We start from the raw sequence: 67,637 nt of genomic DNA, 5'->3' as shown, positions 1-67,637 counted from the left end.
ACAATACCTGTCATCTATCATTTTATTTGACTAAATGCCCTATTTTCTCGGATAAATTTGCAATAATAACATTTATTCTATTCTATTAAACATTTATTCTATTCTATATGCACTTGCACTCTATACATTTAGTAATAAAACTTTTTCTTTTTTTAATGGAAAGCTGTTCTAAAAACAAGTGCAATATAAATACATTTGACTTGAATTGAAGAAGCAGAGTCCTGATGCTGTGATTAGATTACATTAGATTCAACTTTATTGTCATTATGCAGGGTACAAGTAGGGACAATAAAATGCAATTACCATCTAACCAGAAGTGCAAATAACAATATTATATAAATATATGGTATATGTATGTACTATATAACAGAGTGCAAGAGTTATGAGAAAGAGAAGCAGAGATCAGCTCGATGAAAATAACTATGGTTAAGGTGCAGTTTAAAGAGTATGGTACAGAAGGTGTATTAAATTTTGTTTGATTAACAAGGTTAATCGAGAGGAGCATGATCACATTATTAACTTATTCGACACATTCATTTAGCCAAACTATGCTTACTTTTACAATCAGATTAGATGTAGGGGGGAACTTGTGAAAAAGGGTTATATACACTATACAATAAACGTCAAGTGGCCATAAAGTTATTGATGTTCAAGGGAGTGTGCAAAGATGTACAGAAGACATGGCATATGGGTTAGGAACAGTAGCGAACACTGAAGCCTGTAGAGGAGCAGCATTATGTGTGTAAATTATTTGTGGTGTAGTTTTATTTTTAAATAAGTGTAGTGTGTCACAGTGGGGTGAAATATTGTCCAGAGCTTGAGTTTGGGGTTTAGTAATCTGACAGATGAGGGAAAGAAACTTTTACTCATCCTGAGATTCGTAAGTCACAAGTATGGATTTACGTATAACAAAAAAATTATACTAAAGAGACTAGTAAACATTGAACTTGGATAACAGCAGCTTGAGCTTTACTATATTTTACAGAAAGATGTAAGAAGTACAATAAGCAATGACTGTAAATGAGTTAATGCAATTGGTTTTCTCAATGAATCTAATTAAACTGAACTAGCTGGGTTTTAAACCTGGCGAGTTCTGTTTACCTAAGAAAAAAAAGCAATAGACTTTTCAGTTGTTTTTTGAAGGTTTTGCTGCACTCCACAATGCAAACATGTGGCATGCAGCAATGTCCCATATTAAAATAAGAACGTAACATGACTAAAACTCATGTCACGATTTAAAGTCATGATTTTTCATCAGTTTACATTAGAAAGACTTTTACAAGTATTCTGATTCTGTACAAAAGAAGTTCAATTCAACACCTACAGTAAAGAGTAAATTGAACATATTTAGAGGAAATTGTTGTTCGGAGTTGGAGTTAATTGACAGTAATTAATCATTCCAACATCTTAGAGATAATTAGACTCCGCCCACACATTTCAGTCTTCTGTTTCCATGTGTCCTGCAGATTGAATGGTAAGTTAAAAAACATTTAATGCTCCTGTAATGCAATCTGTAATTTTATCCTCTTGATCACCATCTCTGTTTGAAACCTAAAATTGCATTTTCTATCTTATTTGTAAAGTTTGTTGCCTGTTTTATTTAAAGTCACAATCATTGTGATTAATGTTTGCATTTCATCAGCCCATTTACATTATAAAGCAAAAACCTAAAAATGACAAATTTTTTGTAGGGCACCTATTACAGAAAAATGACCAGTGTTAAATGTACACTGCTGGTGTATATATGGGTATATGACCAGGTCTGGTGGTACTCATATAAACATCATCAATGTACTTAGTGAATTTGCTTTCCATAGTGTCAATTTTTAACACGTTATAATACATTTTCTATGGGGTATTTTGAGCTAAAACTTCACATATGTACTCTGTGGACACCAAAGACTTATTTTACACCTTAATAAAATCTCATAATATGACCCCTTTAACACTTTTGTAAGTCAAAGAAACTCTGGCTTGGTGTTTAAAATGCAGCTATCTTGAAAGTGTTGTCTGATAAGTACGGAGCTATATAAACTGTGAAAAAGTGTTGAAATCAACTCTGTGAGAGTTAGCATTGATCATTAATCTCGGTCAGAACTGTTTGAACGACACACAGAAACTACTCATCTAAAACGCAGGAGGAAACATTATTGCTGGGAACTTTTATGTAAAAAAAAACATTTCCTCTAATTGATTTGTTGTTTCTCTACACCATGAATCCAGTCCATCACGCCTCCGTCACCGTTATGTAGGGAAAGCAGAGGAACACGGCCCAGATCAATCCATACATACCGGAAAATGTTGTGTGGATGAGGGGAGGAAGTAGTATTTCAAGAACTGTAGTATGTGAGAGACACAAACTCCATCAGAGTTCACAGATCACAGACAATATTCATCCATATATTCGTTAGCCTGTTTCAGTGGAACCGCATATCATGTGTGTCAGTACTGCGTTGAAATGAATGAAAAATGATGCAATAGCGATTTACCTGCACAAAGGGTGGATACAAAAGCTCTAACTGATAAACACATGTAAGATCACAGTCCTTAAAGGGGACATTTCACAAGACTTTTTAAAGATGTAAAATAAATTGGTGTTTCCAGACTATGTTTGTGAAGTTCTGTATCATATAGATCATTTATTATAGCATGGTAAAAAATTTTACTTTGTAGGCGTGAGTAAAAATGTGCATGTGTTTTTGGGTGTGTCCTTTAAAATGCAAATGAGCTGATATTTGCATGAAATAGCAGTGCTGTGGTTAAACAGTGCAGATTAAGGGGCCGTATTATTATAATTAGATCCCCTTCTGACATCACAAGGGGAGCCAAATTTCAATGAGCATTTTTTTACATGCCTGCAGAGAATGGTTTACCAAAACTAAATTACTGGGTTGATCGTTTTTACATTTTCTAGGTTGAAAGAAGCACTGGGCACCCAATAGCACTTAAACATGAAAAAAGTCAGATTTTCATGATACGTCCCCTTCAGGGGTGGCTGGTGCTAAAAAATGTTTGGGGGGCATACAAACTTGAAATAAAATTTTTACTGCAGTGTGTATTGCTCTCTCATTGCAGTCACCTGTGTTAGCCGCTGATGTCATCTCATTACTCTCTGCTTTGCAAATGACTTCCTGACTTTATTGAGACCCGATCCGGATTTACATTTCAACACATTGTGTTGCTTCATTAAAGGAACTAGTTTTACTGGCATCTTTGCATCCGAGCATTTATTGCCGTCACTGAACGCTACGACCACAACATGGATGCAGCAAGTTCAGATAGTTTTGAACATCTAAGAAATGACTGCGCTACACGTTTTAATCAGCAACAACATAATATAACAGAGATGGGAAGAGCTCTTCCAGCGTTGGCTTCACAAGTATCTGAGATCACCCAAAATATCCATGAGATCAGTCTACAGAACACATCTGCTACTTTGTCAGCCACACAAGGGGCTACTTCTGACTCGTTTCTCACTACACTTCTCTACAAAACTCAAATCATTCGAGAGAGACGAGACGAAGGTAGCCTTGGTGTTAGGATAAGGGTTAGCCTTGGCGTTAACTTTCCTTTCTGGTCGGCCTGCACTTTTGGGAACATCCGTATGTGACCTATGCAACTAGGAAGGATGCGATTGTCTAGAGAGGAGAGAGAAAGAAAAAAAGTCACGTGGGTTATGTTTTTATTGCGGCAGCGTCACTTCATCAACACTGTCCGGTAAAAGAGACCACCCCGTAGTTACTAGGAGGTGACTATCGTGCAGAATAACATCGGAGAAGTCCTCTTCAACCTTCCTACCCATCACTCTCAGATGGAAGGATCCCAACACCACCTGTCGAGTGCTAATAGACTTTGGGGCTGAAGGTAATTTTATTGATGTTTGCGTATAGACTCAAGATTCCTGTGATTTCTCTCACTGAACCTTTTACTGTTGAAGGAACAGTATGTAATAAATGTATGTCAATAAATCATAAAATGGCCCTGATATGCCACTAGACATTAAGAAATCATTTTCATTTCAAATACTTATATCACTCACAACAGTGGTCTGGCCAGAATATTGCAGCCCTCAACTGATGTTTATGTTGTCATGTTGTGAATTGGCCACCAGTTGTGTGATTGCAGTACCAGTTTTGGCCACAATCCTACATACTGTTCCTTTAAAGCTCTCAATGGACAGAAATTACCCGAGATTTCTTAGACTACCCAGACGATTTCTCTTGTTACATCAGGTAACCACACAGAGAACATAAAACTAACATTCATAGACTTACCATTGTATCCAGTGGTTGTGGGCCACTCCTGGCACATAATCCCGGAGTGAAATGGACTTCCAATTCTATATCTTCTTGGAGTGAACATTGTTATAGATCCTGCTTGTGTCTGCTTCTCATTCCGTGTCTGTTTCTTTGTTTCAGGAGAAGATACAGCGGATCTGTCAAACGTGCCCGTTGAGTATCATGACCTGAAGCAAGTGTTTAGTAAGTCCCGTGCTGCCTCTCTTCCTCCTCATCATCCCTATGACTGTGCTATTGCGTAAGTGTCACGTAAGTCTCTGACTAAAGGCAAACTTTACTTTCTTTCTGTTCCCGAGAGTGAGGCCATGGAGAAATACATTTCTGATTCTGTAGCAGCAGGGTTCATCAATTAATCCTCTTCTCCTAGGGGGGCGGGGTCCTTTTTTGTAGGGAAGAAGGATAGATCTTTGCGAACTTGCATTGAATACCGAGAGTCAAATAACATCACGATAAAGAATAGCTATCTTTGCCGTTGGTGTCTTCAGCTTTCGAGAGGTTGCAGGGAGCATCCATTTTCACTAAACTGGACTTACGTACCGCTTATCATTTGGTTCGTATTAGGAAGGGGGATGAGTGCTAGAGAGTGGGCTTTTTGTCAAGGCAGAGAAATGTGATTTTCATGCACAGTCTTTTTTCTTTTCTAGGATACATTGTTTTGTCTGAGGGATTACACATAGACCCTGACAAGGTTAAGGCTGTGGTAGATTGGCCAAGTCTAGATTCTTGTAAGGCCCCCTGCAGAGATTTCTGGGGTTCCCCAACCGCCGTTTTATTCGCAATTTCAGTCAACTAGTTGCACCTCTGACCGCCTTGACTTCCCCCCAAATGACGTTCAGGTGGTCAGATACAACTGAGGCTGTATTTGCCAAACTGGAAAAGCCGCTTTGTTTCTGCTCCTATTCTCATAACCCCTGATCGTTCACGTAAGTTTGTGGTGGAGGTTGAGGCGTCAGAGGTGGGAGTAGCTGCAGTGTTGTCTCAATGTTCTCCTTCAGACGACAGAGTGCATCCTTGCACGTTCTTCTCCCATGGTCTATCATCTGCCGAACATAACAATGATATTGGTAACAGAGAGTTGCTGGCAGTCAAGTTAGCATTGAAGGAGTGGCGTCACTGGAAGGGGTAACACCTCCGCCCGGGTGTCCACCAAACCATTTATTTGTACTGGAGGAGTTACGGTCTGAGGTTATTCAGTGGGGACATTGTTCTGACATGGCAGGTCATCCAGGAGTCAATCAAACCAGATTTTTTGTCAAACAACAATTCTGGTGGCCATTTATGGCTTGCGACATTTACAATTTTGTATTGGCTTGCTTTGTGTGTGCCACTGGTAAAACTTTCAATTGACCCCCAGATGGGTTTTTCCAACCGCTGTCAGTCCCTTTGAGACCCTGGTCCCACATCGCACTAGATTTCGTTACCACCCTCACACCCTCCCAGGGTAAACCAGTCGTTTTGACTGTGGTGGACCGATTCCCGAAGGCGGCTCATTTCATCCCCTTGCCCAAATTACCCTCAGCCAAGAAGACAGCGGTTACGGTTGTAGATCACGTCTTTTGGCTTCATGGCTTTCCGATAGACGTGGTTTCCGACGGGGCTCCTCAATTTGTGTCCAAATTCTGGCAAAAGTTTTCTAGATTCCTGCCGGATTCCTGCTTGTGGAGTTTCTGAGGAGCATTTATTCTCACGTCTGCTTTACAAGGGACTTCCTGACTTTATTGAGACCCGATCCAGGCTTTACATTTCACATTGTGTTGCTTCATTAAAGGAACTAGTTTTACTTGCATCTCTGCATCCGAGCATTTATTGCCGTCACAGCAGGTCTGTAAATAGCCGTTCATCAGGTGTTAAATAGCCGTTAACCAGCATTTTACCAAGTTGCACGTTCAGAGAGTATTTCTACCCATCTTGACTGTTGTAATGGCCTCTTTATAATGACATTGAGCATAAATCAAACTTTTCTTTTATGTCTACAGATGGTACAGAATGCTGCTGCTCACTGGTACTCGTAAGCAAAAAGATCTCACACCAATACTTGCATCTGTAAACTAGCTTCCAATACGGTTTAGAATTGATTTTAGGATTTTAGTGTTTGTTTATAATGGGGACATAGCATGAATGATTTTTCATTTCTGGTTTTTATACCGATTTTCTCATAACAAGCAAATTGGCCGATTCCCATCCGATTTTTTTCTTATTAAGCAACAAGCAAGAAAGAATGAAAGTATACATAAACAATATGTTTATTTGGTATTTAACAGGCTAAACTTGGTTTGGCTATTGAAAACAATAACTGTAACCATCTAAAATTAACAGCAGTAACTGTGCAGTAGGCTACGTTCAATACGAACATAAGTGGTTAAATGAGACCATGACATGGATGGTTGAGTGAGGGTTGATGGTCTTTCCTGTTATGCATTATCAACAGACTTTTGATACTTATTGTGTTCTATCAGGTGAAATGTCTGACCAAGTTTGTTGTGGTGAATGCAGGGCTCTCAGGTTTTATTTAAAACTTTGGAGTGAGATAACATCTGTTAGGGGAGAGACCCCTCTGCCCCACCAAATTCTCAGGTTTTTGCTAGCAGTTCAATGTTACCTATTATTCATAATTGACCAGTACAAATATGAATTATAACAACTGGTAAGTCTGATAAAAGACAAACAAATTTATCCAAGTAAATTAAATTGCTCTACATATTAAAAAATACAAATGTATCAAATTAAAATGAAATCTGTAGGATTGCAACACTTGCCATCAGCGTGTATTTTAAGCTGTGTTTAAGAGAGAGATAAGGTTACATGTTCAGTACTACCTGGCAATAATAATGAAATACATCTCTGGTCCATTCATTAATTTCAAGCCTCTACGTAAGTTTCAGGTAAGCTAAAGCTTCTGATTGCAAAGCAGTTGGCGAGTTTTTTAATAACTCAAGCATAATTTCACACGTATTTGGCTATATTCAAGAAACCTGCGTTATTTACAGCATTTATCGAAACAAACAAGAAAATACCCACAGTTCTGAATCCTTTTTCGACTGCATGATGATATTGTTACAGTAAATCTATTCTTAGTAAATCTGTACTTCTTTTACTTTGTATTAACTTATTTGGATCAAAATGCTGTTGATAAAAATGAAAAAAGAACTCAATCCTAATAATCATAATCGCTGTCTTTTTCTAGGAGATTGTTTTCATTTCTTCCCTTACATTTATGAAGTCTAATAAAAATATCATCCCAACAGCACAGATGAACTCTTGTGCGTGTGTCCCGTCATGCCCCGGTGCATTGTGGTCGCTGTCAGGGGCGCATGCGCACGGCGGAGCTCCATCTTTCCATCGCAAGCGCAGCAGAACAGCGGATGTGTTGATGTTTCAGTCGTTTTGTTTTTATTTTTAAACGCCCAGAGTCGATGTGAAACAAAGTCAAACGGATTCTTACTACGTTATTAATTGCCCGGGAGCTAAACGCGGACGGAAATGCGGCGTGTGGCGGGTGTTATGAGGTAGATTGAGCGCTGCTGCTGCGCTTCGGCCGCGGCGACACATTTGAGTGTAAATCCGCTGAAAGAGTGTTTCCGGCCCGCACGCGAGCAGGTGAGTGCGTGAGGCGCGTTTGACTTGTGTGTGTTTGCGCTGATTGTGTGTTTGTTGTGTGTATGTCGCTTCACTTAGCAGTTAGCAGTGTGTCTCTGTCTGTCTGTGTGTGTGTGTGTGTGGTGCGTGCGCGCGCGCGTGTGTACGCGCTTTCTCGGATTCACCCGCAGCCATAATGAGCCCGTAGCTTCACCCGAACCGAATCCGCCTGTCTTGAGCTGCGGCTCGGTGTCAGGATGTTTGTAGGTTCTGATGTGATCTCGGGTTAGCTTTAGCCTTAGCTGGGGCCGAGCTGTTCAGTCATCTGCACTGTGTTTGTTGTTTTTATGAAATAGCTGATTGTGTTATGTGAATATGATTGCACACACTCACACATAATGGATTTATCTGTTGTAAGTTGGACATTCATTAAAGATTCGCCGGCCACTTTGTTGTTTTTCATTACTGGACCAGAAACACTTGAACTGTCACATATACTCATGTACTGTATGTCACGACATGACTGTCACTGCTGCAGTCTCTCATAGATTACATTGAATTCATAGATATTAGTTTGCAGAATCCGTGTTACTATAGCTAATAATCACTGTATGATGAGAAAGATCTCGGACATCACGTGTTTCCTGTGTGACAGCTCACCTGGAGTCGGTCTTATTTATCACACACTTGTATACTGACGTTATATACATTTACTGCTTCATCTTAAATTGTGTCAAGTGTTTTGGTGCCATTTCAGTGAATTGTGAGTGAATAGACACAGTTTGTCGGGTTATGTCAGAGTCAATGACCTCTGACCTCTTTAGGAACTCAAACATCTCTAAATTTGTGTGATTACATGTAAACATCTTGGGTGATCTATTATCAGTATTTCTTTGGTATGATATTAGTGTGCAGTTGTCAGTGTTTTATTAAAAGCCTTGTGGTGGTTGATCAATCATGTAAAGTTTTTCATTCTGGATTCTATTCAGCACACACAGATTAACACCATAGCTATGTTTCCATGCACAAATGTTGTCAATCCCACTGAATTTAATCCGATTGAAGGTTACGGCAATACAGTTTGCATGCACCCTAAACATTGCAATCTGATTCAAATGTTCATTTACATGTAGTGTTGTCACGGTACCAAAAATATTGTTTCGGTGCCGATACCAAGTCAAGAATTGCGGTTCCGATACTTTTCATAAAAAGGGAGAAACACTCTCAAACCTCATTGCTGTGCTTTATTTTAAAACCAGGACAACATTCTAATAATATAACACACTAATAAATGAACATATGAACAGCAGATATATTAAACATTTGAACAAAATATGAAAAACATCTCTATATGCAGTGGTTATAGTGATAACTGATGATAACATTCATTTAACCATGACATTACCTTAATTAATAGGAAATAATGAGCCTAAATAATAACCATATGTTATTTAAGCTGTGATATACGGATTAATATAGGCTAATGTTTCCTGTACTTCAATGTCTGATTTATATATGATTACGGTAACTTTATATTTGAGTCCATAATTTCTTACAATGCTTTTCACAAATGAAATACACCTCCTTTGTGTAGGTCTGTGCTCTTTAAATGCTTTAATAATATAAATAAATCACTGACAAACATTGTCTCCGTGTGTGAGGAGAAAAAACACGACGTCCACATGGAGGCAATACAAACATGAAATGTGTCACTTACAAATCTGGGACGCGTTCATTCTTAAAAGTATCGATACTAATACATTTAGGAACCGTGCCGTTATTTATTTTCGAGAATTGCGGTACTTTTGAAGTATCGATGCATCGTGCAACACTATTTACATGCACATTCTATGTAATCCGAACTGAACGTCTGTGGAGGCGCACAGTTTAAAGCGTCCATAACACGCTGTTTCTGTGTATCTGATGTTAATCTGCAGTACCTATAGAGTAGTATTACATCCTTCATATCTCAGAAGATTCTTGAGTTTTATCCGATTTATAACAGACAGATCAGCTTTACCGATTCTTTCCGATTACGTACGAAAAAATTTGGAAGGAGGAGTTACTACTTTCAGGAGGAGCGAGTCAGAGTCAACACTTTACACAACACTGTCTGTTTAACTTATGATTCACTACATGTTCAGGTCATTTACATTATATGCACTTACTGGCCTATTTCCAACATAACACAGAAGTCTTATTTACCGCATGCAACTCATGACCCGGTTTGGACTTTTCAATGAAATGAAGCGTTAAATAAATACACACGCAAAACATAGAAACAAAATAGTGTTAATAAGTCAGGATGCATGAAATACTGTACCCCCCCACCCCTTAACAGTAGCCCAAACCTGAACTTGAAAAAAAAGCATAGGATGATACAAAAATATGAGGTAAATATTGGACATGAACTTGAGCACAAATGTTGTGCGCATATACACAAGGTAATTTTGCATCTGATTGAGAAAATACTATGATTATAGCACTTAAACATGGAAAAAGTCTGATTTTCATGGAATGTCCCCTTTAACTCTTTCCCCGCCATTGACGAGATATCTCGTCAATTAAGAGAAAACGCTTCCCCGCCAATGACGAGATTTTCCGTCTTTCCGCAATACCTTCCGCAACTTTTTAAACCCGGAAGTATTGCCCTATGGCAAGCGGCTGTCTGTTTTAAAGATCGCTCTGAATGGGATCTCTATGAAAAGTCCGTCACAAAAATGGAATTATCTCTGCTTTTTGCTCAAAATGTGGTGTTTTTGCAGAAACCTACCCATATTCAAAAGCTGATTGCAAAAGAACCACTGAAGGTAGGATGAAACGTTTTTTTTTGTTTGAAAGCAGAGGGTCTGTTCTTTCATTTGGTATATTGTATGTTTATATATTTAAAGAAGAACATTTTCTGGAAGGCATTAAACTTTGGTGAAAACCATGAAAACGCGGGCGCTGGCTGGCAACTTTTTTTGAAAAACGCTGGCGGTGAAAGAGTTAATGTAAAACTATGATCATAATAATACATTCGCCAACTATCGTCATGGCTATTGCCATGAAAGCCCCCCATTGGCGATATGTTTAAAGATCGTCTATACATGATACTATCGTCTATCGTCACAACCCTAGTGACCAAAGAGTTTCTATAGTTTTATTATTTAAAGGAGTCATATTGTCATATTTCAGGTTTTCCTTTGTTTTTAGAGTGTTAAATGATGCTTTGCAAATAAAACATCTGTAAAGTTGCAAAAATGAAAGTTTCAAATCCAAAGAGATCTTCTTTTTAAACGTGAAGCCTCATCCACGCCCCCCTAAAACGTCTCGTTTAACACGCCCATGCAGTTAGACTTAATACTGGTTTAAACATTGTCATAACACCGCCATCATATATATGCAAAGATAGAGGGTGTAACTTTCAATCACGCTGTAGTATTGTTGTTTCCGCCATGTCGAGCAGACGCTGTGTTTCGTTGCAAAACTACTTTGGTTGGCATTCCAACAGAGTAAACATTAGGAAACCAGTGGTTAGGTTTTATTTACAACACTGTTTCGTCATATTTCCGTTTACGTTATTGAGGTTTTCGGCCAATCACAACGCACTGGATAGCTGGCCAATCAGTTGACACCTGTTGACACCGCGCTTTCTCACAACGATGAGCTTTGTACCAAACGACCTGTTTCAGACGGGTGGGACTAAGTGGTGCTAAAAAAATTTATAATATGCGGAAAATAAAGATTTTTTTGAACCATAGACCAAACGAACACATTGTATTACACCAAATAAGCAAAGTAATGTGCTTTTTAGCCACATAATATGACTCCTTTAAAACTTCTGTAGTTACATCGTGTACTAAGACCGCCAGAAAATGTAAAGTTGTGATTTTCTAGCCAGATATGGTTACTAACCCCCAAGTCAGCTACGCTCAGATTGATTTGTGAGGTGTCAGTTGCGACGCTGTGCCTGTTAGCAAAAATGATGGCGAGAAAGGAGAGAAGAGTGAGGAAAATGTGTTGTCAGACAAAGACCTTGTGGTGAAAAGGAACAGCACTTCAGCTGGAATTATTTTGGATTTAGGAGAGATGACGCCGCAAACACAGGTACTGTGGAAGCGGTGATTCACATATTGCGTCTATTGCGCGCTCAAGTTCATTATTTCAAATGAATGTGCGCTCTGGAAGCGTCGTGGTCACGACTCGCACGCGGTGCGACGCGCTCGTTATTTCCAGGTATTTAAAAAACATTTTAACTTTTCAGAATGACACAAGCGCAGCGTGCAGGTCATGTGACAATAACCTACGTGTCTAGCGTTTTCCACGTATTTTTAGGCGCGACATGTGAATGGCCCCTAAAACATGAAAAAATATCAAATATTTATCGCAACTCACATCGTCATCGCAACATTAAACAATGTCATCGCACATCGCAACTTTTCCTCACATCGTGCAGCCCTAGTCTCATGTAGGGCTGTGCCGGTTTCAGAATTGGTGATGACGGTTATGACGTGAGTCAAATGTGATGGTTCGTAACATAACCGTCGGTGGTTTGGGGTAGGGCTGGGTCGATCCACTTTTTCTATTACCGATAGGATTTCGATACCAGTATTCTGAGTATCGACAGATATTGATCCAATACTAGTATTTTTCTTGATCCATTTAGAATTGTGTGTGTATAAACACATAAATATATATACGCACTAGGGATGCTTAACGATTAATCGCGATTAATCGTTAGCAGAATAAAAGTTTTTGTTTACATCATATATGTGTGTGAACTGTGTAGGGCTGCATGATTAATCGTTTTTAAACCGAAATCGCGATGTGAATGGATGCGATTTTCGAATTGCAAGAGCTGCGATTATTTCGATTCAAAACTATCAAATATAACAATCATCTAGTACGCAGTTTTTGACAGTTCGCTTCATGCGCATTTAACGTTTGATGCAGTTTAAACCAATAGAGGGCATTAACACTGAGGTGCTGACTGAACGTCAGATAACACCGATAGGAAAACATGAGCGAGCAGCAGTTCAACTCCTCAACAAAGTGTACGGCCATATGATTTCCGCGATGCGGAAAACACGGACAGAATCGCGAAATGCATACAAATGGAATTAACTGCACAACGCGGAATGTCAGGAAGTTGGCAGATTTTGGATTCAGTCATTTTAAAAACCCATTATAACTCATTAACCGGCAAATGAAAGGACAGAAATGCGCGAAAACATTTCCCTTTTGTGTAATGTTGGACTTAAAGAAAGGTGTATATACATCCGTTTCTCGTCATGCATCGCAAACAATGACAAGCGCCTCATCAGACTATAAGCAGGTTTCATTAAAGCCCGGAACACAGCAGACGAAAGAGGTACAGTATACTTTCTTGCACGTGCACCTCCGCACCGTTTTGAAAGTATATTTACAGGCACGAGGGTTCATGAAGCGCGCACACAGAGAGAAGTCAGCACACGCGTGATCACTAAACTTAAGTTTTCTTTCTTGTCTAAGTGAACATAAACAGCTGGATGTTTATCAGTATATTGAAGCAGAGCAGTTTTAAAGCTGTCTTGTGTCTTAAAGTGACAATAACCTGGTGCTTTCTGTGTCAGAAATGTTTATTACACACCAAAAATTAAAATCACTCCTTACTCTTAACTGAACAAGCTTCTGCAGCTCCACATTTAAAATCCTACAGTGAGGACTGTGCAGTGTTTTATTTGTATTTTTTGCCTATGTTAAATCATAGATTCTAATAACAAATATATTTACATTTATTACAAATGCCTGAAAAGTAAAACAAGATGAGTATAGTCTTATGATTAAAAGAAAAAACTAAACATTTGCTTGTCAGAAGCATTGTTATAGTGACAGCCAAAATACATTGGCCTATATGTTATTTTAAATAAAACTTTCAATAAATTTTTGTTAAATTGTATTTTAATGTTCTTAGATTAAAAAAAAAAGTTTGTCTGCAGAAGAGCAAAGTCCTGCAGACAACTTTGTACAATGTTTAAGAGGTTTTAAATAAACAGTAGCACAGCATCTTTCTTTGGTGGTTTTAAAACCACCACAACAAACCTGGATGTAGCTCTTTTATTATATACAAATGAATTGCACTTTAAATCGCGAATCGCAATTTTGATCAGAAAAATCGCAATTAGATTTTTTTCTCCAAATCGTGCAGCCCTAGAACTGTGTATAATAACTTTGTATAAATAAATGTACAAACATGCATGTATATTTTTTAGAAATGTTTACATGTGTATACATTTGTATATTTATGTATAATTTATATTATATATAAATATAAATACTTAATATATAAATTTTTTTTCTTAAAATTATACATGAATGTGTTCATATTTATTTATTATACACAGTTCACACACATATGTGATGTAAACAAAAACTTTTATTCTGCTAATGATTAATCGCGATTAATTGTTTAGCATCCCTAATACGCACACATATACACACAAAACATGTTGCACAAAATCAGTCTATCAGTCAAAATATCATGTCAAGTAAATTTTTTTTAAAATGAGATACAAGTTAAAAGAATGTAAGTGTTCTTAAATATTTATTAATTGTTTTTTTTTTTTGAGCAAATAAATAGTTTAAGTACATTTTAACTTAATTGCGCAAACTGTCACAACATGAAAGACTTTTTAATCAGATGTTTAAAATACGGCTTGTGTGTGTATGTGTGTGTATGACATATTTAATTCACGCTACTTTTGTGACCTTAAATATCTTCATTTATGCATTTGTTTTTGGCATAAGGCTGTTGAATATATTAGGAAGATTTTGAATATAGTGTATAATAACATTTATGGTGCTTTTATAATAGTTTGACTTTTCTGTAGCATGACAGTAACAACCACAAGTAATGCACAGTATCGGATTTGGATCGGCCCCGTTTTTCCGATACCCGATCCAGCAAAAAAGGTCCGGATCGACCCGATATCCGATCCAAAGTATTGGATCGGCCCACCCCTAGTTTGGGGGTAGGGATATACCGATACTGGTATCGGCCTCGAAACCACATTTTCTAAAGTACTCGTACTCGTTAAAAGTCCCCCGATACCAGGGATCGATACCACGGTCTGAGAAATGTCTGTGTTTGAGCGGCGTGTAAGGGGTTAATGCCTCTTGTGTTGTCCAAAGAGGCAGAGTTTACAACAAACTGGAAAACTAGTCCCTTGTTTTTTTTGGTTAAATTATATGACTAAAGCTGTTACCTGTAAATTTGAATCATGTTTTTTATTAAGTACTCGGTATCGGTATCGGCAAGAACTGAAATGCAAGTACTCGTACTCGTATTCCAAAAAAGTGGTATCGGCGCATCCCTATTTGGGGGGGGGGGCGTATTGCTCATTTAAATGCTTGTGGATTGCCGCGAAAGTGTCATTTTACCATAAAATCATGAGTGTGATGCCAATTGTGTTTTAAACAGTGATGACTTTGAGCAATTTAACAGAAAGCAATAAAATATTTAAACAGCACACTGTTGCCAGAAGACTGCGCTGTCACTCTCTGCCCAGCATAAATTAATCCTCTATCTATCATCTATCTTAATAACCTTTAGAGAAACAGATTTGTGCCATAGGCTTTTTATGTCTGTAATTGTGTCTATATCTGTCATTACACGGACCAGAACAGCACGAAAACAATGTGGATTAAAAAGCGTATTGAAGAGGTTTTGCTCATAAATGCATGTAAAAGAAAGTAATGTGAACTTGAGATTGTTATACTGTTATTAAACTGCACAGTATGCGCTGCAAACACAGCCGGTCTGCCACGCGCGGCAAACGCTCTCCACAGACGCGCTGCTCAGTGCTCAAGCTAGCGATGTGAAACCGGCGTTTGAATAAACTAGACACTGATTGGCTACTTGCTCTTCGTTTGTTTAAAATTAACAGCAAAACAACTAGCAGTGAATGTGCTTTCAGGAGAGTTCGTAGATTAGCATGGGAGGATTTGAACTTGAAAAGCGGAGTGTACTGACGCCTTTCCGCGGTTAAAACAACATTCCTTCTTATGGTCGTTCATGTTTATTTGATGCTATAAATTACCTAGAAGGAAGAGATGATTTCAAAGGTGAGACTTTGTTTAATATGTTTAATCTCAAAAGTAACCAAAAGTAAACCTGGTCTGTCCTGTATGTCAGCGCGTTGTCAGTGTCTGCTCCGCTCTGTATTTTTCACTGTTATATAATGACCGTCACACCCCTAGTCTCATGTATAAAGCGTGCGTACACACTAAACAGGGCTGGAAATGTGCATACACCAGTTCCCACGCAAAGGTTGTGATTGAAGGGTGGGATCTGATCTGAGGATGATTCATGTACACACACTTGCAGGTGATCTGTGATTTATAAAGGGAACATTGCTTTGTTTTATAAATCTGAATATTTTTTGGCATATGCCATTTTTGGGCTTTTGTGCGTATGTAGACTTTTATGGCGCTTTTCCATTGCATAGTACCCCACGGTTTGGGTCGGGTCAGCTTACTTTTGGGAGCTTTTCCACTGGGTGCAGTACGTAGTACCCTATACTTTTTTTCGTACCGCCTCGGTTGGGGTTCCAAGCAACCCGAGCTGATACCAAACGTAACGCAAAAACACTGTAGATCACTGATTGGTCTTAGAGAATCGTTACGTCATTGCTATAATGTGAAAGATTAACTTTACCTCAGTGCTAGCTTGCGCTGTCTCAAGCAAACATGTTTTTATCTGCTCTGCTATAAGTTTCCAAACTCCCATTTAGCAATGAAAAACATGCACAGGTCGAGAATCAGGGACACCATAACAGTTTTTTTCCATTCTTGCAGTTTGTGGCGGCACATTCGCAACGAGCATGTCAGCGCTTAAATGCAACTTCAATACCAAACTCGATGGAAAAGCTAACTACACCAAAGTAAGGTGAGCTGACCTGACCCAAACTAAACTAAACCGTGGGGTACTATGCAATAGAAAAGCGGCATTAGTAAGGGTCCTACGCACATTTATAAATGAGACCCCAGGGCCCGTATTCATAAAGTATCTTGATGCAAAAAGTAGCTCATAGTAACGCAATTCTAAGAAAATTATAAAAAAATGTGGGCGTTTACTCTTAAAATTGAAGTAAAAATCCTAGTAAAGAAAAAAGAAATTCAGAAAGCATCTTAACCCTTAAAAGAGGTGTTAAGGTCAAAATTGTTAGGAGCACGGACGAGGACTTTTAAGAGGCCTAAGAGTTTTTTTTAGCAACCGGGAAAGTGGACAAAACTATGGAATAAATTTCCCGCCTAATGTATTGAGGTCATGGATTAAAAAATAATATGCGTGAATTAAATATAATAATCGCAAATCAGAACTTTAAACAGAATTAAAGTTATATTGCACAAAACTGAAAAACGAATGCAAAGTTATCAAAATTGGATACAAAATGACGTTTTCTTTGTTTATATGATTAATTTTTCTTCACTCTAATATTTTCTGCTCATATTAATTTTTCTGTATGCTTGTGCTGTTTTTCCCTTGCTCTTATTTCCACACTCTGCGCTTGCATTTCCAAAAGTTGCAGTTAGAGTTTCATGCAAATCAAGGCAGACTTTAAGTGTCGTCATTGGTCCGCAAGTTTTAGATTGACAGCTCCTCCTCTAGCCAATCAGTCGAAGAGAGGGTGTTGACGTCACTTCGGTCCAACTCAAAGCAGGTGATCGTGCAGGTGAAGATGAATTACCGTCAGATGGGCTTTGATAATTTCAGATAACTTTTTGTATATTCACAGGTAGTGAAGTATGTATGTACAGTTTCTTTAAATATAATTATTGGCATTTATAGAGTCCGTTTCGAGAGATATGTAATTTTTCTATTGTTACTGAGCTTATTTAAACTTAGCGGTTAGCGCTTAAGATAGCATATTTACCTCAAAGTTTACTTCAGTAATATTACAGCTTGCATATCAATCCTGCTTCTTTATATGTTTATTCATGAATTTATGCTGTTATGTGAAGTCATGAGAGCTACAGGTATTGTAATACGAGACATTAAATGCCGTTAAATGAATTCTTTTGCTTTTAATGTGCTCATTATACACGCACACTGACATTTTTGTGCTGGATTTAAATGCATGTTTATATATTTTTATTTACGTTTATATTGCAAACTTTTTGGCACAATATAACGATGCAACAGGTCCTATAAAAAAGGAAGGCACGTGTACAGTTTGAAACGCATGTAGACTTTCTAAAAAGGACTATTAATGGAAATTCACAATTCAGAGATTGTTGGCAGATATATTTAGTTTCATTTTGTGCAGCTTGCTGTATACTTTGGAGCTTAAAGCATCAGTTTATAATTTATGTAAATTGTGCATACAGTTATTTTAATTTGTGTCATTTAACTCGGTTATGCAGTTCATCTATACCTAGCACAGATAATAAACAAAGCTTTATCTGTATTGTTGAATTGTATTATTTATTTGTATTAATACAAATAATGCAATGCCCGAGTAAACACGAAAATGGCTCTCAAAATAAAACAAAAACAATTAGTTTGAAAATGCTTTATTTCTTATCAATGTTGGGAAAACCCCTACAGTATGTTAAACACAAAGCTTCCTTTTGAAACATGTTATAACTACTGTACATTTATTCAAAATTAATACCTGAAGCACCAGACTGATATTCAGGCCGTTTGCTATTATGTTTTTTAGTCAAGATCTTTCAGATGTACAACTTGGCTAAAGTCTACCAATGGTAATTTCATAAATGTATTTGTCCTAAAAAGCAGACAGCCATCTATGAAAGGTCTGAATGCCTATGGCATCGTGATATTTTTTGTTTTATACTCTATACGTTTGCACATAACTTAACTATTATCACTTTATCATTATATGGTACTGAGCATAGAATGTGTAAAGCCAATGTATGTAATTCATTTTAGCCTTAAACTGCAAAGACTCACTCCTAACGTTAAACCTAAACTAGCTAAAAGGATTAGGGTTAACGGACTTTCATTTACTTGGATGACACATTATCTTAAAGAACTGACAAAGAGTACTCACTAGGGCTGCACGATAAATCGCATGTGTTTGTCACGCGCATCTCGTCAGTAATGCCGGTTCCTTGATTAGTATTAAATCGCCATCAGCTGTTTTCAGATGGAGCTGATTTAACTACACAGAGCCGTACTTCACTGACAATCGGGGCAATTTTGCATTAATTATCGCGGATGTATTGCCTGCGATATGTATGCGATATGGCCCAGTACAAGCCATAAACCCCGCCCTCTCCATTCAAACGAATGGGACTCTGCTTTAAAAAAAATGATTTACACTTCCAATAAAAGTTTCCGAAAGATGGTTTTGGTCCTTTCAAGTAGTTTTTATAACGCTGATATATGTTCAAGTTTTCATTTTTTTGATAAGTTTTATTTTAGCTAGTAATTTAATGCTATAGAAACGGGGCGTGTCGTTATGATTGGCGTGGTTAAATACGGTCTATGGTTAAGCCCTGTTGGTTATTTTAGGACTATGTGGATTGACTATAAATAATACAGTTAAGTAATACCAGAAAATATATAATACGACTTACTATTCCCACTCAGTTCATTTTGTGTATTTATTTATAATGTTACTTTGGAAAATCTGATTCTGAGTAAATTTTGAAAATGTTGAGGGTTAATCTTAGGGATGCACCGAATATTCGGCCACCGAAATACTTTTATCACTGAAACAATACGGCCGTAATGTTGTGATGACGCAAACAGAAACCATGACCTGCACGTGCTTGTCTGAAGCAACATGTATGCAGTGTGGATGTGTTTATAACCGCAAAAAGGCGCTAAAGAGAGCAGTTGTCTGTACGCACAGAGGCACATGCGGTCCGCCGGTCCAGACGTGATCATCATATGGCGCTTTTCCATTGCATAGTACCCCACGGTTTAGTTTAGTTTGGGTCGGGTCAGCTCACCTCACTTTGGCGTGGTTAGCTTTTCCATCGAGTTTAGTATCACTTCGGAGTGGGAGGGATTATAGGCGTGTCGTTATATTTACGCTGCCTACTGCTGTGACATCATACACGTGAGAGCGTTGTTGTACATTCCCATACATTCATTTATTTCTAAGTCTGCCACAAAATTAAAATTGGCCACCTCAAATAGATGTTTGCACATCGCGTTTATAACTACCTCTATCTCATATGACAGTTTCTGTTCAAACACCCGACCCGTGGCGTCAGTCGACAGCTCTCCGCTGAGCCTCATTCAAGTTGCATAAGCATATATAATGCGGACGTGCTCGTCGCGAATGTGCCGCCACAAACTGCAAGTCTGGAAAAAACTGTTATGGTGTCCTGGATTCTCAACCTGCGGATGTTTTTCATCGCTAAAAGGGTGTTTGGAAACTTATAGTTGAACACAGATAACAACATGTTTGCTTGAGACAGCGCAAGCTAGCAGTAAGCTAAAGCTAATATTTACATTATAGCGATGACGTGACGATTCTCTCAGACCAATCAGTGATCTACAGTGTTTTCGCGTCACGTTTGGTATCAGCTCGGGTCGCTTGGAACCCCAACCGAGGTGGTACGAAAAAAAGTATCGGGTACTACGTACTGCACCCAATGGAAAAGCTCCCAAAAGTAAACTGACCCGACCCAAACTAAACTAAACCGTGGGGTACTATGCAATGGAAAAGCGCCAATGTGAGTACGCCCTTCAAAGAGAACTCTTGGTGTGTAAACTTTAGAGAAAGTCGCGCAGATGTGTCTTATACTGTAGTCCATTAACATACATTGACCGAATAAAGCAATGAAAAACAACGTAATGTTTTCATGCTGCGCTGTTTAGGATTTGCCGTCTGTGTGCGCGCGCGTTTAAGTGCCCTCAATAGTGCACACACGAGTGAGATGCAAACAAGCGAACGTAAAATCTTTCTGTTATTGACAGGGCACATATAAACAAAATTATCTCCAAAGTATTCTTTTTCTAATAAAAACATTTGTTTATGTCTTAAGTGTATGTATAGATTACAGTCAGAAACCAGTCTCTGCTTATTTAAAGAGACAGTAACCTCAATTAACCTACTTAAGTCTGTGTCATTAATGTTAATCAAACAACCCAAGACAAAGAGAAAATCACTCCTGTAGCTCTAAAAAAAATTATATTTAATTTATACAATTAAGACAGCGTTATAACTCATTTAATTTGATTTCTGTATACCTAATGCTAATGTTAGCCCTTATTAATGTGCAACTTTGTCCTTTTTTATAAATGTTTTCAATTTCTTTATTTGTTATTAGATTTTCCCCACCCCTGAAAAATAATCCGATCCGTGCCTCAAAAACTGTAATGTGATCCGAACCGTGAGTTTTGTCATCCGTCATACACCCCTAGTAAAGTTAGTACACAGTGATAGCCATAAATGCATTTGTACTAATAATTGGCATAATAATTTATTTCGGTGTTTCGGTTTTTCGGCCTTGGTTTCCTCTTTTTCGGTTTTCGGTTTCGGCCAAGAATTTTCATTTCGGTGCATCCCTAGTTAATCTAATATATTTTACTAAACCAAAAAGTTAGTTTTTGTAGTGTTCTATCCAGTTTACCTGACCTGGGCACTGATGTCTAAGACTTTTATTCTCATCTATAATGTTTTTGGTGTTAATGTAGGCTAGAAGTTTTCCTGCTCTCTATGTCTTTCATCTCTGCAATGAAATGACCCTGCACATTCTCGCGGTTCTGAGTGAGATGTGTTTAGAAATAGTGAAAACTTGTATTTTAGTGTAAGCACCTTTTGTACTATTGCTTCCCTATGAGACATCACTTTTATTGTTTCCTAATCTTTGTATGTGGCTTTGGAGAAAAGCCAGGGTGCCAGGGGGCCCCAGTATTATGACATTTTATAAAATACATTTATTTATCATATAAATTCTGTGTAATGAAACCTCAGAAAAATAAGGCTACTAACTAACAGCAATACGTTGTATAATTTAATATGTTTTGTTTAATTTAAATGTTTAAGTTTTAGAATGTTTTATGTCATACATTTTCTTTTGGGCGGCCGCAAAGGGATGCACCGTACCCAAGGGGGGCCGCACGCTGAAAAAGTTTGAGAACCACTGGTGTAGACTCATCAGTTAATTTACTGAGAGCATGGTGAAATAAAAAGATTTTTTATACTGGCCCGGTCGGGCCAGTGGTTCAGGTTTTCACTTGCCCTGCCAAAATTTTCACTGGTCCCAATAAAAAAAGTCAGTGTAACATATTTAAAAATAATAATTCAAAAGTCAAATATAATTGTATACATATACAACAGACATGTTCCAACGAAAAAAAGGCTCCCAACTTTTCTGCTTTACCTGTAGCCATAAAATTAGTTTCTTGCGTCGTGTTTTACCCAAGTAAATGTCTGCTTCCAAGATGTTAAATAATATACATTGATGAAAATATATTTTAGTGATTGAAGGTGAAGCACTGGCCCGATCGGGCAAGTGACAATACTTTCTACTGGCCCGAACGTCTCTAACGCTTGCCCCGGGCAACCGGGCAGTCCTGTATGTTGAGCCCTGATCAGTTTTTTTTTACTTCCCATCTATACATTAATGCTGTGCTTTGGAACATATGAAGTATTTTTGTACCCGTTTACCACTCAATTCCTCAACTACACCATTAGCTTGCCTGAAAAATATCAAATTTTTATGAAAAATTCACATACATTTTGATCTAAATTTTATTTAAATTGTTTTTAGATATTGATCTAGATGTTATGTGTTGAATTCAGCCATTTGGTGTTTAGAAAAAAAACATAAAAGAATTACAGTTTAGGAAATAAATCATTTTGACCAGCAGATGACTATAGAGACCCATTCATTTTACTGTATGTGGCCAACTGCTCATCATCAATACTTTAGTGAAACGTTTTGTGAATTTATGTTTAGATAAACATTAGAAAGGACATTAAAAATAAATATTATTTCAAATAGTAGAATTTGTTTTAGTTTTTGATGCGTTTTGAAATGTCTGTTACAAAAGCTACAGAAATTTGATTGAATTCAATTCAATTTCAATTCAATTTTATTTATATAGCGCTTTTCACAATTTTTAATTGTTGCAAAGCAGCTTTACATGAGTAGATGTGGAGTAGAACACTGAAAATCAATACATAGTATAAGAAGTAGAATATAGCGGCTAAGGATAAACCGTGTAAACGAGCGTATTAATAATGTAACGTATACAGTAAAGTGCCAAGTTAAGCCAAAGTTGGCTGACTCTCCCTGGGACTAAAAAACCCCTAGGAGAAAACCCAATGGGAAAAAATCCTAGAAGGAATGTAAGTGTGTGTCTCTGTCTGTCTGTCTGTGTGTGTGTGTCCATTAGTGATGTGTTCAAAATATCATTACGTTAATACATCGTCATGGAGGCCTGATGATCCACGCATCGATACAGCACCTTCCGTATAGTTTCGGATGCACTTTTTAAAGTAACATGACGAATCGCTGTTGATCCATGATCCATATGGAAAGGACGCATCTGTCCCGCGGAGTACTTAGAGTTAAAGGTAGCGGGGGTATACTTTCACTTTGCGTGTCTGTCTCGCTGGTGCACGTGTCTGCATAACTTGCGACCCGCTTACTCTCTCTCGTGCTCGTGTGCACGCGCATAATTAAAATCAATCAGTTCAGTATGAAAGCGCAGATATACTACTGCGCTTTATTAGCCACTGTCTTATAAAACAGTACTAACGCATTTGAGAAGAAACACGACAAAGATTTGCATGTGAAAAGTGAACGTCTAGAGAACACATACAGAGCTACTTCAAACTATAGCTGTCACATTAATAATCTGATTTCTATTAAATAGTATGACTGCATGTTTATACATGTATATTAATAGATATAGAATAATTAAATAAGAGACAAATATAATGCCTAGAGTAGGCTTAGACACTATCTTTGTAAAACTGCTTTAAAAAAAAAAAAGAAGTAAAGTACTAACTCTGAGATTTTAAGTATTTGTGACCCGTCACAGAAACCAGTGACACAAGTCGGCAGCATAAGTTTCGAGATAATGAGAAACAAAGTATTTTTTTCTAAATTTGTGATTTTCATTTTATTGCAGAATCTGTTAGTTGAGATCACGAAGAAGCCTCTCCATGTTTGAGATAGCAGTTTTTGTATATTTAAAGCGTACATTTTGCGGTTGAAATAGGCTTGTTTTTCCAGATATTCTAGCGTGCAGCGTGGGGCGTCATTGTCTGTGTGTATATTTACATACTGGCTTGTGTTTTCGCCCCTGCCCCCAAAGGGAACAGCGTGACTACTAAATAAGAATAGTTCGCCCAAAAATGAAAATAATGTCATTAATGACTCACCCTTATGTCGTTCTAAACTCGGAAGACCTCTGTTCATCTTCGGAACACAGTTTAAGATGTTTTAACTTTAGATTTAGTCCGAGAGCTTTCTGTCCCCTTCATTTAAAATCTATGTACGGTTTCCATGTCCAGAAAGGTAATAAAAATATCATCAAAGTAGTCCATGTGACATCAGTGGGTCAGTAAGAATGTGTTGAAGCATCGAAAATACATTTTGGTGCGAAAATAGCAAGAATTACGACTTTATTCAGCATTGTCTTCTCTTCCGGCTCGAGCTTGAAGTCACATGACTGTAGTGACGCGGCTGCCCTGTTCCTCAGACATGTTTGCTAAGTTTTTTTTTAAACTTATAGCGTGCGTCTCCACAGACTTTAAACGAAGCTCGGGCGCACAAAACAAAAGAAAAATAAAAGAAGCTGGGGCGGAACAAATAACAGTCAGTCGTGTCGTACGTCAGCCGCGCCACTGACTTTATGCGGCGCCGCAGTTGGATGACGTCAAAGTACCGCGAGAGCTCTTAGAAATCTTACGGAGTAGTTTAATTTGGACTCGCTCTCGCGGTACTTTGACGTCATCTTTCTGTCAGTTCTTGCAGCGCAGCATGAGTCTTAACACAAATAAGTTACACAGAGATCTTTGAATTCGTTATATAATTGGCTACATGTTTTGTCTATCAATATTTTCCATGAAGTCATTGGCTGATGGAGGAACGAGCGAGCGATTGGTTACATCCCTAAGGGATGTCACGTTTTTGACGGCGCTGTTTGGATTATCTATTATACTAACTCCCTATTTTAAATACAAACTTTGAAGGCGGGTTCATGTGTTTAACGGAACGTAAATTACCGGAGTGTCAACTCATATACCCTTACATGTTACGATGTAAATAGTCCTCAGATTTTATATTATATTCTATTACCAGACGGTCATGCGAAATCTGATGTAAACAATAGACTATATATCTATATTTCACGGATTATACGCATTTGTGGACAAAAATCATTGTATGATTCACACATCTGAAACTGGATTCGACCTGTGATCCCCACAAAGGTAAAAAGGTCTGTTTATTTTTCATCCGGACTTTTGTCATAAAATACAACATATGATGCTAGAACATCTGTAACTCTAAACGGCTTTACAGAGGGTATGGCTTAGCTAAATGAGATGTAAATGAGCCCTATTGTCTCTCCCGGCAGGGAAAAGGGAAAAGTTTCTTTCTCAAATTTCTCAGCATTCTCTTTCTTGAATGTGTTATATTCAAATGGCATAACTCAAAATGCCCCAGATCCGACTTGTGTCCCTACTTTCCGTGACTAGTCAAATTTCTATGAGTTACCCCAAAAGCTAATAAATGAATGGCAAAACCACAACTGTTACAACACTGCTTATTCAATGCACAATAAACAGATAATAATAATAATGTTACTAAATTCTGAACAAAAATGTAATTCAAAATAGTCTTGTATCGTGATGCGCATCATATCGGGATACATATCGTATTGGGAAATTGTTGGCGATACACAGCCCTAGTGTCCGTGTTTGTGTGTGTGTGTGTGTGTGTGCGCGTGCGCATGCGCATTTGTGACTTTGTCTTTCTGTGTGTCAAGTAGGGATGTTAACAATTAATCGATCTTCGATTAATTGTCGATAAGAATTTACTCGATAAAACTTAACGATTGTTGAAAAACAAGATCATGCACGTGTGTGCGGCGCCTGCGCAAAACACATACAGTCGGAGAAAAAAAAATTAAGCGAGCGCGCAAAAGTTAAACTACTAGCTATGATCACAACGATGCTCGATGCCAAGCACACGCATGTGCTTTTTAACGTCATGCGAGACGAGGCTGGCTGGCTGCCAACGCAACGAAATTACATCCGCAGTGGATCTGAGAGGGTCCGACGCAGAAAATGCAAATATGTTTAGGATACTGAAAGCAAAGACCCTCTTCAGGGAAGCCTGCATTAGCATAGCAACGCTGCTATATACAGAGAAGGAGACCAGAAGCAGTTTTTAATGAACAGATTAAAATGTAATCTTATGTAATTATGGCAAGAAACTGTCAAATGTAAACTGTAACTGACTGTCGTTACACCCTGAATGCCCGTAACATATATCACTGATCATCATTATTGACTGGCTGAGGCGCTGCGTGTTTTCTAATGGAAGGTTGCCATCTCCGTAATATAAGCATCTTTGCTGAAAGTTTGTCTAAGCTGAGGTGACGACGAGAAAAGTGCCCTTCGTGTGCTTCTTGGATATAATTACAAACAGTGTATCAACGACTTGGAAAGCGATGTAAACAACTTGATAAATAACACTTGATGATAATAAAACTGTTATTTTGACATGGACTTTCATACGTCTGTTGCAGAGTGCCCATGTGAGGCGGAGTTATACACTGTGTCTATTAGTCATTATATTTCATTAAGAGATAAGTTTAAATTGATGATTTTATCAAAACAACAACTTCATTGACTCATTTTACAATCCCACTAGCATGCTATTTAGACAAAATAAAATCGGGGTTCGTACGCACATCAGTAAGTAATCCTTGATGATAAACCCCACTTGTTCTTAAGCACCATGCTCGTGCACGTTCATGGTCATTTGCATTCCGAAATGCCTTCAATGAACCATATATGGTGACAACACCTCCCGTTATAAGTCATGTGGTTGTGCTTTTTCCCTCATCGCAATAATGACAAAGAGAGCGTAAAATAGGAACTTATAAGACACAGAAATTGAGTTACTGGTGGATGAGGTTAATAAAACATCTGTTTGGTTCACTTAGTACGGGAGGAATGACTAACAAAAGAAAACAAATCTGCATGGGAACATGTTACCAGTGAGTTTAATTCTTTGGGTATGAGAACACTTCTAGAAATAAAAAAGTGGTTTGACATTAAATTATCAGCCAAAATAAAGAAATGCGTCACAGCACACCGACGTGAAATCTGTAGGAGGACAGACAATAAAAGAACTTTCCTTGGACAGCCGCATAACCAACATCATCGGCGCGATCTCTGAAAACGCGCTCCCGGTTGAATGGATGATTTGCCAAGTCTTCCAATAATGCAAGATAAGCCACTGTTTTAAGCATTTGACGGAGCTTTCTTATATAGGGTTAGACACTTATTTCATTAATTAACTTCAACACTGATTTGCGGTTACTTTATTAACACAGTAATAATTTTTAACACCTGGGGGTGGATAATAAATAGACAAAGTGTTCTTTTAACACTGGGGATGGACGGTCCTGTGTAGTATCGCTATTCTACCACTAGATGCTCTGCGTACGCATACTCCGAGGTGTGCGTATATTTACACACATTTCTACGTATAAGTACAATTTGATAAATTCCACACTTTGCGTAAAACTGTTCCTACGCACACTTCTGTTCGTACGCACGCTTGATAAATGAGGCCCCAGGTCTTACTTATGTCATAAGGGAATGATCCCCACAAGTGGGCGAACGTAAATTTTCAGATTTTGATTAAAGTTAATGAGGGGCACATCAAGGATAACAAGAACACATAGTTTATAAAGAACACTGCAACATATTCCATAAAAAATAAGAATTGTCAGTTTTGATTTCATGGGGACTGTAATTGTAGTGATTTTGGCACAAATTATTTAATGATTTTCACATGGGCAACCATTGGTTAGTATGCCATACACAGGACACTAGAGGTTTCACCTCAACTGTGTGTGCGTGTCAGATGACCCCTCTACTTTGGGGCACCAGCTAAAGAATTTCACTTTAACAATAAGAATGATCTAAATATATCATTCATCAAATAAGAAAATATGTAACTTAGTGGGAGTTTGTCATCTAATTTATCTGAAGGATTTTGTGAGATTCGGACAAGCTTATAGAACCCTTTAACTGTATTATCAACACAAGGATGACACAGTGGTAATAAAATGGAATTTATTAACAAAAGATAAAGAACACGAAGTGCTGTGAAAATTCTTATCACCGGGAAGCACCGAGAGGATTCTAGTGATCTGGAACACACAGACGCGATCCTGTAGATGGTGCAGTAGGTCCTTAACAAGTCTGGAATGCGCAGATCAAAGTCCCTTGGAGTGTAGGTTTGCTCTTCTGAGGTTCACCTTGTTGCAGACCTTTCTGGAAGTGTTGTTTGAAACGTGGTGTGATCCGCTCAGTCTCTGGACGCACGGGCCAGAGACTCAGAACTTGTGGTCGATCTGGTTCAGTCTCTGTTGTCAAATTCAGAACGAGGAGCTGTAAAATCTCAAAGAGAGATTCCGGTTGGTTTTCCGATGATCTGTTATTGTCTCTCTCAGCGGGAGACAAGAAGTTGGGTGCTCTGTTTCAGTCTCTTAGCACAGGAAGCTTTGAGGTGTTGGTTTGTCCTGTTACAATCTCTAGCACGCAGCCCGAAATTCAGAAACGTAGGATTTACTCTGTAAATGTCTCTCTTTTTCGGGTTGAGACTCAAAGCGAGGAATGTCTGGAAAAAGGAACTTTTATAAAATTTTTGTAAAGAAGGAGTTTGCATCTTGGCGCTTTCCTGAGGCAGAACTGTGATTGGCTGTTGATGTCAGAGGAAGTCCACAGAAGGTGGTCCACCTTCTTCACTGTGAGGAACTCATTTGCATTGCATAAAGTACAGAGTTTAACTTTGTCTTTAGAATTTCATTTATGCATTTTCCACTTACCAAACCCTTTCTGACATACCATGAGCATTATCCTGAATGTAAACATGAGAGCAAAATGTTACCATATCAAACATGCATTCATTCATTCATTCATTCATTCATTCATTCATTCATTTATTCATATGTTACTAACTGTGATTATTTGAGCAGATTCATAACACAGAGATTTAATTCAAAATGCTAGTGTCTTTAAACAAGTATGAAGTCAAAAGGCGATGGTTTTAAGTCCATTTTGGTGGTGGAAGGATGTACAGATTTGTCCTTTGGTTTAGCCAATACTTTGTAAAGCCTTGCTGTGTGCTTAAGGAATTTACGATCGGCCTGCCTTCAGATGATGGTAAAGGGGGGTTTAAAAGGATGAAAAGCAGAAATAGTGTGAGCCAATCAAAATGCCCTCTTCATTTCCACTTTGGCATGGAGGTCAGCCATAAAAGAGTTGTCCGAGCAGCATTATCTGATTGACTGGACACTTGCTTATGTTAACCCACCAAAATCCAGTCCAAATGTAGAAATTGGGGAGGGGTGTGGAATGCTTTGTTGTATGATGCTCACTACATAATATTCAATGTTGAAAAAATATTTCTGTGTAATTTCCATGGAAAGTTTCCAAAATTCCCTAAATATTCACATTTCCATTTGCTTCTTTCTATAGGATTTCTTTTAAGTCAACAAAGAAAGTGCATGCATGTTTGCTATATGTTAGTTAATAGGATTTCTCACAGAAACATTTAAAGTGAAAGTGACATGTTTGTCAAGTATGCAGTGCATACTCTAAAATGTGACCTCTGCATGTAACCCATCCCATTGAGTAGTGAAAACACGCACACCCAGAGGCAGTGGGCAGTAATCCCTGTGCCCGGGGAGCAATTAGTGTAAGGTGCCTTGCTCAAGGGCACCACAGTCGCAACCTGCCGGTCGTGAGACTCGAACTGGCAACTCTCTGGTTACAAGCCTGACTCATCGACATCACTGTAACAAATCTGTGTACACATACATACTTGTCTGTTCTGTTCTGATCACTTTTTGTAAATTGTTCATTTAACAGTTGATTAGAACATGTGATGTAATTTAATATTAACGAGTAAGGGTGTGTGTACGCTTAAGCATTTAAACCCAGCTGAAAACACTGACTGCGGGCGCTTGCCAGCGTTTTTTCACGCTTTTGTTGCTATGATACTAATGATTTGTTTATCAGTTGTTAAATAATGGGCTGGTTGGTTGTTATAATTTGTCCCTCTTGTCTACTATAAATAGACGGCCAAGTGAAATGTGACATTGACGAGCTGAGCGTTTCACCTGAAGTTGAAAAGTTTTCAACTCTGTGCGCTCAGCGTTAAGTGCGGAATAAACCCGCCAGCTGATGGCATTTTAAAAATCGCAGCACTTCGAAAACATATGCCTGCCGCGGGCGTAAACGCTTTTGTGTACACACCCATAATCGTTACGTATCACAGGTCACTTGTATAACTATTTAAAATTGAAAGGACACCGATTGAATTTATGTTCTTTCTTGTATAGGAACCATGAATTTGCAAGTTTTTCATCTAAAAGGCCTAAAGTGTGAACTTGTCCGTGATGAGCAGTACATCTGAAGACCGGTTGCAAGAACATGTGTTGTCATCATTAAAAGACGTGTCAGGTGATCTGGACAGCCCTCTACAGTGCTGAGCCTGCGGGTCCCTGTGCCTGCCGGAGCAGCAACTGTTTCCATGAGTTTAGTCCTTTGAGGTCCCTTTATGTGGAGCTCAGAACTACTATATGATTCTCTTCTCATGGCTTTGATTGGTCGGACACTAGCAGCGGTTTCCCTGTCTGCATTTAGTGGCAAAGTAATGAGGCCTTTTCGTGGCTGGTCTGTACTGTGAGTTTGACTCACCTGTGGTCCAGTCCAGGACGTTGTGCTCTGACTTCACTCTTCTGAACATCAGAATGAGACATTGTGTCAAGACGGAGAAGAGCGTGTGATCTCTGGCAAGAGTTAAGCACTGGTCCATAAACATGAATGGAGGAAAAGACAGAGATGGAGGAGACTGCAGAGGGCAACTCACCCAGGTGCCCATTGGCTGGCAGCGAAAAGTGGAGACCTCGGGTGTCATTTATATCAGGTGCCTATGGTCACGCATTGCACTTTTTTTCTTAATCTCAATGCATTAGTCCACTTTCATTAAAATTTCTTGATAATGTACTCACCCTCATGTAATCCATTCAGCCCAAAAGAAATTAAGTTTTTTTTAGAAAATAATTTTTCTCCATATAATGGACTTGATTAAACCCTAACGGTTTGAATGTCCTAATTGAAGTTTTTTAACCACAACTTCTCATCTTGATCTAGCCCTAGGATGCATGTCTGCGACCTTACGTATTACGTAATCACGTCAAAAAGATCACGCATGGTCACACATAGTTTTTTTTATAAAAGTGTAAGAGTAATCCTTGAATACAATCTTAAATTAAAGTGCAACATTTATGTTTGCAACAAATGAGCCTTTCTGTTTGTGAATTTAGATATTTTGCCACAAGTCAATGTTTCTTTTCAGCATTTATTTTGTACATTTTAGTAAAAAAAAATCTCATTTGCCGTAATGGCTGAATCAATCATACTTTTCTCTGCACACCAATGTTTTTTTGATTCTTCGAGTTTAACTTTATAGTTTCATTTGACATATATGCTGTAGCTAAATGGTGATGTTGGAATGACTGTATTTGGTGTGTATTTGTGTATTGTGCAGTCCAAGTGGATCTGTGCTGGCCTGCCTTGATCAGGTGAAGTCTTATCTGCTGACTGATGGCACCTGCAAATGTGGGCTAGAATGCCCGCTTATTCTCTCCAAGGTCAGTACTGAAGTTTTTGCATATTTAAATTTCATGTAACACACAGAAACACTTTCAGTGTTTGTCACCATTCCAAACCCTAACCCTATAGGATATATTTTCTGACAACACAATTTAAAAGCACATTGATTGAAATCTGTAATCAGATGAAAGATTTTTGTCAAACAGTGTCTTCCTGTGTATAACTGTGCGGCTCTTGGCCAGCCATAAGCAAAGTTTACCAGACTTTATGCAAGTACATATGTTCTTTCTGTGAAGTGACACTAGACAGGTGTATGCTGCGAAAAGGAAAATTATGTGAGATGTTCAAATGTTTTTTAGGTTTTTAATTTTGATCCCGGTGCTGTGGTAAAGCTGAGGACTGCAGAGGATGTAAAGGCTGATGAGGATGTTACGAAGCTGTGCATTCACAAGAGGAAGCTTATTGCTGTGGCAACGCTACACAAGAGCATGGAGCTGCCGCCTCCTTCCTTAACGCTCACCAGTCCTGGTGGAGGCACAAGTATGCCATCTTATCTCCCAACAGAAAGTTAAAAATTTGCTGTTTTTGAGAAGTTTGCATAATAATTTATTAGGAAGTAATTAGTTTTTACTACGAAAGCATTAGTTGTCTTCTAGTACACCAACATTAAGTAATGTGAAATGTATTGTTGTTTTTCATAAGATTAACATCACTGCAAACACTTAATGTTGTGCATTTCCATTAAATTCAGCATTGGCATTTATGCCAAAATCTCATGAACCTGTTTCATGTCTTTCACAAACCTTACAAAAGATTCATTTTGTAAAATCTTGTATTAGAGCATGAATTCTAATAAATTATTATTAACAGCGATTCTTTCTCCTTGTAGGCGTGACTTCCATGAATCCTACCGCACAGCCTCGAGCAATAAGAAGTAAAGCCCACGAGGGCCAGCCAGATTCTAAGAACCCATTTAAGGTGATGATGGCAGCAGGACAGAGACACTTCTCACCAGAGCAGCAGCAGGACGTTTACCCTGGATACTCCAGGCAGAGGCTGAGCAGCATTGAACAAGGATCGAAGTCTCCATTCCGCAGTGGACATGGAGGCATGTTGAGTCCTCCATCGCAACCTTTTGGAGATGGTTCATTGTCCCCAAGAACAGATGCTATTGGCAGTCCGGATGGGTTTGTGCGTAACAACAACCCTTGTGGCTTCCAAGGGACCGGCAGTCCCAGCGCTACACACGGCAACAGCCGCATCCCTTTGTCTTCTCCTGGCGTCATGATGCACGGCTCACCTGCCGTGCAGTCGCCTTGCGTTATTGCCGGAAGGACTAATTTGCCTCTGTCGCCACCAGTCCCCAACAAGAGCCCCGTCATGAAAAAGCCCCTGTGCAACTACCCTCCCATCATGGACTCGAGCAGAACTGTATTTCTCCACAAGGCTTCGTCTGCTTCTGCCACTTCGCTGCCCCCTCCCTGTGCCCTTCAAAATAAACAGGTCAGCTCTGAGAAGGACCCTCTTGGCATCCTGGATCCCATCCCCAGTAAACCCAACCCACCCCCTTTCCAGCCCAGCACCCACTCTCAGGTACCAATGATGAATGTAAACATCCCTCCCGCCATTGTCCCTTTGCCGAGCAACCTTCCTTTACCCACGGTCAAGCCGGGGCCAGTTGGCCATGGTGGTCACATGCAGAGGACTCAGCATCTAACAGCCACCTCCATCTCCCCTTCACCTGTCACTTCCCCCGTCCACATGTCTGGGCCTGCTTTGAGTCGCATGGAAGCGTCTCCACAGCGATCCCGCTCTTCGTCCACTTCCTCTGAACAGGGAAGTTTTGCCGTTCCCCCATGTGGTAGCATGAAGGTCCCACCACGCTCGCCAAGGTCCTCCATTAGCTCTCCTAGACCCGCCTTGCCTTCCAGCCCGTCCGGTAAGCCGGATAGTCTTCACCAGTATAAAGACATGCCCAACCAGCTGTTGGCAGGTATGAGTAGCAACATCAGCAGCAGTCAACACAACCCCATGTTTTCCACTCTCTCCTGCAACAACACCCCGCAGAAGGAGCACCCAGGCCTTTTGTGCATGCCACTGAACCAGATCCTCAACCAACACAATGCTGCCTCTTTTCCTGCCAGCAGTCTCCTGTCGGCTGCCGCCAAAGCACAGCTAGCAAATCAAAACAAAGTAGGGGGAAGTAGCGGTGGATGCACAGTAGGTGCGGTGAGCGTCGGGAGCAGTGTGGGAACATCGGCTGGGCTCAATTGCCCTCTTAGTGGAGCTGATGGCAACAGAGCTGTTGAAGGGCACAATGCTTTAAATCCCATGTTACCACCCAACTCTGCCATGATGATGCCGAATAGCGAGATGCAGAGTGGCCGCGCAGCTCTGCGGGACAAGCTTATGGCACAGCAGAGGGACTCGCTTCGTAAGCGCAAGGCACCCCCAAACACCGGCAACCACGAGAACAACTTCTTTAACGTGCTGAAGCCAGACATGGCTGGCATGAGGACACCCTGCCCTCCTGCTGAGCAAATGAGAAAAACATCACGACTGCCCCCAAACACATCAATGGCTCAGTTACTACAATCTCTGAGCAACCACAGTTCCCACATGGCCAGAGGCAGAAACCAAGGCCCCATAGGCTCCAGTCGGACGCACTTCAGTGAGGGTGCTGTTCACTCTGGCGCAGTCTCTCAGAACGTGCAGGTACAGCAGCGAATACGTGGCCAGACGGAAGCAATGCTTTGCCCAGGTGCGGAGTCTGTTCACAGCCAGTTTTCAGGCATGATGAACCAGATGCAGGCTGCAGCAATGGGAAACTGTGGGCCTGTGAACCAAACACTTCTTGGAAACCATGTGATGGGACATGTAAGCTCTCACTTTCAGCAGCATAGCCAGCCAAACATCAACTGCATAATGCCTAGCAGCAATGACTCCTGTTGCACGCAACCTATTAATGACACAGGTAAGAAGAACAATGATTGATGTGATACTTTTAACAGCACGTGTGTTTCCTGGGTTCAAACTCATGACCTTTTGCAATGCTAATGCAATGCTCTACCACTAAACTATAAGTAATCACAGTTGTTTTGCTGTCTCGTTATAATGTGGGACAGATGCCCTCAGGCCTGAGTTTTTTTAGAAATAATATGAATCGTTTTTAGTACATGAACACCTTAAGCAGCTTGAGAATTATTTTATTGATGCTTTAGAATCAACTTTAGAATGCTTCTTCGCTTTGTACTTACTTTGTGCACCCATCTTCTGCCTTAACCTGTTCAGTCTGTCTGTAAATCATACCTTGGAAACCACTACCAATCATCTACATGCTGTCTCCATGGCAACCTCCCCAGCAGCCGCTGGTAACAGTAGATCATACACGCTGTCCGGACAGGGCAAGCCATCATTCTGTGACACCACACACAGCCTTCATTATGCAACAACACAGTTATTAAGCGTGTGCAGTAACTGCATTTGCAGGAGGAGTTTAATGTCTTAAGCTTGATTAAATCTGCAACCTTTAAAAATTAAACACTAAAGCTAAAACGGTACCCAATATTCACTATTGAGTACGTACTTTACATTCTGGGAAACTTGGCTGTCAGAAGTCCACACAAGTCACCTCCTGATGCCCCCTCGATAAAATTGGCTTGATGCAAACACGCTTTGGAACAGTACTTGGGCCACGACTGATGACATTTTACAAGTCCACCAGAACACAAGTACAGACAAGAATGCATATTGAGAAACGGACCTAGACTAAAATAAATCTAAGAGCTGTCCAAACATAAATCAACTTGCACTGACATATCTTAAAAACATCAGTGCCCTTTGTTTTGCCTTATAATAAAGTAAGGCATGTTTGTTAAAACTAGTTATATTACCCAATTAAACTAAGGCCTAGTCTTGGCTTAAGCTAATCCCTGTCTGGGAAACCAATTGTTCATTATTAATCATACTTCAAAAGTTTACAAATATCAAAAACTTTGACATAAAAAGATTTTTTTAAATAAAACATCTGCTTGGTTTAAATACAATAAATGAAAACATCCAAGGTTTCCTGATTGGTCCACTATACTTGGCGTGACATTGATGAGCTGCACTGCCTGCAACTTGGTGCAAATCCGTTTAGTGTGTGTTTACATAGAAAAGCAATGGACAGGAAGCACAGTGGAATCAAAGAAATGTGTTCATCTTTTGCGGCTTTGCTAAACAAACCTGTGGTCCTCCACTTAATATGTCCGTGTGGAAACTCGGATTGGAGGTATGTTACGCATGTAAAACAAGCATACGGTAAACTACTGGCAAAGACTTTTATTGCTTTGACATTTAATTCTCATTATTTTTTGTTTGTCCATGAAATTATTTTCACACATATTGTGATTATTTAAATTAAATACTTGCAATGTTTACCTGGCAGGAAATTTTAATAGAAATAACACATATTTAAAAGTAATTATTTGATGAATATATCATTCAAGAACAGCAAATTCTTCATAACAAATAAACACAATAAAGTCTCTTATATGCAATAAAAATGCAATCAAAATTAACTGACTATACCAGAACCGGCCTTAAATAGTAGCCAATCCTACAAATCCTAAGTATTGGCCTACGTGTCTGTCAATTCCTTACAGATCCTTAAGAATAGCATCCTTCACTTCCTTAAATTTGGAAATGCTGTTTTTATCAAAGTTTTGCAGCTTATCTTTAAATGCAGTTTTTTTCACACTGAATTGAATGCAATGTATTGTGTTACACTGTCAGTTAAGGAGTGACATCTAATACTGTCTCGTTAATACGGGTGCAGCAGCCCCCCCTTGTGTTTTTTTAGAGAGAGATGCAATCATTGCGGTGATCTGAAATCATCACGATGAGACAATTTTTTTAATCATTGTGACAGCTCTACCTGTACCAAAACAGTTTGGTACGAATATGTGTACCATAACATCAATATCAAACAAATATCATATGTTAGCCTTCATGTTGCTGATTATTACCCAGATCAGTAAAGCATACATCAATCAGCATTGTATGTGCACTCCATATAAATGTGATTTAATTACCTCAATTAAAATAAACAAATCTTGGCTGTGGGTTTTCATCGGCTTATCCATGAATGCCAATGCCATTGGACACTCTAGGCACAAAACTTCTTAACAGCTGCTGCTTGTAACTAAACAAGAGCCATCTTTGCAACAGCACACCTGCACAATTCTAAAATGTGATTAATTTATACAACCTAACCAGATATTTTTATTTTTTTTCTATTTCTGAGCTTTAAAAGTGCCTTTAAATTCTTCTCAGACTACTTGTGCATTGCTCTAAGCGTGCTGGTCTTTTCTGTTTCTTGTTTATTCAAATAAGGGTTGTGTAATTTTTTATGATAATCAAGGTTATGCAACAAATCCTGTCCTAGGAGCGTAAGGTACATTAGTTCCCCTTCAGTCGGTCACTGCGACGTCACATTGTGACAGACGAATTGGGAACCGCTTGACGGAGACCAATCTACTTAGAGAAACTATTAAAATGCCAATGAACTTTCAGGCATGCTGGTATTTGCATTTGCTGGCGCCACCCAGCTGCGCGAGTATTTAACGAGAGGCAGGTGCAATACCAAATCAGCTTTATTTGCGTCGAAAGCCAGCAGACATCTGCTCACGAGAAGCTACTCTCTACTGCTCAGGAAAGTACACTGCATGTCCAAGTTGGTTGGATTTCTGCACCACAGCAGTGGCTAACAGTTTTTCCACCACCTCTTTAATTTCTACTCCGTTTTATTTGAGTTTCAGTATGTGCATTGCCGCTCCACTCTGCGCGTCCCCAGCTGATACAAAGAGTGATTTCCCTAAAAGAGCAGCACATTTGAACTTTGTGTCTTTTTCAAGACACTCATTCGTGTTCACGGCGAGGTGCATTTTTTTAAAGATGTCATTTTGTCCGTGCTCAGTTCCTGGATGCAGCGTCTTCATAGCGCCCCTGGATGGCCACGAGCATTGTCTCTCATGTCTGGGTCTCCTCCACGCTAAGGCTGCATTTGCTGAGGGTTCGTGTTTCATATGTAAGAACATGTCCCTGGTGTTGTTTCTCCAGGAGCGGCACCCACCCATGATCTACAGTGTCCTCGCTCTCTGACGGTCCTCTTCTGGAGTCTATGTCCAGTGTAACATCGAAGGGGTGGGGTTGTCAGCCTCTGACAAGTGGATCCGCTCCCTCCTTTTAGTAGGGTTACAAAGCCTGTTTTCGACCATGAGATGGCAACCTGTGCAAAATCAGGGAGGACAAGTAGAGCGTGCTTCTTGTTGCACCACATTGGACCACCTGGACGTGGTTCCCAGAACTCTTTCTCCTCTTCCCCTGAGGAAGGACCTTTTTTCTCAAGAAGGGGGCACATTATGACCTGACCCCGACCTGTGAAGTCTCCATGCATGGTCTCTGAATGGATTGCGGAAGTTCTACGTGATTTACCGTAAGAGGTATCCTACACTAACGCTGCAGCGCGAGCGCCGTCTACACGCTGAAATGGAACCTGTTTTTGAATGGTGTTCTTCTCAGTGAGAAAACTCAGAGAATGATCTATCAGTGTCCTGCCCTAAAACGGTAGGTCAGTGGGTCAGCACGACCTTGTTATTAGATTTTTAAGAGGTGCCCAGTGATTGAATCTGCCGCGCCCTCCCTCTATTCATCCTTGGGATCTGTCCATAGTTCTGAAAGCCTTACAGGACGTTCCCTTTGAGCCTCTGCATACTGTGAGTATTTAAGTGTCTTACAATGATAACTTTAATGCTCCTCGCATTGGCCTCTGTTTAGAGGAATGGGGACCTTCATGCATTTTCAGTTGACGATTCGTGCTTTCAGTTCGGACCTGCTGAATCAAGCGTAACACTGAGACCCAGGCACAGCTACGTGCCCAAAGTTCCCACCACTTCTTTCAGATTATACAGTTTAGATTCTACAGTTTTTGTATTGAGCTGGTTTCCTCTCTGGTTCTCTTCACAAGAGGGTCGGCTTGTTGGTCAGCTTGCAGCTTCATTTTGATGCTACACTGTAGTGTCATTATGGAATGCTGAAAGGGTCAAAAACAAAAATAGTTTTTGACTCTCCTCCATTGCCTTGATTGCCGATGTTGCGGAGCATCGGCGGTTAGCCTCTCACTAGAAGTATTCTCTGAAAACCTGTGTGAGGCTAGGCGCCCCTATTGTGTCACCTATGCGGGGTTCCTATGTGTGTATAGTCCATGGGGTTAATCCTATTAGTAAGGCTGTGATGGTGATTAAATAACCGTGAGACCGCCGATTATAGTTGAACACCGTCATTAGAACTCTATAACCGCTAAAACCATGTTATTAAAAAATAAAAATAAATGATCATAAAGAATGTTTAAATACTGATTAAAAACAATTAGTTAACAGTCTGTGTTATTAATGGTCTACATCATTCCCAAATGTATTTGATTCTTTGAAAAACAGCATAAGTGAGATGTGCAGATGACTCATGAACATAGAGAATATATCAGATCAATTGACCGTTCACAAAGACCCGACCCCCTTAGTTACTGTCGCTATGTCCGACAAGATACGCCGCTCTCACCATGTTATTATGCAAAATACATCACGGAGCAGAGAGGGAGACTGACAACGCGCTGACAGACATGACAGACCAGGTTACTTTTGATATAATAAACATATTAAGCAAAGTCTCACCTTTAAAATCACCTCTTCGTTTTAGTTAATTTATAGCATCAAATAAACATGAATGACCATAAGAAGGAATTTTGTTTTAACAGCGGAAAGGCGTCAGTACACTCCGCTTTTCAAGTTCAAATCCTCTCATGTTAATGTAACGTTACTAACTCTCCTGACTGCTTTGGATGGCGATAAAGTATGGTCAGATCACTTGTCAATCAAGCTCCCTGCGAAGGGTCATTTGTTTTAAACGATGGGTTAGGGGGTGGTCGTTCAGTGATAGAGGTGAAATCACATTCACCGCGAAATGTCTTTGCTGTTAGTTCATCAGTTTGCTCATTTATTCAAGCTAGTTGTCCTATAATACACGAACGTCGCAACGCGCAAATCCACCTCCCCCCCGTGAACGGTTATGTTACGAACCATCACATTTCACTCGCGTCATAACTGTCATCACCAATTCTGGAACCGACACACCCCTACCTATTAGCCATGTTTTCCTTTAGCAGAAGGCTTATGCATGCAGTGGAAGGGTCCAGCATCAGTAGGGCTTTGGTAGGGAATCCTAATTCTTTGGTCACGTCATGATGTCGTATTGACCGCCTGAAAGGCAACGTCTTGGTTAGGAAGGGAACGGAGACGTCACGTCCTGTCGCCACAGTTTGCTGTTCCATTGCTGTTGTCAGGCCGGGCACTGATGCTCGGCTTCTCAGCAAATAATATAGCTGATTTGGTACTGCACTTGCCTCTCGTTAAAACTCGTGCGGTGGGGCGGCACCAGCAGATTCAAATACTTGCATGCCAAGTTCATGGACATTTTAATAGTTTCTCAAAGTAGATTGGTCTACGCAAAGCAGTTCCTAATTCGTCGGTCACGACGTGACGTCGTAGTGACTGACTGAAGGGAACAAGGGTAACATCCATAACCGAAATGTTTTATAGTTTTCCACAACAGTTTTTTCTACATTATATTTAGGTGTATTACACAGTTGTCACATAGACTTTATTACAAAGAAAGGATGTAGAGGTATGTTAACCTTTTAAAGCAAACTGGTGAGTGGTGACAGTAACACCTCTCCTTTCCACAGGTGACCCTGCATCACAGAGCTGTGGCATAGGTAACGCTTCTCAGATGGGTGGCGTCATGGCTGCCACGGGGCACATGTACCAACAGCAGATGCACCCAGCACTACAGGGAATGCATGGGGTCTCCACATATCAAAGTCAAGGGCATTCCTTCTCAACAGCTTCTTTTACAGACAACAATGCTCCTAACTCTAACAGCTTGCCTTGCCTGTACCAGGATTATCAGGTGACTCACTCAGCACAGTAGAATAAGTTCTTGTCCATATGGCTAACATGATCTAAATTACATGACTTTTTGTCTTTTGTTCAGGGGTGCATGTCTGACGGTTCCCAGTCTGGCATGACATCTCATCTGGGGGACACGGGGATGTACAGAGATGGTCCACACAAGCTCCAAGGTCAAGGTGACATTTCATTGGCAGGTACTGCTGGAGGTCAAAGTTCAGTGGAGACGGTTGATGCGATTTACAGGGCGGTGGTGGACGCCGCTGGCAAAGGCATGCAAGTGACCATCACCACTGGTGTGAGTAGCAGCACGCAGGCAAGCCCAGTCCCCGCGCTCAGCGCCATGAGTGCCTTTACTGCCTCCATTGGTCAGCCGCTCAGCCTACCTCACGCCGTCAACGCAGTCATAAACGCCCCCCGTGGCTCTGAGGGGGGCGACTTAACCCAGCCGCAGCGCACCCGACCGCAGCTATTCAACCACACACGCAGGAGCTCTGAGCAGGGTAAGAAGACGCCTGACGGTGCGGATAGGCATGAGTATTTCCGCTCGCCTAGCGCTGCCACACCGGTGAGACTGCAGTGGGATGAGCCCAACCATGCTCATTGGAGAGGGGAAGACTTTCTGGAATGTTCCACCCAGATTCAGAGCAGTCCATGCAGTAGCAAAGGAGAGAGGATAAGCATCATGGAAACTGTCAGCCAGATATGTCCAACGGAGACAACTCTTCAGAGTCACGACCTTGTTGACCACCATACGGATGAGAGCGGAAACTTGCGATTAAACAACAACCGCATGGCTGGCAGCATGAGGGAGCATGTGGAGCCCACAGAGCGATGCACTCAGCTGAATGGCACACTCCCTCGTGGGGGATACGGGGAGCCGCTCACTGGAGACGACCAGTCGCCGGGCTCCTCGACTAGCTTGGAAGGACCATTGGTGAAAGACTACACACACTTTAATGGACACTTTAATGGACACTGTGCGCCCAGCCCCTCCGACACCAAGAGTCTCAGCAGTGAGGAGGAGCTGCGTCACCCTGACTCGCCTTCAGCCGACCTGCTGCACTACAGGTCCAGGGGTTTTAATATGAATGAACTGGTCTGGCCAATAAAAGGCTTCCCTCCGTGGCCTAATAAACTGATGGGAGAAGAACATGGACACAATCCCAGCATGCAACTTTCTGATCAAGCAAAGGTAAGAGCAGTAATCAGCTTGAATTATGTACACAGCATGAATGTAAAAAAATGGCATACCGGAAAGTGTGGCTAAACATAGAAGTATCCATTAATTGCAGCACAAGTGGCACAGGCTTAAATTCAAGTGCGCCTGAAAACTTTTCCGTTTTTGGTACAATCATTGTCATGTAAATGTACCCTTAGTCATGGTATTTTGATTTATGATATGAGGCAGAAGATTTTAAACCACTTTTTCAGATTGCTTCATATAAGATTTATGTACGTTACAAGGTTGTAAGGTCAAATGTCAAATTCTTTATTTTTTTACAAACAACAGATCCATAATGGATGTAAATATTGTAAACTATTAAAGATCTCTAAGTTCTGCTGTAGGGTTGCGCAAGTGTCACATTAAGAACCTTATGTAGCATGAACATCTGCTGTTAAACCTTTCTCAGGTGGAGCCAGAGCAGTTGAAAACACTAACAGAAGACCTGCAGGTGCTGGACAGAGTCAGCAAAAGAAACCGAAAGTAAGTTGACTTGTAAATCCTGGTTTCTGGGTTCCCATGGGTCCTTGAAATCCTGAAATGTCTGGGGAAAAATTTCAAGGGTCTTGGAAAGTGTCTAAAAATAAATGTCCTTGAAAAGGTCCTTCCAAGTGCGTGAATTTATTTTAAATCATTTTAACTAAAATGGAAATCAGAACGGTAAAATCGAGAGAACCTTCCCCCTTTATTTAAGTATCCAATAACTTTTAGTTTATGGCACAGTCCAGCAAAGCCACATTTGACAACATTTGAGCCCCAGAGTTGTATTAAAATAAAGTCTATTAGAGATATATTATGAAACGGAACAAAACCAATAACATTGATGTAATTTATGTTTGTGTGTATGCAGTGGTGTTTGTGTTTTTTTATTCTATTCATCAGTGCTGTATAATGTTGAGGCTGTCTAACATGTGAGATGTTTGATCTCCTCCTCACTACTTTAAGCGCAGATTCGCGCATATGATCCACTCTGTGCCATCATGATGGACCAGAGCACCCTGTATGTGTGCGTTTTAGTGGTTCGCATGACACTGAAGCTATATCAGACTTCATTCACCAGTGGAAAGCATATTTACACTTGTCTTGGTTGTTTCTTATCCCGTACATAGTACCCTGTGTGCCATTCACCATATAACAACTAGTAAATGTATTAAAGAATTACTTCACTTTCATAAGAAAATTTCCTGATTATTTCCTGATTTACCCTTATGTCATCCAAAATGTTTGTCTTTCTTTCTTCAGTCGAAATTAAATCAAGTTTTTTTGAGGAAAAAGAGATGAGTGGACAAAAGAGACGAGAATTGAAACACCTGAGGCCTGCACATGCATATAAGGCAGATTTTGCGTACACACAAAAGTTTTTAGATTCATAAAACCATGCGTACTCCAGAAACTAGGCACAATTCTATTCAGAAATCCTATTCAGCGGAAGACTGTGTGTACGCGCATCTCCGCCACATCAGTCTAAATGTTGCTCGCTGCCCAGCTCCATGCACAGAGGGTAGACGCACATTTCACCGTGAAAGCGCCACCCGGCACTCGTTGGCCAGTACAATCGACACAGTAGCCTATCTGTACAGATGTGAAGCTAAGATTCATCCAAACAGTCGCTAAGTTTGGCTAAATGGGTCTAAAAGTCGCTAGATGTAGCAATAAGGTCGCTAAGTTGGCAAGCAACACAGTCACTGAGTTGGCAACACTGATTCAGCCAATCCCCCTTTTTTTAAGCAAGTAAGCCCCACCCACTGATTAACATTGAATTTGCATACAAGTTGAAAATAAAAATTAAAACGAAATGAAAACGAAAAACAGAACATAAAATTAAAACTGGACTTTACATTTTAATTTTGTCCCTATTATTGCTTGGGCATGAATAAAAAGCCTTTTAAAAAATTTATTTACAGATTCCTTTTCAAGCTTGGCTTTTTATTTTAATATCGTCAGTCTTGACTCAAGATTATATTAAAAATGAAATGTCAAATCATCAATTTAAAGGGATAGTTCACTCAAAAATGAAAATTATGTCATCATTTACTCATCCTCATGTTCTTACAAACCTTTAAAAATGTCTTTGTTCTGATGAACACAAAGGAGGATATTTTGAGAAATATTTGTAATCAAACCATTTGTGGACCCCATTTACTTCCATAGTATTCTTTTTTCCTACTATAGAAGTCAATGGGGTCCACAAATGGTTTGGTAACAAACATTCCTCAAAATATCTTCCTTTGTGTTCATCAGCACAAAGAAACTTGTACAGGTTTGTAACAACATAAGGGTGAGTGAATGATGACAGGATTTTCATTTTTGGGTGAACTATCCCTTTAATGATTTGGCGGGAATGATGCTTCATCATGTTAAAAATGAAAATGAAATAATTTAATATAATGTTTTAATTTTTATTTTAGCATTTCATTTTCAAATTTGGGAAATATTTTGCGATTTTATAATTTAATTAATTATTTTATAATTTAAATTTAATTTATTAATTTAAAAAAGTCCAAAAATACCTTCCATAATTATGAGGCTTAGGGAAAATGCATTGAGACAGTGATATTAAGGACAAAATTCAGTACACATCTTAAAAATACAGCATACTATTTTCAGGCAAGCAGATGAGACAGAATATAAAAACTAATGAGCTCAATTATGTTAAAGGGATAGTTCACCCAAAAATGAAAATAATGTCATTAATGACTCACCCTCATGTCGTTCCAAACCCGTAAGACCTCCATTCATCTTCGAAACACAGTTTAAGATGTTTTAGATTTAGTCCGAGAGCTTTCTGACCCTCCATTGAAAATGTACGTACGGTATACTGTCCATGTCCAGAAAGGAAATAAAAACATCATCATCAAAGTTGTCCATGTGGAGACTAAAATCACGTGACGCAGATGACGTACCTCGTGGCTGACGTGCTATCTGGTGCGCCCCAGCTGTTTTTTTGTTGTGTTTTTTGTTCGCCCGAGCTTCATTTACAGTCTGAGGGAGACGCACGCTGTAAGTTTGAAACAAAAAAGGATAACTGAAGATAACACGTCAGCTGCGTCAACAGCTAGTCTCACGCACGTGCTTCACAACAGACACGGAAGAAAAGACAATGGTGAATAAAGTCATAATTTTTTTATTTTCGATGCTTCAACAAATTCTAACTGACCCACTGATGTTACATGGACTACTTTGATGATGTTTTTATTACCTTTCTGGACATGGACAGTATACCGTACGTAGATTTTCAATGAAGTGTCAACAAGCTCTCGGACTAAATCTAAAACATCTTAAACAGTGTTCTGAAGATAAACGGAGGTCTTACGAGTTTGGAACGAAATATGGGTGAGTCATTAATGACATTATTTTAATTTTTGAGTGAACTATCCCTTTAAGTGTTTTCCTCATATAAACCCGAATTGTATCAACGTTTCTCTATATATGGCTACATCATAATAAAATAGGCTACATTATTAAATGTTCTAGAACATCACATTATTTTTCATCGTCATACAGGTTATAAAGTCTATTGTGGCGATGTAGGCACTCATTTTTTCTGTCATTTGGTTTAACAAAATCTAGGCTATTCAATTTTTTTACAGTATTGATTATGATTAGATGACAAATACTAGACTAATAAACTTCTCTTCATTCCTATAGCATCCGTACAGTGTGCACTTAGCATTTAGTTTATTTTTTATACATCCAGATATGTGCGTGCAGATATTTCTATGCCCATTTTGTGCATATGCAACGTTTATACATCAGGCCCCAGGTGTAAACGTAAATGTGTCTATCATCCATTTGATCTGATCGACCAAAACGCGTCATAATGCCAAATAAACAAAAAATCCTAAAGTAATCAAGAGCTGGAGTTTTGATAAACATAACCAATGAGTTATTACATCAATTATTTATAAAAGTATTGGTTTAAAGTATCACTGATTTGACCGACCCCAGGGGACGGGGCAGCCTCGTTCCTACCACTTTTAAAAACAATGTCATAAACTTTACCCCTATATGACGGTGTAAAAGTTTCTAATGTAACCCAACGTGCCACCTAGAATCAAATGAAATGGAGTTTTTTTGAAATCGACAAAGTATGCAAAAAAGTTTCTGACTTTGGTGTGTTACACGTTTATGGATAAGAGCGTGTAGGTGATGTGCATTCTGTCTGTCTTTCTCTCATACAGGGCTGGAAAACTAAATCATCATTTAGAAGCTGCGATTCGTGAGTTAGACAAGATGTCTGGAACCGTAAGTATCTCGCACACTTCAGCAAATCACTGATGGCCTGACCAAGGATTCAGTGCAGTACAGATTCAGCTGTCTGTCAATTTGCAGGTTCACACGGATCGTCAGGTGAAACTTCCCAAACCCAAGAGGAGAAAAATTTCCAGATAACAGCAGTGATCAGATGCCAGTCTCTCTTCTCTACTTCTGATCATGGTGCTACACTCATCATGGCCCCGCCCTCACCCGATGACTGACAGGTGCTGGATCTGGCAATTAGAAAAGGCAGCAAATTCAACTTGCTGAGGACCTATTTTTTTCTAGTCTTCAAGGAGACGTATAAAAAATGAAAAGGAAATCCTGCATTTTAAGAACACAGACAGTCCAAATATTTCTGATATGTTTTCAAATGTGTATATAGACATGACAGAAATTTCAATGGTAAAAACATAAGGAGAAATGTAAATACTGTATGTACAAGCCAACTCAATGCACACTTTATCTTCAGCTGTACAAAACACAAAGCGAAAATGTCTCATTGGCTCATAAGGCCTTGTGACATTACAATGAATAAGAGTCAACCTGAGACTTTTGTAAGCTTCAGTTTGAGTTGTGTTTTGTGTGTGGGTGCGTGTGTGCGTGTGTGTGTTTGCGTGTGTGTTGGAGTGGACTTCACCAGCTAATAAGGGGCGTGTTGCAGGGTCTTCCAGCACTAAACACTAATATGCCGATACTTTAATAATTCTGTCTAGATGATTTCTGTCTCTAATGTTGTTTTGGTTCAGTTGTTGTTGTCATATTTGTGTATTTCTCTTACAGCATTAATGAAACCAATGTGCTTTTGTCAGTGTCATTCATACTCTAATGGCCAACAAAAGGGATACTAAGGGGCCTTATAACGTGTTTTAAATGACATACCCATTCCCTTTTTCTTTGACATACTTAGTAAAACTTTGCAATAATATGACCCCACCCTACGCACACACCCGGCACAGCCTTATTCATTTGTATATGCGTACAAATAAAAACGTCAGTATTATTCATTTACGACATTGTATAGTTTTACCCTTTCATTCCTCAAGGCCCAGTGTTACTCTACAGTATATTGCGTTTTTGTGTTTAAATGCTGTATTATCACAGATAAACTGTAGATTTCAGACTCAGGAAAGACCTGTTATCATTAAGATTGACGTTCACAGATGAGTCGGAGTTAGTTTGCTGTTTTTCGTCAATATACCAACAGAAGGGGTTAGCGAAAAATAAAGGTTAAAATTCCAGCACAATGGAAGGGAAAGTTGGCTCCTTTATCGTGACGAGGGTGTTGGCGTTTGGATCCAGGCAGGTTGTATATAATGACTATAAAACATGATGCTACATCAGTAATCTGCCAGAACATAAAATGTCATAGCGAAAACACTAACTCAATGTTCAAATGACATATATTATGTTTTTATATAAACTTGTAGGATTTTGCGACACAGCTTACATCAGTCAGATGAGGTCAGTTTTAACGGCAGATGTGAGCTGTTTGTTCTCCCTCCTACTTTTTCTGCCTGCATGGCAAATTTTACTACAAAATGAAGTGCAATATTTACATTCAATGGAATTGAAATCTTGTCAAAGGTGCAGAGAAACCATACAAGCTTCTAACAGCCAGATAACAAACACGGTCCCTTTGTAAGAGCACATTCGTATCGTCTGCTGGTGAAGTCGACTCTGTTGTCAGTGCAATGCAGCTCTGTGTTCAGTCCAACTCTTTAAGGTCAAATGCATTTTGTGTTCATGTGGTCAGTGTTGTCCAAAACTTTCTCCATTTCTACTCTCAGTCTTTTTCTTTCATTTTCTTCTGTGTGTGTGTGTGTGTGTGTGTGCGCGCGCTTGTTCCATGTGTACAATTTTATTTTCGTTTCTCTTTGCTCGCTCTTTTGATTGGTATTACAAATCTTTCTGATGTCGATATTGTTTTTCAATATGTATCTGAGTATATATTTTCTCACCAGTATGTACTTTACAGCAGTTGACTTTGTAAAGTATGTTGTGCACTTGATTTTCTGCGTTTTCGATAGCTTTGACGTGGCTGTTAGGGTTAGTTTGTTAAAGTCCATAATTTCTTATTGTTTCATTTGATTTTTTTTAAGATCCCAAACAGCAGTTTTGTAAATATTGTGAACATTACAGGTCATGCTGTGATGTGACATTGAAAGGATGTTGCACCAATGTTTCAATTAAAACCTGGTCACTTAAATGTGAGTAAATTGAGTTTTTTTACTCTTGTTCGTGTTTTTTTAAACTTTATTGGTTTTAAAATTTTTCTTTACAGCAATAGTTCATGTCGGTACAATTTCATATACAAAAGTCAACATTTGAAGTGGATCAAAACCTTTCTTAAAAGTTGTCTAAAACCGCTACCCAATACCCGTTCTTGTCTTAGGACAACTTTGATGAACATTTTTGATCCACTTCAAATGTTGACTAGTGTGTATATATATATATTTCAGTTGTTTTTATTTTAGAAATCAGTGGAGTAATGCACAGAACGGGAATTCACTTGAGTTTTTTACATGGGTAACGCTTCACAATGATATCCTATAAATCCAGAGGCGCACCTTGTCAACAGGCAAGGCAGGCAACTGCTTGGAGCCCCGAGCCACTAGAGGGCCCCCGAGTTTGTTTCTCGGATGGCCAGCTACACCCGGTAGATGAACATAGATACTCAACATGACTGCATATCAAAATTCCGATTGGATGAAATGTTGATTGACATTGACTTAGCCCAGTCAAAATCCAACCCAGGTGGATAACTTGCCAGTTTCGAAAATGAACGTAGCGAATGGCTTACGTTGTATCATTCAGTCGTGCTGTCGCAGTTGATCCGTACGGATCACGACCCACGGTTTGGCTTGCGATTGCCAGATTAATACGCAAATTTAAATAGGAAAAGTTTATCATTTGCACGTGTTTGAAAGGCTTGCAAATGCTAACACTCAAATGATTTAAAACAATTTAACCGCAAAAAGGCGCTAAAGTGAGCAGCCTCGTACCCACATGTGGTTTAATGTGTCCGATCCAGCTCCAGTCAGGCACGTGCCCAAGTGTAAATCTTGTTTGCCCCGGTGTAAATCTCAAGCTTAAATTTCAGCAGTTAACTAGTGCAATCCTTTACAAAGACAATCGCGGCAAAAACGGATCTATATGCAATGTAGTTACAAATCAGTCGCAATGACGCGTACACGCACATATTCATGTCCGCGCGCGTCTTTGCGTTCATTCGCTAACCGCATTCAAAAGACGCCACGCGAGTGAGTTAGCTTATGAAAATATGACGAGACTAAAGGAAGTTTCTAAATAACAATGCAAATCCTATTTTTGACTCGATCATTATAGGCTTCTGTAGATATACATCAGAAATGTTTTGTGCAAAGCATGGAAAGGGAAGCAGAAAGGAGAGATGATGAGTTCATTAAAGGAGGTAAGACAAACTACATCCTCACCCTGTCAGGTCTCAAACATTATCAAACAAATCTCTGGAAAACCTCTTGTCAAGTCTATAGAATTGCATTGTTGCTGAGAAAATCAACAGATGTATGTGTTATACTGTTATGTATTTTCAGATATTAAATTAATATTTAGTTTACTAATATTTAACTCTAGGACACTAACTTACATAACAGTTAGCAGTAACTTTACTGAGATTATTTAGTATAGGAGTCATAAAATGACTGGTTTTTAAAAACATTCTTGTAAAAATAAGTTATTAATCATTGCTATCATTGTATAATGTAGAAAATATTTCTCTGCTGTCATTATTTCCAAACATGTTATGCCATTTATGCATCTAAACATGTTAATAATGTTAGGTATGATGAAGATTACACTTGTATATATGTATCTTTCGCAATAACTGTTGCACTGTAGAATAGTGGGTTAAGCAAAGGACATTGTATAGAAGTTTTGCACACTTCTTGCACACAGGGAATTTTCTGCTTGGGGCCCCCATAGACCCTAGAATCGCCTCTGTATAAATCAAGATTAATTAATGCATCAAGACCATAACATTTAGTCTGATCAAAACCTACTAGGGTTTTAAAATTGAGAGAGACATTTCAAAATGTGTACAGTATTATATTAAATAGAAATTTTGTAGAAGAAATAGAAATTCTTTGTTTAAAAGACAACAACTAGATGAACTGTGTGATTCTGTAAGAATTATTGACAAAAATAATAACAATTGTTTGTGCCAGTTCAAGTGCTACTAAACAGTCAAATTTACAAAAAACCTCTATTCAAGGTGAACCATGCTACCTACAGACATTGAACTACTTCAAAATAAAACAGCGCTACAATGTAGTTTAACCAGATTAACGACACACACAAAAACATGGTACTTATTTATAACTACTAGGTTAGTAAAATGTTTCGATGGCAGTCCCTGTAGAGCCAATCTTGAAAATTGTTTCTAAACACATAAATGATAAAAATGTATTGCTGAAACACACCACAACTGTAAACTATGTAGTAGTTATTTATTTATATATAATAAAATATATCAAAATCTAAATACACATGTAAATGTTTCTTAAATGCATGTGTGTGTATTTATATATACAAAATAGTTCACACACATATTATAAAAAAAACAATCTTTTATTTTGTATGCGATTTAATCATGATCAACCTTTTAAGAGCCCTATTAGTAAACACATTTTTCTGTGGTGTAACAAACACATTTAATATATGACTTTAAAATGTACTGATTCCCCAACATTATTGAAGTAAATCATTCATCACCCCTTTAATGTCTTTCCTCAAAATTAAAAGGTTGTGATATTTTAAATAAAATAATGGTAAGTAAATAGTTTGTTATTATAAATATATAAATATGTATATACACTCACCGGCCCCTTTATTAGGTACACCTTACTAGTACCGGGTTGGACCCCCTTTTGCCTTCAAAACTGCCTTAATCCTTCGTGGCACAGATTCAACAAAGTACTGGAAACATTCCTTTTGGAATTTTGAGATTTTGGTCCATATTGACATGATAACATCACGCAGTTGCTGCAGATTTGTCGGCTGCACATCCAGGGCACGAAGCTCCCGTTCCACCACATCCCAAAGATGCTCCACTAGGTTGAGATCTGGTGACTGTGGGGGCCATTTGAGTACAGTGAACTCATTGTCATGTTCAAGAAACCAGTCTGAGACGATTTGCGCTTTATAACATGGCGCGTTATCCTGCTGGAAGTATCCATCAGAGGATGGGTACACTGTGGTCATAAAGTGATGGACATGGTCAGAAACAATATACGATGCTCAATTGGTACTAATGGGCCCAAAGTGTGCCAAGAGAATATTCCCCATACCATTACACCACCACCCCCACCAGCCTGAACCGCTGATACAAGGCAGGATGGATCCATGCTTTCATGTGGTTGATGCCAAATTCTGACTCTACCATCTTAATATCACAGCAGAAATTAAAACTCATCAGACCAGGCAACGTTTTTCCAATCTTCTATTGTCAAATTTTGGTGAGCCTGTGTGAATTGTAGCCTCAGTTTCCTGTTCTTAGCTGTCAGGAGTGGCACCCGGTGTGGTCTTCTGCTGCTGTAGCCCATCCACCTCAAGGTTCGGCTTGTTGTGCGTTCAGAGATGCTCTTCTGTATATCTTGGTTGTAATGAGTGGTTATTTGAGTTACTGTTGCCTTTCTATCAGCTCGAACCAGGCTGGCCATTCTTCTCTGACCTTTGGCATCAACAAGACATTTGCGCCCACAGAACTGCCGCTCACTGGATATTTTCTCTTTTTCTGACCATTTTCTGTAAACCCTTGAGATGTTTGTGTGTGAAAATCCTAGTAGATGAGTAGTTTCTGAAATACCAACAACCATGCCACTTTCAAAGTCACTTAAATCACCTTTCTTCCCCATTCTGACGCTCGGTTTGAACTGCAGCAGATTGTCTTGACCATGTCTACATGCCTAAATGCCTTGAGTTGCTGCCATGTGATTGGCTGATTAGAAATTTGCATAAACGAGCAGTTGGACTGGTGTACCTAATAAAGTGGCCGGTGAGTTTATATGTATATGTATGTATGTATGTACTCACCTAAAGGTTTATAAGGACACCTGTTCAATTTCTTATTATTGCAATTATCTAATCAACCAATCACATGTCAGTTGCTTCAATGCATTTAAGGGTGTGGTCCTGGTCAAGACAATCCCCTGAACTTCAAACTGAATGTCAGAATGGGAAATAAAGGTGATTTAAGCAATTTTGAGCGTGGCATGGTGGTTGGTGCCAGACGAGCCGGTCTGAGTATTTCACAATCTGCTCAGTTACTGAGATTTTCACGCACAACCATATCTAGGGTTTACAAAGAATGGTGTGAAAAGGGAAAAACATCCAGTATGGGGCAGTCCTGTGGACGAAAATGCCTTGTTGATGCTAGAGGTCAGAGGAGAATGGGCCGACTGATTCAAGCTGATAGAAGAGCAACTTTGAGAAGACCCTTTTTTTTTTCAAAAGACCCCACCTGGTACCACTCATCTCCACTACAAATAGGAAAAAGAGGCTACAATTTGCATGAGCTCACCAAAATTGGACAGTTGAAGACTGGAAAAATGTTGCCTGGTTTGATGAGTCTCGATTTCTTTTGAGACATTCAGATTGTAGAGTCAGAATTTGGTGTAAACAGAATGAGAACATGGATCCATCATGCCTTGTTACCACTGTGCAGGCTGGTGTTGGTGGTGTAATGTTGTGGGGGATGTTTTCCTGGCACACTTTAGGCCCCTTAATGCCAAATGGGCATCGTTTAAATGCCACGGCCTACCTGAGCATTGTTTCTGACCATGTCCATCCCTTTATGACCACCATGTACCCATCATCTGATGGCTACTTCCAGCAGGATAATGCACCATGTCACAAAGCTGGAATCATTTCAAATTGGTTTCTTGAACATGACAATGAGTTCACTGTACTAAAATGGCCCCCACAGTCACCAGATCTCAACCCAATAGAGCATCTTTGGGATGTGGTGGAACGGGAGCTTCTTGCCCTGGATGTGTATCCCACAAATCTCCATTGATAGGATAGCGAGATGCTATCCTATAAATAAGGGCCAACATTTCTAAAGAATGCTTTCAGCACCTTGTTGAATCAATGCCACATAAAATTAAGGCAGTTCTGAAGGCGAAAGGGGGTCCAACACAGTAGTATTAGTATGGTGTTTCTAATAATCCTTTAGGTGAGTGTATGTATGTATCTATGTATGTATGTATATCCTCCTAAGACCCAAACTTTGGTTTGTCTTTTTTCTGATTTCTACTAGCTATTTTGGGGTTATGAAGAACCAATAAATTTAATAACCTAACCCTAACACACACACACACACACACACACACACACACACACACACACACACACACACACACAACACACACACACATTCTGGTTTCCATGTTTTGTGGGGACATTCCATAGACGTAATGCATTTTATACTGTACAAACTGTATATTCTATTCCCCTTACCTGCCCCATTCTCTAACCCCAACCATCACAGAAACCTTTCTGCTACCTTAGATTTTCAAGATACATCATTCTGTTTGATTTATAAGCTTGTTTCCTCATGGGGACATCAAAATGTCCCCACAAGGTCACAAAAACACTGGTATTCCTATCTTTGTGGGGACAATTGGTCGCCACAACATGATAATTACCAGGTACACACACACACACACACACACACACACACACACACGCGCGCACACGCACACACACGCGCACACACACACACAAATTACAAAACAGAATGTATATATAATGAAACAAACATATAAAAAAGAAGAAAGCCTGTTGAGGAAAGTCACGGAAACTAGAAAGAAAATGACTTCAGACTGCAGTTGCGGAGGTAAATTACCTGTCTCAGGTTACACAACTTCAAAATCAAAACCGGATATTTCTGTCAGGTTTTCAGAGGGTGTGAACAGCATAACAAATTTTGTAATCGTTTGAACAAACATGGGCAATTCAAGCACAACAACTCATCGAAAATCAAAGCAGAGTTTGAAAAAAAGTCAGATACATGGATCAGATAAAGGTCCAAGACCCGATATTTACGTAACAGTGTCAGATGCATCAAGTTCGCAGAAAACAAGAAGTCGTGAAGTGAAGAGTCCCGGGGCATTTGGAGGATCAATTCGTAATCAGACAGATAAATATCCATCGGACTCCATAAGCAACCCTCCAAAGAACATCCGCGAGAACACAGTCGACGTTTTGATGACAAGCTCACCACAGATTCGTCGTAGCTTAGCGCAAAGAAGCTCTGTCAATCTTTCAGGCAGATGTAAAGACATCGACTCCCGTGCTGATGACGAGACCTCGGCCGTGACGCTGGAGCCGCTGGAACACGAGTGGATGATGTGCGCATCTGACGGACAGTGGGAGAGTCTCTACCGGCTGCTCGCAAGCGATCCCACACTCATAAACAGAAAAGACTTCGTTACTGGGTTCACCTGTCTGCACTGGGCTGCAAAGGTCGGGAAACATGAACTGATTGTAATGCTTGTAAACTTTGCCAAAGAACATCAAGTGGCCATTAACGTTAATGCGCGTTCCAGCGCAGGTTACACGCCTCTGCATTTGGCGGCGATGCACAATCGTATCGAGGTGGTGAAATTATTAATCGGAGCGTTTGACGCCGACGTAGAGGCTCGAGATTTCAATGGGAAAAAAGCGTGTCAGTACCTGAAAAGTGACCATGCGCAAAACATTCTCGACATTGTGGGTGCGTGTGGTGTTGACAGTGACGCAGAAAACGCGGACACGGAAGACGCGAGTCGCTGGAGACTGTCAAGAATTATTCAGGCCAATTTCAGACCACTTAAACCACCAAACCACAGCGAAGAGGACGCGCGTGAAAGTGGCGCCTTGACTAAGCAAAAACCTCTCCGCAGGAAATCTTCCTTTACTAAAATGAAAACGAGTCTTCACAGAATCCGGACGCGGACGCAGATAGTGCACAGCACTTCTATCGTTGATAGATTTGATAAAGAAGAGATTTCGAATCCATTAAGACCCAAATCAAATCTCTTTGGTTGACACTGAAGAACTGAAACAATGCGCTACATATCTGCAGTATTATCTATATTGTAAATAGAAGCGATTTGGATACACTGGTGGAAATGATCGAGATTATCTGATGGATTCTAGTTATGGACATTTTGAAAATATAGATGCACAACATTCATTCGACATTTCTGTATAATCTGGAAACCATTTAGAAATCCTTGGACAAGAATGGATATTTATAATAAAGTAATTACTAACATTTATTCTATAGTGTTCTGTAGAATTCACTATAATGCACTCATATACTGTACTGTAGTAAATACAGTAGTATAGGCCTACTTTAATGTTTTCCTATGATAGTGTTCAAAAATAATATAACAGAAATTACAAGGCCTACAACATGATATTTTAATGTGGAAAGTTTCAACAATTGCTAGATCACCTGTTAGAACTAATGTTAGGGAATTGCTTTTTTGGTAAAGAATTAGTATTCAACATTTTCATGTAAAGTGTTCTCTGAAGAGATGGGTTTTTAGCCATTAACAGCCCTAGAGGATTAATGAGATGCAGCTGATTGGCCAGAGTTAAAAAAAAAAATTGAAAGCACTTTAGAAATAAAATTCAACTGAATGAAATGAATTGTAAAGTCAATTGACCACCAGCTTTTTAAGAGAAAAGTGCAATAATCGAGTATCTTGACTCATTAAGTGTATGTTTATTTATGTCTGTATGTAATGTTTTCTAGGTTTTCCAAAAACTTTTGAGAAAGTTAAGCTAGATCGAACTGTTAAAATACTGGTGATCAGCTAACTGTGTGTCTTAAGAAGTGTAAATAATTTGAATATATTTAATGTACACTAACAATGATTTTTTGCTAATTTAAAACAACTAAAAGAATAAATCTTACACATTATTTTATGGCTATTGAATTTGTAAACAGGAACTGGTAAGAGTATTTGAAGAGTTTGGTTTTAAAAAGTTTTTTTTACGTTTATTATTATGTTATAATGTTTTTATTGTGTTTAATTGAGCTACTTAAGTGTACTTTTTTAGTTATGAAGGCTTAAATTAAATCAAACCAAATGCAGTTTTTTCGATTGCTAAACGACAGTGGAGCTACATGTACAAAACTCTAACTATAGTCTGCACTACCAACAAAGCAATACAACTCTTAACACATGGCTCAAAACAGCTCAGTGCAGCCAAACACTAAACACAACCCTCACTGAGATAACACACACACTGTCACTCAGTGACTTCATACAAAGTTATATTTTCTTCAAAGAAAAGAGTGACATTCTTTCACATGATTTATTTACATTTTTAGAATATAACAATTCTTTGTGGTAAATGAAAATTAGCAGTTTGCTTCAATAGTCTGTAGTGATTTTTGAGTGGAATTACAGTAATGAGAAAAAAGGTAGAAACTAAAAGTACATACTGTAATTTGAACAAATAATTGAGGGGCTAATCCTGCCTCTCTCTAGCATCAGGACACTACCTGCCACCCTTCTCCCTCCATGAACCCATCTTCCTTGTTCCATTTCCAAAATTAGTCTTTCTAAGCTCTACATATATATATACATATATACATATATATATATATATATATATATATATATATACAGGTAGCAGTGTGTTAGCATTTGAACAAAGTGCTGTAAATCCACAGTGTTGTGCAGGTTGTGGTTAAAGTCATGGGATAAGTGTGTAGAGTTTTGAAAACTGTGTTCAAGCAATATAAACGAACTAGAGTTTGGTCCACGCTTAAACTGCTGCTGTGCAGACTGTAGTTAGAGTTTTGCACATGTGACTCCAGTTGTGCCCACTGTCGTTTAGCTATTAAGAAAAAAAACTGTAATTGAAATGAACAATCAAACCACAAGATTTAAAAAAAAAAATGTAAAAAACTGAGTTAGCCAAGCATTTTTTTTTTCACTTTGTATATGCTAACAACAAGTGTCTATGCCCGTATTTATTATTTGAATTAACTAAACCTACTTAACGGAATGCTTGAGTGTTAAATCAATTAAACACCTGTATTATTGAGAACATAACCATACATACCAACTTTTACTTTTGTTAATAGACAACTGCTGTTTTCTTAAAGCTGACTTTTAATTTACTTACAACTAAGACATTTAGTAATTCTCCAAAATTGCTTGGATTTATAGGCAAGGCAAGGCAAGTTTATTTGTATAGCACATTTCATACACAGAGGTCATTCAAAGTGCTTTACATAGAGATGAGAAAACAAAAAATCAAAGATACATGAATTTAAAATATCAATTAAAATAAAATAAATGTGATTTTAATAAAAAAATTAAAGTGTGAAAAAGAATAAAACAGGAATAAAAGTATAAAACAGTTAAAAATAAGAATAAAATCAAGAGAAATAAAAATAATTAAAATAGTGCATATAAAATATAGTGCAATCAGTTCGGACTCAGCATAGTGCTCGTTCAGTAAATGCATAGCTAAACAGATGTGTTTTGAGTCTGGATTTGAATGTGGCTACTGTTGGAGCAAATCTGATCTCCTCTGGAAGCTGGTTCCAGCTGCGACTGGCATAATAGCTAAAAGCTGACTCTCCTTGCTTTGAGTAAACCCTTGGTATTTCTAGCTGATGTGATCCTAATGATCTGAGTGATCTGTTGGGTTTATATTCAATGAGCATATCAGCAATGTATTGAGGTCCTAGTCCATTGAGGGATTTATATACCATTAATAATACTTTAAAATCAATCCTAAATGTAACTGGTAGCCAGTGTAGAGACCTGAGGACTGGTGTGATATGTTCATATTTTTGGTTCTGCTCAGAATCCTGGCAGCAGCGTTCTGAATGAGCTGGAGCTGTCTAATGGTCTTTTTGGGGAGGCCAGTGAGGAGGCAATTACAATAATCCACCCTGCTGGTGATGAAAGCATGCACAAGTTTCTCTAAGTCCTGTCTGGACACAAAGCATCTAATTCTTGCAATATTTTTGAGATGATAATATGCTGATTTAGTTATTGCTTTGATATGACTACTGAAACTAAGGTCAGACTCCAGAATCACACCAAGATTCCTGACTTGATTTTTAGTTGTTTGACCCCTAGCGTCAAGGTATGCATTCACTTTGAGAACTTCATCTTTGTTTCCAAACGCAATGACTTCAGTTTTCTCTTTGTTTAACTGAAGAAAGTTTTGGCACATCCAACTGTTAACTTCATCAATGCATTTGCACAGGGAGTCAATGGGGCTGTAGTCGTTAGGGGATAGAGCTAAGTAGATCTGAGGGTGTCTGCATAACTGTGATAGGCAATTTGGTTCTCTCTCATTATTTGGCTCAGTGGGAGCATATACAGGTTGAACAGGAGTGGTGCTAGAATTGAGCCTTGCGGGACTCCGCATGTCATGGATGTCCACTCAGATTATACTCACATGTAAGATTAGCTTGGTAATATTAGATTGATCTGAAATCCATTAGCTACACAGGTACATATGCAGAAATATAGGCTCTAGGCCTAATATATAATTGCATATCTGTATAAATAGTTTGTGTTGTTGTAAAAATTCAATTATAAATGATAACAATAACATTTTATTAAAGTTCTATTCTCAAACATACTATCCACACCATATCTTTGACATAAATCTGGGCATCACCATCTTTGAGATCCTTTGTGTAAGACTTCCGGTGAGCCACTAAAGCTAATGGTAGTCGTATTGTGAGGGACACGAGTGTGCATTTTGACTGGCTTTTTAATGTTTATTACCTAATCCAGGAAGACCGGCATAATTTGTGCAGTTGGGGGTTGCCATAATAGCTGGTACAAACACAGTAAATCTATACAAAACATTTGTTTAAACCATACTACACGCCCAAGTGCTGAATGTGTATGTGGCGCATGTGCATCTATTAACTGTATCCACACATCCATCCAGTAAAACCATTTTTTATAGAAACTACTAAACACAACTAATATTATGCTGATAAAAATACGCTGATTTTGCTGATTTATTAATTCTGCTACTATCACAAAAATGTGATTACAGTACAATGTTAATAACACTTCTTAATGTGTTTGCACGTACTTTTGTTATGTTTTAAATGATTTTTTTAAATAAGCAAATAATTTCATAAGCTTATGTCTTATCTACTGCATAATAATATTTTCATAAAATGAAAACAATACTGAATACATATAATAGTTTAATATGATGATTATGGTTTTGAACCATCCCCTGAAAAGGATCTTTTTTAGAAGTCTGGGGCAGTTTGAGCAGCAGGTGGATTGAGATCCAAAAGAAGGCATTTTGGCAGCTGCGTTGTCCTGTTTTAGGAATGTCAACTGCCGGCACTAACAGACTGGTAGACCGCTATGACATTCCCCAGGTTGTTGAATATTCCAAATATCAATATAGCTTCAAGAATTTGTAGTTTTATTTTCAGTGCCCAATTCAACTTCAACTTTATTCATTTATATAGCACATTTTAGTGCTTCCCAGTATTAAAAAGGCATACAAATAGGAATTAACAACTAAACAAGATTAATATACAAAGAAACTAAAAACATCTAAGAAGATAAACATGAGATAAAATAATAAATAACATCAAGATATATGGTCTATTCACAACGAACATCAGAGTAAAAAGATAAGTTTTTAACTGAGACTTGAAACCTTCTTAGTTAGTTTTTTTGGAATTTCACTTTTGTTTAGATTGAGCACTGTGCTGAACTGCTGTTAGTTAAATCAAAAGATAATAGCGAAAAACCAAAAGCACAGAGTGCAAGTAGAAGCGTCCAAACAAGACATTTGTACAGCTTCTCTCCTGTGTGAGTTTTAAGTTGAGCTTAATAGCTGCATTTAGTTTTTGTTATTAAATGACATATTACATTTTTGTAGAATATTAAACTGTACTTGGCAAAATGATTTGCAGCATCCGGGTTACCGTGTGTTATGAGTTTTTAATGGTAGTTATCTGAAAAGAACGAACCTTGGAATATTGTGACTAGTGTTGGGTGATATGGCCCATTTTGAAATTGTCCTATGGTCAGCCTGTGAGATCACCGATACACAATAGTTTACTCATTTATTTATTTGTTCATTTTTTACTTATGACAAGTTACTTGATTGGTGGACAAAAAAGAAGCAAGGGCAACACGGTCATAACAGCAACCTTCTTAAAGGGACACTTCACCCATTTGCATTAAGCTTTGTATAGTTAGAACCCCAGTCATGTTTTTAAATGGTCATGCATAATTTTCTCAGTTGCCGCTGAGACAGGAGAAATACAGATTTCAGTGTTGCACTTCCTTCTTTCAATGATGTAAAAATCATCATTTTGCATCATTGAAAGAAGGAAGTCCAATATCTTTGTTGAGGGAGTGATACTACAAACACCCCTTTTCTCTGTCAAATAGGCACCAAATTCTAAATGTATGTTACATTTGGACTACAAATATGACACACTTTCAATAAAGATTAATGTTTCTATGGGTGAAATGCTCCTTTAAAACTGATGCCATTTGTCCATCTGCGTCATTAAGTCCAGATGCTCTAAAATGTCCTGCGTGCCAGGAGTAGGAAGAACAAACTCGCTGGTTTTAACCCTCTGTGCGCCTAGAAACCTCTCTAGTGCAAGGCAATGTCAGAGAACTTCCTAATAAACTGACTCCTTCCCCAAGGCTTGGGAGAAGCTTTGTAAGAGTTGACCAAGTAGTGCCACCACAACCTGTAAGGGGCTCACGGAGAATAGACAGTGTGGATTAACCATCTTAATATATGTCACTACATTGAACTCCTTAATAAACTGTCTCCACCTCAGGGCTTGGGAGAAGTTTTGTAGGAGTTCAGTGTGTGGTGTGACCATCCCCTGTATGGGGAGAGAAAATGTATATATATATTTATTTGATTATCATTAACATTATTTATTATTATTTTTCTTCCTATTTCTCTCAATTGAGAGGTATATATATATATATATATATATATATATATATATATATACATAAATACATATACATAACTCATCCACTTTGCATATTTAAATGGTGTTTTATGTGATCATTCAGGAGTCTTTTTTTTGTGAAGCCCTTTCCACACTGAGGACACGTGAAAGGTTTGCAACCATTGTGAATTGTCATGTGATCCTTAAGGTGTTCTTTCCGTCTGAAACTCTTTTCACACTGAAGACATTTGTAAGGCCTTTCTCCAAGGTGAGATTTTAGATGAGTTTTATAGCTGCATTTTTGTTTGAAAGCCTTTCCACACTGATCACAGTTGAACAATATTTCTCCAGAATGAGATTTCTGGTGAATTTTCAGATTTCCTGCTTCTGTGAAACCCTTTCCACATTGAAGGCAAGTGAGAGGCCATTGGCCGGTGTGCACTGGGAAGTGACGCTCAAGGTATCTTTTCTCTCTAAAACACTTTCCACACTGAGGACACGTGAAAGGTCTGTAACCAGTGTGAATTGTTATGTGATCCTTTAGGTGTCCTTTCCGTCTGAAACTCTTTTCACACTGAGGACATTTGTACGGCTTCTCTCCGGTGTGAATTTTTTTATGATTCTGAAGGCTTCCTTTTTGTTTGAAACCCTTTCCACAAAGATCACAGTTGAATGGTTTATCTTCAGAATGAGATTGCTGGTGAATTTTGAGACTTCCTGCTTTTGTGAAACCCTTTCCACATTGAAGGCAAGTGAGAGGCCATTGGCCGGTGTGCACTGGTAAGTGACGCTCAAGGTATGTTTTCTCTGTAAAACTCTTTCCACACTGAGAGCAGGTGTACGGCTTCTCTCCAGTGTGACTTCTCAAATGTCTATAAAGATTACCTGAATTTATAAATCTCTTTCCACACCGAGGGCAGATAAAAGACTTTTCTCCAGTGTGAATTTTTATGTGATTCCTAAGTCGTCCTCTATGTGCAAAACTCTTTTCACATTGAGGACATTTGTATGGATTCTCTCCGGTGTGAAAACTTGCATGAGACTCAAGGTCGTCTTCATGTATAAAACTTTTTCCACACTGCTGGCACTCTTTATTGTTATTGCTCACGTCATCACTGTGGTGTCCATGTTGACAGGAACTGACAGAATGTTTGGTTTGTCTCATCTCAGTTGATATTTGTAAGCAATCAAAAGATTTTTCTTCAGTGATGATATCATGAGGTTTCTGTAGTTTCTCCTCTACTTCATTTAGGTCCAGAGGTTCCTCTTTTACTTCCATCACATCTAAAATAAACATTCATTTGTCAAAAACGTATTTAATGAATTTAGAGAATTGTATCTTTTTTAAATCTACACCACTTTTACAGTTTTGCATTGTTGCAAAGTAGCTTTACAGAAAAAAAAACATTTGATTATATAAATACATACATACTAAATGCCAAATAATGTCAGAAAGCCACAGAGCTCCAATGTTTATTATAATGTGATTTGATGTTATGGGACACCTGCCTTTATATACACATGAACCTGAATGAATCCATAGGGTTTAATATAGAGTTGACCCACCCTTTGCAGCTATAACCGCTTCAACTCTTCTTAAGAAGACTTTCTACAAGGTTTAGGAGTGTGTGTTGGAACAGGAAGGGGCATGAACTTGTCCAAAATGTCTTGGTATGATAAAGCATTAATAGTTCCTTTCACTGGAACTAAGGGGCCAAGCCTAACCCCTGATTTGGAGGGGTGTCCCAAAACCTTTGGCAATAATAACCCTAACCCTAACTTTGATTATCCTATCAGATAAAATCATAAGCCATCATCGTCTAGCCGTTTTCGTCATTACCATATATGGGTCTCGACATTGTTGTAATGCCCTTGTTGCTAGTGCCTGCATCAAAAATGCTGCATTCATTTTTGCAATTACAAGCTGCAATGCTATTAAATGAATAACTTGAACTTGCCCAATCGTGACTACATGTGTGCGTAGGGTTGTAATGGTATGGCATATACACGGTATGATAACTGTTTCAGTAAATATCACTGTTTCTTGTCGTGTTTCTTCTGAAATGCGTTAGTAGGCTACTGTTTTATAAGAGAGTGGCTAATAAAGCCCTTTGCAGTAGTATAGGCTAAGATATCTGCGCTTTCATACTGAACTCAATGATTTTAAATATGCACGCGCGGCGCGCAAGTTGTGCAGACACAATGGTCCGCGAGACGGACATGGAAAGTGAAAGTATACCCCACTACCTTTCACTCTACGTACTCTGCGGGTCACATGCATCCTTTCCATATGGATCACGAGAGTTCATGACGATGTATCGTCGTATCGATATTTTGAACACAGCACAAACCATATCAAATATATATATATCAAGGTTTTTCCTCCGAAGACTTTTTTCACTCCTGGCTAAAAAAGTCGGGAGGTTTTTCTCCTAGGGGGGTTTTCAACCCTGGGGAGTCAGCCGACATTGGCTTAACTTAGCACCATCTAGTATACGAGACATTATTAATATTAGTGATAGACCGATATATCCGATATTTGCGAGTTTTATGTGTATCGGCATTGGCTGCTGTGTTCGCCGATTTTTTCCCGCCATTATTTACAGAAAGAGTAAACAACCAACCTTTCCATGACCACATCAAAACCTTGGCCTAACAGCTGAGCATAGCTGCACAAAGCGAGTTTTTATTTCTCATCTCTCTATATATTTGTAGTAGTAAAGTGCTAGAAATTAATATCCTTTGCTGATAGTTCCTCTTCATTGTGGAGAGTGCAGTTCATGGTTCCATAGCACCCTCACCTGTTTTCACTATTTGTTAAATTATATTATATATATATAATGACTATGAAACGCTCAGAACTGCAGCTGTTACACATACAATACTTCCAATGTGATGTGGAGATTGAACCGGTTTTATAGACCCCTTCTATAATATATATTTTAAGTTCAATAAATGTTACTTTTTTAAATTGAGACTAACATTTGGCATCATCGTGCCATTTTTATGATGTAAATTGTGTGAGCAAAAGCAGTATCTGCTTCAAATATCGGCTCAAGAAAATCGCCAGCCTGTATAGGTCATCGGCTAAGGCTGATGAAACAAAAATCGGTATCGGCACTAAAAAAAATCCATATCGGTTGATCCCTAATTAATATGCTCGCTTGTAAAGTTTATTCATAGCCGCTGTTTTTTGCTACTTATATTGTCTGTCGATTCCCCCCCCTTCTTTTATTGTAAAGCTGCTTTAAAACAATTACCAATTGTGAAAAGTGCTATATAAATACAATTGAATTGATTTTCTATATGCAGTGAGCGTTATGTGTGCCGCACATTTTTTGAAGGAGGCAAGGCTGTAGGCGGAGATTAGTATCTTGTGTTACGTGGATAAAATCAGGCAGGAGATTCAATCCATATGACGACTCGTTTCAGCGATTCAGAGTCGACTCCCTACTTTAGAAGCCAATAACTTTATTAATCGTGCACTTTTTGGTTCAACTACTTTGCACATTGTTTACATTGACGGACAGCTACATGACACACTGCAATACAGGTCATTTTTGATTTTGGACCTGTGTGGCTCTTTAACTAAGAACGTTTCAGGAAACACATATTAACGATAAGGTACAACTTAAGAACGACATAGAAGGTTTTGGGAAAAGACCATTATGTTTTTCTGAGTTTTTTCCCAGTAATTCAAGATTAATTTGTTCTGACACAGTTTAACTCTGAGTAGTTGACATATTTTATTACCACCATCTGAACTATAGAAAATAAACTTTGATAATGTGCGTGTGTGTGGTTAGACTGCACGATTACTACAAAATAATAATTGTATATTGTTAACCTTGATATTGTAATTGCAATTATTATTGACCATAAAAAGATTTTATATTAAAATTCTGAAATGATTTATAACACTATGTGAAGCAGCTGCATGGTAAATTCTAAACATCAAAAACGAAATAATATAATGTAAATCACAAATAATTATGGTAGATATTAAATAATCCTAAATTAAGGACAGGTCAATTCATCAATTATAAAATCTCTGAATCACCACTGTATTTGGTGCCCATGTGTACAGCCAAAACGCACAGAAATGAGCACAAATGAACAGCTTTAATTGAGACTTTTGACGATAATGTAACTGTTTCATCCGTAATTTTAATTATTCGTTTTTCTGATTTAGTGTGCAGCCCTAACTGTGTGTGTGTGTGTGTGTGTGTGTGTGTGTGTGTGTGTGCGTGTCTGTAAAAATATTATTATTTTATTTAAACGGAGGAATCCACTCTCCCTCCCTCCACTTCCCCTTTCTATTCTTCACTAGCAACAGACTAAAGTTCAGATGACTGTAAACACCACGTAAACTTCACGAGACTTTTGAAAAACGTGAACTGTATTAAATCTGCACGTGTCTACACTGACTATTTATTTCAGGTGAATTTATTACAGTTTGCGATGTTCTTGTTGTCCAGTTCAACACACAACATAATAAATGATTTACAAACTATGACTATTTTTGAACATGAAAGTGCATTAAAAAACGGGCACCTCTTTAAATGATGATAAAAAGTTAAAGTATAGTTACCTATGCGTGCATTTATTTTCCTGTTCTCTGTTGTCCGTCCATCCATGCTGCTATTTAAGCTAAAGTGAATCTTCTTCTATGCATTTACTGCTGGAGCAACGCAGCGTCACAGCGACACCTGGTGCCAATGTTGTGCCTTCTTCTTCTTTAATGCGCATTACCGCCATCTACTGGACTGAGGTTTGATCACATTGTGATGGAAAAATAATGACAATAAAAAAGATAAGATAATAAAAAATAAAAAAGAGAAGAAAAATAAATTCTACTTGCTAATTGGGTTTCTTTAAGGAAAGCTATAACCGCCCTAACTGAGGAATGTATGCTAGTTATCCTCAATAAGTTTTCCATGGTTAGGTCTTTATTTACTGCTTTCTTCATGTTCCCTTTCTCTGGTGTATTGTGTGCATTCTAGAAGTATGTGCTTTACATTTTCTATTACTTCACAGTTTGTGCATACTCCATTGTGATGTGTTCCTATAATATGTAATTCACTATTTAAACTTGTATGTCCCATCCTCAGTCTTGTAAACCATGTTTTCTCCTGTCTTTCCAATCCACTGATTTTACTAGTTGTAACCTCTTTGTGTATGTCCTCAAATGTCTGCCTTTTCCCTTCTTATCCCATCTCTCCTGCAGTGTTGTGCCTAATTTCCTTCCAGAATCTGACCCCCCTCACGTCCTCACGCTCAACGCAGCTTGATTCTGGTGCAGTGGGTTAGTCTGTATACAAAGATGTTTAAGATGTTTCCTTTAACAGGTGCAAAGTTTAGTTAAACATCTGTTTAACTAAACTCTGTTAAAACTTGTTACCAGGGGCGAAAATCTCATCTAAATGTTGGGGGGGACAATAAACATAAAATTTTTCAAGAACAATTTTTGAAGGGGACACCAATAATACAGGCAAAATTGTACTTGCAAGGAAATGGGTACAGATAGAAAACGTTTCTCTTTCTCTATGAACGGACGCAAATTTAATTTTAATACATATGAATGCAGAGGTGAAAAGAGTAATACAATTTTCTACTTAAGTAATAGTAAAGTTACTTTAATAATATTTTACTTAAGTAAAAGTAAAGTTACTGGTCTAAAAATCTACTCAAGTAAAAAGTCATTTTAATTTTAAGAGTTACTTTTTTACAGCGGGGAGAGGTTTCTAGTATAGTTCACAAAGGAAGGATATATACATCTCAAACTATGTTTTTAATTGTAAACATCTCTACAATTAAAGTGCAATAACAAATGTTAATAAAATAAAAAGCTTTTTATAACTAAGAAACATTTATGGAATTATTTAATGATTTTTACAGGTGAGTTATGCACTTTTGAAGCAAAAATAATATGAGGTCAGCAGCTAGTAAATACAATCATTATATGAAGGTTGTAATTGATGTATTGCTGGTAACATACATTGTTATTAAACTATATACATAAATGAACATATAATGAGATGAGTGCCATGGCTATACACTATACATCCTTTACACGTTTATTAGCTCCCAGACCTGTGTACCTGATGTCTTTCAATCTATCTCTCTCGCGCTCTCTCTCTCTCTGCAATGTCTAATGATCTGCGCATTCTCGAGGACGTTCTCAAGTTGTTTGACTTGACGCGAAGCTGCTAGACCTCGGAAGATAATGCGCATGTATTAAAAATGCATCGTGCAAATTAGCGGTTAAACACGGTCGGCAATTCTCAAACTCCGTACTCAAGAGCATGAACCCTACCTGAATGAAACAATCGCTTTGCGTCAATGGCCAGGGGTTTCTTTCGTAAGAATTGAATTGAGGGTCTGCATTAGCCTGCGCCTGTCTCGTCCCTCTCCATGGTTCTTTTTGCGCGTTCCCCCGCCCATCAATCAATCATCCGACCGTGGCGCGTCTTTATC

General features: G+C 38.8%; 3 protein-coding genes across 3 annotated transcripts; 2 read left to right on the top strand and 1 right to left on the bottom strand.

Annotated features, from left to right (window-relative positions):
• Positions 1 to 7,611: 7,611 nt before the first annotated feature.
• Positions 7,612 to 48,417, top strand: mbd5 (methyl-CpG binding domain protein 5). The gene is made up of 10 exons (XM_065242855.2): positions 7,612 to 7,895; positions 30,424 to 31,010; positions 31,635 to 31,737; positions 32,059 to 32,239; positions 32,589 to 34,673; positions 40,482 to 40,705; positions 40,790 to 41,899; positions 42,339 to 42,412; positions 46,111 to 46,174; positions 46,262 to 48,417. The coding sequence occupies exons 2-10, from the start codon at positions 30,904 to 30,906 to the stop codon at positions 46,319 to 46,321; spliced, it is 4,008 nt and encodes a 1,335-aa protein (XP_065098927.1). The 5' UTR covers positions 7,612 to 7,895; positions 30,424 to 30,903; the 3' UTR covers positions 46,322 to 48,417.
• A 5,500-nt stretch (positions 48,418 to 53,917) lies between these two features.
• sowahcb (sosondowah ankyrin repeat domain family Cb) lies at positions 53,918 to 56,138 on the top strand. Its single transcript, XM_065294047.2, has one exon. The coding sequence runs from the start codon at positions 54,173 to 54,175 to the stop codon at positions 55,253 to 55,255; it is 1,083 nt and encodes a 360-aa protein (XP_065150119.1). The 5' UTR covers positions 53,918 to 54,172; the 3' UTR covers positions 55,256 to 56,138.
• Positions 56,139 to 58,208: 2,070 nt separating this feature from the next.
• Positions 58,209 to 65,820, bottom strand: LOC135783283 (uncharacterized). The gene is made up of 2 exons (XM_065293973.2): positions 65,752 to 65,820; positions 58,209 to 62,444 (listed from the first exon to the last, which is right to left on the bottom strand). The coding sequence occupies exons 1-2, from the start codon at positions 65,795 to 65,797 to the stop codon at positions 61,240 to 61,242; spliced, it is 1,251 nt and encodes a 416-aa protein (XP_065150045.1). The 5' UTR covers positions 65,798 to 65,820; the 3' UTR covers positions 58,209 to 61,239.
• Positions 65,821 to 67,637: the final 1,817 nt, after the last annotated feature.

This window comes from Paramisgurnus dabryanus, chromosome 7 (genome assembly GCF_030506205.2).
Source record: "Paramisgurnus dabryanus chromosome 7, PD_genome_1.1, whole genome shotgun sequence".
In the NCBI taxonomy this organism is placed as follows: Eukaryota; Metazoa; Chordata; class Actinopteri; order Cypriniformes; family Cobitidae; genus Paramisgurnus; species Paramisgurnus dabryanus.
Note: the sequence above shows the minus strand (reverse complement) of the source record. Positions and strands in the feature narration are given on the sequence as shown.

Excerpts from the sequence above, each read along its gene's own strand:
- mbd5 (XM_065242855.2), top strand. The coding sequence starts at position 30,904 with ATGAATGGAGGAAAAGACAGAGATGGAGGAGACTGCAGAGGGCAACTC. Across the intron at positions 31,738-32,058 it reads GCCCGCTTATTCTCTCCAAG|GTTTTTAATTTTGATCCCGG; the intron begins GTCAGTACTGAA and ends AATGTTTTTTAG. Across the intron at positions 42,413-46,110 it reads GTCAGCAAAAGAAACCGAAA|GGCTGGAAAACTAAATCATC; the intron begins GTAAGTTGACTT and ends TCTCTCATACAG.
- sowahcb (XM_065294047.2), top strand. The coding sequence starts at position 54,173 with ATGGGCAATTCAAGCACAACAACTCATCGAAAATCAAAGCAGAGTTTG.
- LOC135783283 (XM_065293973.2), bottom strand. The coding sequence starts at position 65,797 with ATGGATGGACGGACAACAGAGAACAGGAAAATAAATGCACGCATAG. Across the intron at positions 62,445-65,751 it reads GAAAATAAATGCACGCATAG|ATGTGATGGAAGTAAAAGAG; the intron begins GTAACTATACTT and ends TGTTTATTTTAG.